A 72,089-nucleotide genomic window follows, 5' to 3' on the forward strand; every position below is an offset into this window, starting at 1 on the left:
ATGCTGTTGAATGATAGGACACAGAGTTTTCTGGTGAGAGGGATTATGTCAGAAATTATGAAAGTGATTAGTGAGGCACCGTAGGGATCATTACTATATCCTATATTCTTTAATGTGTTCTTTTCAGACATAGATTAGGGAAAAGAAAACAGGCTCAACATAGTTATTGAAAATACAAAGTTAAGTGCAGTAGTGCAGAATGGAGGAAGACGCTAAGGAAGAATTTTGATAGGCTGTCTAAGATAGTTGAAAGGTGGCAGATAAGGCCCATGTAGGCAAATGCAAAGTACTGTCCCTTGGTCACAGTATCTCTGATGAAGTATCAAATGGGGGGGCGGGTGAAATTCATTGCAACAGAAAAGGAAAAATATTTTGGAGTTGTGATCACACTTGGATTGGACCACTAGAAGCAGACTGATATAGCAGTGACACCAAGCAACAGGGTTCCACACTCAACTCCTTTTTTGTTCTCTGCATCTGCGCTTCATTTGGAATATATTATTTCAGCAAGTAATTTGCAATACCATTGCTATATCGATGACATGTAAGTATATACCTTCTTCCCTTAAAGTCTATGTTAGATGTTAAGCATTCAGCTAAGGGCTTGGAATACATTCATATTTAAATAACTAAATAACAGGCTTAAACCTATCACTTCCAAAATGGTTGTTATGGCCATACAAACCATTCATAGGAACTATTCTGCATCATTTCTGTCTCACAGCATCGTCTGCAGTGGGGACAAAGTGTAATCCATGTTTAATATGCATGACCTGGAGGTGATTACTGGGGATAAGCTGGCATTAAAGGATGATCTACCATTTGTACTCCAATCCTCTTATTTCCATCTTATGGACATTGCCCTTATGAAGACCCTTATTTTGCTTTTCAGGTTTCCTTTCTGTGGTGTATACTATAGTTTCCTCTCAGCTGAATTACTGTACCATGTTGTACCTGGGGCTTCCAGACTCAGAAACTGACCTACTGCAACTTCTACAGAATGCCACACCCTATCTACTTACATGGGCATCCTTGTACCGCCAAACCATGCTGGCTGTTGGGAACTGCATTTGTTTCCTATAGGCAATGCATTCTCTATAAAGTCTTAAGTTTAGTCTGCCTAGGACTACATGGCTAGGGTACCCCAGCTATAAGATTTGTTCACCTAATGCAGTCTAAACTGGTCCCTGCATTCTGCTAGTTAGTAAGTGGCTCTGATGGTGTAGCTCAAACCTTTCAGCTTCCATGCATTTGAAGATCAAGCATTGCATTCCTTGAAGCTACCACATGTGGTGGTGGAAGTCTTTCCAGCATTCATCAGCTTTAAGCACTCTTTGACGATATCAATATCTATCTATATATATGTATGTATATATATATATATATATATATATATATATATATATATATGTATATATATATATATATATATATATATATATGTGTGTGTGTGTGTGTGTGTGTGTGTGTATATATATGTGTGTGTGTGTGTGTGTGTGTGTGTGTGTGTGTGTGTGTATATATATATATATATATATATATATATATATATATATATATATATATATGATATATATATGTATATATGTGTGTGTGTGTGTGTGTGTGTGTATGTATATATATATATATATATATATATATATATATATATATATATATATGTGTGTGTGTGTGTGTGTGTGTGTGTGTGTGTGTATGTATATATATATATATATATATATATATATATATATACATATAAATAATTGTCTCATTGCTGCACAAATGCTCAAAAGAGTGCATACAAAAAGAGCCATCATTTTAGATCAAATCTAAAAATGAATAACAAAAATAAAAAAACAAACCCCGCTGTAATGAGATTTTACACAGAAAGCAGATAGCATTCTGAAAAAGCAGTCTCTAAGAGCATTCACTCTTTGAGTGTAACTATATATATATATATATATATATATATATATATATATATATATATAGTGTATTTGTGTGTACTTCACACTGAATGGACAAAGTATTGACATCCATATCACTGACATAAAAATAACAAAAGATAAATCTTGGAGCAGGCAGAACAAAAGGCAAGTGTTTTTGCAGGGGATAAGTTACCCCCATGCCCTCCATACACCCCTGCTAATCATATAGGCTAGCTCCAAGATCACACAATTTCCAAGTAAAGGACAAATTTCCTTAACCAGGGATTGACGATCTTGAACACCTGTCAACCATCCGTTTGTATTGACCAAATTGTGTTGACCAAACAGATATCAATGTTGAATCTATTAAATTAAAAATACCACAGCAATATAAATATATGACCAAGAAAATGCAACTGCAGGTTTTATCTGGGACAAAACACCCCAGAGTGGCCAGGAAAAAATGGATGACTGATAAGAAATATGGGGGGGGGGTACAGGGAATACCCAACATAGCATGGTATGCTTACACTTTCAACCTAGCATGTTAAGAACTAGCCATCTCCAACCTTTGACCCCTTTGGGTTGTCCCAGAACTATGACTCATTGTCTGGCAGTCAGAAGTTGGACCCAGGGAGGACAGAAGAAAGGTATGGGAGGGAAACTGGGAGACATGAACTGAAATTAATTATGCTGCTTCAACATAGTAAGACGAGAGGATTGAGATCCATTTACTAGTACTGTTTTGGGCAAATAAAATTATTTTCATTAATGGGGATCCTGTAATATGGTGGAACTGGATCAAGGAGAATGTCTTAGTTTGGTCTGACTTGATTAGCCAGGATGATTGGTCTATACCAACCCTGATGGAATGCCAAAAGAAATTTGGGGATCAGAAGTTATGCTGGTGGCAATATCTACAATTAAAAAACATGCTTCAAGAACTGAATAGTGGAACGGATAGGCTGGGGCAACAAATAGGTGGGAAGTAGGTGTTAAACAATGAAGACCCTCCTTGATCTTTAACTTATATAGACGATTGGATAGTTTTAGTGTTCTGTTCCTTGATCAGGAGTACAGGAAATGGGCTGCTACACTGAAGTGTCAGTTAGGTCTGAAGGACTGGTTAGACATGTTGCTTCACACCCAAGTGAAATGTGATCTACCATCCCTCTCCCTTATTCAATTTAGAAAGTTGAAAGATTGGCATATTACTCACAAACAATGTCTACAAAGGAACTGGGGGACAGCAGGTGTTGGAGATATGGTGAAATGAATGCCAATTACGTATACCTGATATGACAGTATTACTATAATAAAAATATGGAAAAGGGCTTTTGAAGCTTCTGTAGTTGTTTTGTGATCCTCCACCACTCCACTGAAGGATGACCTTTTCTGGATTTTGGAAATTGGAACTACAATAACTAACCCCTCTAGGGGGAAGACTGTTTGCTACAACTAACTTCAGTAGTAACGGCTGTAATATTTCAACACTGGACGACAGTTATGCATGACATCAGTAAGAATCTGCATTGTTATTGCAACAAAATCTGCAATGCACTCAAAGGCCAAAATGATTACGAGCAAATGGTATTAGTTTAAAAATCTGTTTGCATGGGATTACATGGTTTTGTTCTAATATTATTTAGCATACATTTGTTAATACGTTTTGGGGAAGGTTTAATAGTGTTTGTTTATAAGCTGTGTTGTGTTCAATAAAATGTTTAAAAAATAAAAAATGGCAGAAAGGAGAGGGGGGGGTATGTTAACTTACTTCCTCAAAGACAGGATTGTGGACTCAAAAAACTAAGTGCTGAGCCATTCAGTAGGGCATGAGCCAAGTAAGGATAAGAGGAAATGGAAGGTAAGAAGGAGGAGGGAAGAATGCATTTACAGGATAAACTAGACTGTCTTATTGTCGCCTCATGTCAAGCAAATGTAATATAAAGAGTAGCATTCAACCTAAAGTATGCAAGAGTATTGCATATCACCATTCATCTTGTAAACTTATCTATGGGTGTATGCCAGCAGTACCAAGACACTTTATGCTGTGAATGTATAATACCACAACTTGTAATTACGTGGACTATCATACAAGGACATATGTGGCTATTTTTCTGTTATGTTAAAGCTATGATCACAATAACCTTTTGACTGAAAGCAACTGGACAAAAGACAGTCTAACTGAAAGTGGATTTTTTTAACAGGTGGTGTGCCCCTTCCCCCATAATCCATGTAGGAACTTGTGCCTTCTTCTCTTCTGTTTCTTATATAAGTAACTCTTGCATCATTACACTGTGCTGTGAAGATGAATATCCCCTTGTAGTAGCCCCTTCCCAATGAAGCTGATTTTGAATGACTCAGAGAAATATCCAGTTCAAACAATTATATTACAATAAACTGGAATGTTTATGGATAGAGAGTACACCAATCCAGAAAAAGAATATCCACAATCGAGCGTCAGTGAGAATCAAATCCTAGCTTAATCAGATTTCTTACTTAGTATAGTGCAGGTTTTATAACTATATGACTCAGCTTTTTGACAAACAGACATTAATATCAAGATGCTGAACCAAGAATCAAATGATACTTTCAGCACCCTTATTGAATGAACCTCTACTACAGAATATACCATAGCAACCTGTGTCTTCATACACACACACACACACACACACACACACACACACGCACACGCACACGCACACGCACACACGCACACACGCACACACACACATATTTAAAATGATACTTCATGAATGAGCAGTAAACCAAAGATTAAGCTTTACATAGGTTATCATATCGCAAGGATCATTTGCAGGGCTGAGTTCAAAGGTAACATAAATCTCAATTTCAGACACGTCACAAAAGGCATAGCATATAAACTAATTTGCGCAATGAAGCAAAAATAAATAAATAAATAACACCACTTGAATGCCAAAATGACCATTTAACCAACTCATTTTATTAAAACAGTAAAAAGAGAAAGCACTTTCAACTCATGATAATGCACACATATTTCCTCAGGCTAAACAAGGCATAAAACCCATTTATTTAAATAATACATTGCTAACATCATGTGTTATCATTTTTATGATTCAGTTGTATGAGCAACTTAGAACAGACGGAGTTCAATAACTTTGTATTAGCACTCGTACACATCACCCAAATATCACAAATCCAAGTCAGAGCTGTAGCCAAAAACTTGGTAAATATTTGTGGTGAGAGATTATCCTAAGTAAATAATTAATCCAAAAACTTGGAAAATATTTGTGGTGAGAGATTATCCTAAGTATATAATTAATCAAGAAACTGAAGTAACTAAGGTTAGTAAGTACAACAAAGGGTTATGTCAAGAAGCCAGCAGGGGAAGCTGTAATTCAAAGAGTAATGAATGGGCCATCACCATGACACTGAAGTATGCATTAGATTCTGGCACAATAAAGTCAGTTATTGAAAATAATTGGCATATTTTGGCCTCTCTTCTTACCATTAATAATAAACTCCAAGAACTCCCAGTTTTTATTAACAAGAATTAATTTGTAGCGACAGCCTGAAAGTGTTCTTTTGAATAAAGAACTTAAAAAAAAAGGAAACTTTTAGGTGTGAGAACTACAGGCAGTGTAGATATTTCACTTACAGTCCACATTTCAACCACCTATTTTTTCACTTGTTCATCAGAATACATAGTTTATGCAGTGACTTGCTGTAAATGTGAGGCCTTCTTTATGGCTAAGACTACCAGGAGGGTTCATACCTCCTTTACTTTGTTTATATATGTTGTAAGAGTGCAGGATATACCGAAGGTTTGTTTTTTTGAAAGGGCAAAACAGATAACCAATTGGACTTGAAATGATATTGGTGGAAGCTTCACTTTAATGCTTGTGTTTCCAGGTTTAAAAGATGTGAGCAAATATGTTTATTATAGAAGTCTTATATATGCTTAATTTTTTGTTGCTTTATTTTTAGAAGTGCACCAGTACAACATTATTTAACCCATTTTAAGTTATTTATAGAAATAATAGCTGGAGCAAAGTACATCTGATGTTAGCAGCATTTTACTTAAACAAAGTTATTTTTTCTCTTTTTTCACTCTGAGGGCATCCCTTTTTTTTTTTTTTTTTTTTTGGTTAGTCAGTTGTTAGTCAATTTGTAATACAGCCATTCTGATGTCCAAGAGGTGTTATTTTTTTGGTTTGGTTTGTAGGTGTGACATAACGGAGTGAGGCCTTCATTGCATGCCTTTTGCCATTGTTTGCATAAAAAACACTGCAATGTTCTGCTACAAAATATACAACAGTAGCTTGCAAGAGCAGTTCAATTATATTGTATTGAGTTGAGGCTCCAAATTAATTAGAGGCATTATTCTGGAATCCAGTCACAAATCTTCATTGTGCAGTAATAGTCAAATATTATTGTTCCCACCCAGCCCACCTTACATTTAAAAAGTGCATTAATTACTCCAAAAGCTGTCCTTTCTTTCTAGTTAAGAAATGCAATTGCCACTTTCAGCAAGTGTTATTTATAACTATAAAAATAAGTTACTTTCAGACCCTTAGTCATAATTTTAAGAAAGCTGTGTACCAGTCTATACTTAATGCATCATTTTGGACAGTTATAGATGGCATTATTTCTACAAGCCATTTCTCTGAGAGTTGTTTATAGCAATACACTCGACTAAATACAAATAATATGTCTGGTTACATGCTGTTCGTTGTCAAGTCATTAATAAAACAGATGACCTTAGTTATGAAAATCAAGAACATGCCTTGACTGAAATTAGGCTTCTGCAATGCTCTATGATAGAGCTGTATAAGACAGCACTAGTCAAATGGAGAAAAGTAGCAGCCACGTTGAGAAAAACTGACACTGTTTGTTAAATCAGTTCTACGTCTCTGCTGCTCTGTAACCTAGTAAAAATAAACCTATCAAATAGAAAGAATGCAGTGAGAAGAGTTTGACTCATTGACCTATGGAAGATATCCCAGTATGTTGTGTTTGGCACAGTGACATATACCTATCCCTTGTGATTCAGCCATGTCACAACCTGAGTCAGAGTTCTGTGATCCTGCTCATACATGTGCCTTTAATGGGTACTTTTTGTACAGAAAGTACCAGGAAAATAACCAGTTTTGTTTGCTTTATACAGAGTTGTATTTCTGACAAAAGTGGAAGCCAGCATGTATTACACAACTGCTCTCTCACTGATTTAAGAATCCCACTGTGAGCTATTTTAATTAATATAAGTGACAACTGAACTTCTGAAAATGAAGTGTACCTAGCATATGTAGACACTATGATTGTTCAGCATGGGTCACATTAACTGAGCACAGCAATGTTAATATTGCTGGTCTAATTATCCTAGAGAGTGGAACTGCGACTAATCCAGTCTGCTCTGGTACAGTTTTGTAATAATTTCTGAAGTAGACATAAGAACAACACACATCATATAACTATGATACTGCATTTAATAATATGTATTTAAATTAATGATTTTGCAGAAGTGGTAGGAATACATGGCTGCTTAGAGTCAAGATGCCTTTCTGACCTGTTTTCATTTAATCTCTATTCTATTTTTAATGCAACTTTCATAATGACTGGCTGTTAAAACTAACATATGTGATCTGTGCACATCTTCTGGCCACAAAACACCCAAAAAGCATTTTTATGCCAGCATCAGGAAAACACGAAAAATTAGTAGTATTACTTGCATTTCAAACCTTCAGTTACTACACTCTCCAAGACAAATGCATATTTGAAGTATTAATACTTACAGAACAGATGTGCTGGGAGGGCAGCAGGATGCTGATGGAAAGTCCTTCATACCAAGCCCGGTGCAGTTGACAGTTGTTAAACTACAGATGCATTCAGCTGGACATATTGAGCAGGGAATTGGCTGAGGTGCCAAAGAACCATCAAATAAATGTACACTTGAAATCCACAGTTTGGCTTTGTCTTCATCTTCAGATGTCAACAAGCTCCTAAAATGTCTTCTGGTTCTGTGTATTCTGGTGTGTAGGCCCTCATCCTGAGGCAAACCTAGGTCTTTTTCTGATGGTAACCTCTCAGCATTTCGGTCAAATTTCAACCAAGGATCTGCTTCAGATTCTGCTTCTTCTGTGTTTCCCACATATTTTGCTGTTGACAGACTATATGGCTCTGAAACAGAGCTGAGATCTGTTTTAATTTCAGTGACCCGATACTCCCCTGTCACGGATAGAAGGTATGCAGTACAAGAAAACATGAATACACAAATGGACAAAAATACTGATGTCTCACTCATGGATTTCTGGTGACCCATTCTCCACACGAAAAAGAAGCCAGTTCACCATCCCAAGTGAAGCTTACTGATGTAATATAGTCTTTAGTAAGGTATTTTCTAGTTTTCTTCAAATGATTGTATAAAAAATATTTAATATGACTAAAAAGAAAAATTCTGATCTACCTTAATCATGCCACTTTTAAAGTCATCTAACTCATTTTGCTAGTTTAACCACATTCTGCGTTCTTGTCTACCAATTTCCTTTTGAAATTAGCCTGGCCTGCTCATTCTTAAGATAAAAGTGCACATTTTTAGAACAGACCCATAGAGATCTTCTTTTCCTTACAGCCATGGGCCTCTGTCTGTAACCTGTCTGTGCCCTCAATTCTTCTTACCCTGCTTTGTCATTCTTGTGACTACTCTTTCTCTTTTTTTTGTTATGGGCCTGTCTTTATTCCCTTTGTTCACACTGTGTTGCCTGTCTTTCTTTCACAGTAGCCAGGGATCCATTCAGATTAAAAGCACTTGGCCAGCCCTGTTATTCAGTTTAAACATTCCACAAATAGTTTGCAAGAAAATATCTTTGCCTGTGTGTAACTGGTACATCTGGTACATATGCAACACACTAATCTATAGTCGATGTACGGATTCTGAGATTTTACTCTATCACCTGTAATGTAAACATCTTTAGCTTTATGCAGCTTATTGTCATGCAGAATGAGTTAGCAGTTATATGCAAACTGCAAAGTCAACCAGAAATAAGAATGTATTTTCTATTCGGGTAGTTCTTGGGTCCTTCAAAAAGTGCCCCTGCTCTTATTGCTTGTTTATTTATTTATTTATTTTAATATCTTGTAATATTCAGAGCAATGTCTGTTTCAAGCAGCATACTAGATCTTAGTCTGCAAAGTACATTTTAGTGGACAGATGGAGGTTTGTATCCACAAGGCAGTAACAGAAGCAGCAGGAATGTCAATCTAGAATGAATGGAATCCCACAGACAAAGTATTGGATAAGTCTGCCCTAAATGCCATCCATGAGTGTTTACTGCTCTGTAAATAACTTTTCCAAAATAATATTTGCCAACCATTCGCTGTTTCTTGCTCTGTCAGGGATTAGCTTTATTTCTTCTGATATTGTCCTGCTTGACTTCAGTATGTAATCCTAGCAGTTTGTTGCTTTTTGCCAGACTTGGATGAGAAGTATCACATACATCAAATAAAAAAAAGACTTTATCCCATTGCAGGCTAGATTCCCAAAAATGTTTGGTCATGTGTTTCATACAGCTTTTGAATATGTATGCTGTACATCAGTGGGAGTGTCAGGCACAGCCTAATAGTTTAAATAACTTAAAGCCAACAAAAACAGTGATGTTTAATGAAATGTTTTATCACCAGAGGACTAATTCCAGTCCTCAACTCCCCCACTGCATCCACACTGTTAAATTCCACTGAGAGAGCACAGTATGCACTACCAAGATATATTTACAATGCCCTTCAAAGCAGAGGGTAAAGGGTCAACAGAATATCCAGGATACAGAAACATTAAAGGTTGCCATCTGAAGAGACCCTCTATTGTCTTATCACATTAATGTCCTGTCACACCGGTCTGACCTTCCTGTGTTTGCGCACTAGTTCTTTTAATGCACTAGGAAACATATGAGCTAACAAGACATTAAATAAAAATTAAAATTAAAATAACTAAAACTATAACAGAACAGAACAATTTACAAAATATTGTAACTCTTACTAGTCAGGTATGCAAAACTCAGAGTGACTTTACTCCCATGTGTCTTCACAAATGCACCATTTAAGTATTTTAAGGATTTCTGGTATTGTTATACTTTATTTGATTACTGCACTTAACCTAAAATTCCATTCACTCCAACTACTACCCAACCAATTTCATGCTGTCCCTCAATGAACACTTCCTGGCTTCAGTGATAAAGTAGAGCTACTCTTACCACTGACCAACCATATTGTACTTAGCAAAAATAAATAAATTACATACATACATACACATCAATGACAGTGCTTCTGCCTACAACCTACAAAAGAGATATCAAGTGGCACAATCAGACCATACCAGTAACTGGAAGTCTCTGACTTTCTTCAGAGTGATAGCAGTACTACCAGACCCAGGAAGAAAGCTCTATGAAGTTGAATGATTCAACAAGCCTTCCCTGGGAATTGTGTGCATGGGTGTGAATATGAAAAATAATACTTTTAAGAGAAAGGCAGTTACTGTGGACAGGGGAGCATTGGGAGACATTGGTTCACAGACAGAGTGGTGTAGCTCTGTAAGTGAACAGTGTGCAGTCTAATTTGGGTGTGGAGGTTAAAGACCCAGGACAGTAGCATGCTTCCTCTATGCTCTTAGTGTCAAAGTTGTGTTTTGTGGATAATTCATTGAAACAGACTGGGTAACAGCATCTTGGTCACATTTGGTGGCACTGGTTGCCAGGAGGTCTTCACATTTGGATGTAACTACCATTCTTCAGATTTGCACTCTTTTCTTCTTTATAAGGAGTTATTAAGAGCTTGTAGACTATGTAGTGACAGAAGTTATGTTTTGGATGAAGTACAGAAGAATATTGATATGTTTATAAACAGATATTATAGGTATGAGGATGTGCATAGGATGTACAGAAGGGCATCATGTATGGTCTTGCATGACTGAAATGCAAACATTAGGCTGTAAGGATAAACCACTAAAGAGTTGTTCTATGGCTGTCTGCCAGAAAAGACACACACATTATGTAACCCAGTATAACATGGTAGCAGATTGAGGAGCTATTGACCCATTCTGATTACTGACCCAATAGTGGGTGAAATATTGAGACCAGTTTGCATAATGGTTAAGGTCTTTGCCTCCCATGCACAAGGTACAAAGTTTGATCCTGACCTCTGGCCAATGCATGTTTGGAGTCTGCATGTTCTCCCTGTGTCTCTGTGTGGTTCCTCCCACCTCTGAAGAACATGCTGAATGTTTACATCTGAAACTCATTAATGAATGGAGCTGTGAGCAGCAGCACAGACTCTACATGGTGCCTTATAGACGGAAGAGATTTACAAACCAACCACTTTGGGCATCTACTGTGGTGTGCAGTATCCTCAAGCTAGGATAACATGAATCACAGAGTGTGTACTGTGGCAGTGCTAGCCATATGGTGTAGAATATGGCTCTAGGTGATTCAGTCATGTTCATTAATGCCTCCAAAATGGACATGGGTAGTTACTGGTGATATGTGAGTTAAGAACCTGGCCTAAGCCAGGAACCCCTGGTGGGAGGGGTGCATGTGTCCCTATTGTCAATAAAGCCTAGCCCTGGATCAGTAAGCTACTGGCAGCCTGTGTCTAGTTGCCCAGCCTGGGTTATCTATGATAGCTCTTTTGAGCAAAAGTTGGACATACCTACATGAACTGAGAATTGCTACACTTAATGTAGATTCACTGACAGGATGCAGTTTAGAAATGGATGACAGGCTGGACATCCTGTGTATCCAAGAGACAAGATAGAAGGGCAGTGCATTGAAGCCACTTGGCTTGGGATCCAGTGTTTACTACTGGGGAGGAGGACAGGCTAGAAATGGTGTGGAAATTGTGGTGAGAGAAAGGCTTCAGAAGGCAGTGAGGGATATCATCAGAAATAGTGACATACTCATGGCAGTGTAATGATAGGACAGTATTCATAATTTCAGCATAATCCCAGCCTAGTGAGGAAAAGAGTGCATTCAGGTGGCAGTTGCAGGACCTACTAGATATCAGGGTTCATGAAATGGGTGACTTGAATGCACTATCAAGCAGACAGAACAGGGGCAACTGGAATAAAGAAGGAGAGACCATTCTAGACATCTGTATGGCAAAGGGCTTGAAAGTGGCCAACACATGATTAAGAAAGAGAAACAGTCACAAAATAAAATTGCCAAAGATTCCAAAGACAACCACAAGGCATTCTATAGTTATGTCAAGAATCTAAATGGCAATGCTCAGATCTGCTCTGAGCTACAACAGAATGGCATTAAATATACTGATCCCAAGGATATTGCCAATATCCTGGCAGATCGATTTAGTGCCAACTTCACCCCATCTCACTCCCTAAAGGGCCCATCTCAATACCAAAAGATTGCCAAATTCTGGTAATCATGGCCAGACAGGTAGAAACCGCACTCTCCAAAGCTAAGAATACAGCATCCATGGGACCAGATGACGTCCCAGGCTGTGTACTACATGAACTACAAAATTAATTGGCACTTCATATAAGTGTCATGTTTAATCATAGTCTCACCTCAGGCTTTGTGCCCACTGAGTGGCGCACAGCTACAGTTATCCCACTCCACAAGGGGGGATCTGCCTTGGATCCCGGGAACTACCGTCCCATCAGTCTGACAAACCTGATCTGCAAGGACATGGAACGCATTATCATGGAACTTATAAACAAAGACATTGGCAACCTTCAAATACTGGACCCCACCCAGTTTGGGATTGTGAAGGGCCGATCTTGTCTCCTGAATCTGATTGACTTCTTAGAATTAGTCTCCAGAGCTGTGGACGAGGGTAAGGCGGTCCACACAGCCTATCTGGACCTCGCCAAGGCCTTCGACACCATCCCCCACTCTGGAATCATACATAAACTTACTAAGCTGGGCATAAATCCCTGTACTGCCCCAGAAACAGCCTATGATGAGAGAAGAAGAAGAGCCCACCCTAGAAGAATTTAGAATAGCACTAAAGAAAATAAAGTCAGGAAAGCAGCAGGCTCAGATGAGGTCATAGCAGATATGATAAAGATGCTGGGTGAGATGGGGAGAAATGTCTCCTGAGGGTACTAATAGCAGTGTGGAGAGAAAGGCATATCCCAGATGACTGGAGAATAAGCACACTCATGCCAGTGTATAAAAACAAAGGGGACATCCATAACTGTGAGCAGTACAGAGGAATCAAACTCCAATCACTTTGTATGCAAGTTCTGGAGAGGGTGGCTGATAAATGGATATGCAGAGTAGTTGAAAGTAAGATGGAGGTTGAGCAGTTTGGACTCAGATCAGGATGCAGCACAACTGACCTGATGTTTGCAGTGAAACAGATAGTTGAAAAGAAGTTAGAGATGAGGAAAGAGTTCAGCTGGGCATTCCTAGACTTAAAGAAAGCATATGACAAGGTCTCAGAAAGCTGATTTGGGCAGTAACGTTGTGGTTCAAAGTCCCAGAAGCATTGGTAGAATTAGTGCAGGCTATGTACAATGACCCAATGACTCAAGTACGAGCTGTGTTCAGTCTCACAGAGGCGTTTCCAGTGGGTGTGCACCAGAGTTCACATCTGTGTCCACTGCTGTTCATACTGGTGATGGACTACATTAGCAAACAGGTTGCATGGGATAGATCAACAAAGTTGCTTTATGCAGATGAAGTGGCATTACAGGCAGACTCTGAGCAAGAACTTCAGCAAAGGATAGGGGAATGGAATGGAATGCAAAACTGAAGGCACATGGAATGAAACTAACCACAGATAACAGAGTGTTAATGGCAATAAATTGGGGAAATCAGGAGAAGCTCATACTGTGTTGGCTCCAAATACACCATCCATATGCAACTGCTGACTTGTCAGATTTCTTACTTAAATATTCCCAGTGCACATGCTTCTCTTATTTCACATTTCCAAATGCTCCCTTCATACTCTAACTAGTACACCAGACCTGAAATTTCATTTGTCAGTTCTACTCACTATCCCACCCCAGCTGTTAAACCTAAACCATTCCAGTCCATGCACTGTCCTGCTGCAATGATCTTCCACCAAGTCACAACTTTACTTTCAAAGTGATTAGTCTAATAACCACACAGTTCTACTAAAACACCCTTCTTTCCTGCCTGCAAGGCTACATAGCTGCCTTGTTGTATTTTGTCAACTTCCTCAGGATGGCCATACTAAGATGTTTCATTATTAGGGCTTCCTACTGCAGGTAACAACAGAATAAAATGGCAGAATCTGTGCTCCAGCTATAGAACAAGTGTGCTCCATGTATACCATTTTACTGGGGGTTGTTTTCCTCATTCCCATTTCCTAGATTGTACTATTCCTAACTAAATTTCTGTATTTATAAATTAATTGTAAGATTGTCATTTGTGTGGCTTCTCTGTTAATGCTTGCAGAGTGTTTCTCTTCTCTTCACCGCTATAAGACCAAAGCATTGGTGTATTTCAGAAAAGGGGAGTGTGGAGAACAAAGCTTGTCAAATGGGGGGGGTTGTAGTTTTCTGATATTAAGTATAAAGCAAAATATAAGCAATAAATTTGGAGGTGGTTTTGCCTACAGTGTTCTCCGCTTTCATTATTTGTGGAGTTTAGTCAGTTTGATTTCGTTATTTCCTGGTTTCTGATATTAAGTATATATCTATTTAGGGACTGGAGCTGCCACTTCTACATTCCATTATGACCCAGATACTTCAAATTTCTTAATTTTCTTACCCAGCTCCTCCTATTAACATGTGCACTACCTTGTAGTGCTGTCTTACTTGTAAGACCATGCACAGCCATCAGTTATTCTTTTGTCTACTGCTGCCTGCCTGGTTACTATTGCTAAACTTTGAAACTGTTCCTTGAACAAAAACTCATGTAGCATTGCCATAAAACTGCATTGTTGTACAACCCTTTATGCCATACTTCTGTTCCTCACATCTTTTGTGATCTACTTCACTTTTACTGCAGAAATAAATATGCCTTCTGCAACAAGAATAAAATATGGCATACAGAGAAAATACCAGATGAACAGAATTATTAGGACTGTATGTAAGTTAGAATCAGGAGGATATAAAATCTCAGCATTGTTTATATTGACTTTTTATTCTGTGATTCTGGAATAAACCCACACAATTAACTTGCTAAGCAAAGTAATTGATTTAATTAATATCAAATTCTTAGAAAATGAACACAATAATGAATGTTTTTATGAGGATTCCAGACAAAGATAAAGTAAAATATGTCACTAAAACAGCCGCGTATTATTTTAAACTCTGCTCTGAAATGTTGTTTCTCCTTTATTCAGCACACAAAATTCAGAGACATCCCAGCCAAGAGCAGTAAGGCTGCAGCAAAAAAGGGTGATTTGGAGTGACCACAGAAACTAGCAATTCAGAGACACTTCACTTCAATAAGGAAAGACTACATTATCAGCAAATTTGCATGTCTCTGAATCTCTTGGTGATCACTGCAAGAGCAAAGAAGCATTTTCCTATAATAATCAACAAAGGCAGGCCCATGCAGCACTTTGGCACAGGAACCTCTCTCATTCACTCCCTCACAAACATGCACCCATTCTAACACACATGTATATATAAGGAATTTATGTATGCAAGATGACAAGCCGCAGCAGTACAGCGGTAGCATTGTTGCCTCACAGCATGAGGTTCTCCTGTTCAATTCTCGGCTGGAGCACCTTCTGTGTGGAGTCTGCATGTCCTCCGCGTGGTCGAGTGGCCTCCGAAAGATATGTGTAGAATGGGAGTGTCTTCGCTAAAGGTTGGGCGTCGGGCTGGGAACTCGACACCATAAAACATCTACTGCCAATCATTAGCGGATCGGAGTTCCGCTGTGGTGACCCCTAACTGGGAAAAGCCAAAAAGAAAAACAAACAAACATGTATGCAAGATGACACCATAGCTGTATTCTCCACCTTGGCATGTATAAACAAGAACAAATGGAGCTTCCAGCTGTAACATCATGTATATCACAAATGGATATGATTTCAAAGAAATATAAGTGATACCCATAGGAAAGGGGTTTATCACATGTAAATGTGTAACAGACAAGCAAGTGTTGTCTACTCATGTAAATACTACATTGTAATATAATAACACACAACATACATAACTGACAAATGGCCAAATAGATCGAATGACATTACATGATTTCAAGGTTTACATTGTTAATTTCCAAACATTTCAGACATTGTTATGCTAGGCATGCTAAAATGTTATTACAGAGAATAGTAACATAGCATCAACACACAAGAAAGTATTGCTCACAGTTTCTAATGGTCGGGCTGGATGCCACAAAGTAAGAAATGTTTATAGAAGCCGTCATCTGCCATTAAGCTGTATAGTGTGACAAAACAATAGTAGTAATACAGAAATGACTGGATTAAGACATGCAATACAAAGAATAATTATTTTGGAAAGAGGTAATGCTATGAGCAATGAATGACATAATTAACATTTGCATCATGTCATTTCTGAACACACGCCAGGACAGATAAAAGACATGCATAACAATCATGGATGCCACAGAACTATGCATATAGATAATGTCATGAAGAACACCCTTGAAGGGCTTACAGCACTTTCCTATCTTAATGGGTATGGGTGCCCTTCTTTGTAGGACAAGGTGTGAAAAATTTCACCCTATGACTTACAAAGTAACTGTTGTCTGTGTGCGAGCCACTGTTGTCTGACAGACAGATGTGACCAGATTCAAACCTTTTCTTGTTTACTAGGCTCTCTACAAACCTCTGGACTGACTGCATGTGCTACATCAGATAGCAAGGGATACTTTCACAAATAACTGAATTGAATGTTTGTATTAAGGAATGTATTACAAGTCTAACATGAACAATTAGATTTAGTCAGACTGCTAGAAAAGAGCTACACACGTTACTGTTCACACAACAGTGAGCAGTACAATATCAATGCTTCTTTAATAATGAAGCTGTTTTCATCATGTGATATACAGACTGTCCCAAAAATGAAACACAGTCTATCTGTGTAAGTATGCTATACAAGACAATACTCAATGCATGCACCATAGGAGTACTCACAGCACAGCATGCCACAAATAACAATTTTGCTGCCATGCAATCACAACTTGCAATGATATATCATTGTCCAATATAAAAATGGATACAAATAATTAGTTACAATTGTGTTTGGGTAGCATCAGTACATTCATATATTGTCATATTTCAGGAACTGAATCAAGCTATGTGACTCTACCATTTACTGACATGTGGATGAACCACAAGCACCACAGTGGAAGTCTTAACACAACTGTGACAATCCATGTATTCTCTCTTTTTATATCATATGTTTGTGTCATAAACAATCTCTGAGACAAAAGGAATGGCCTCTCCCATTGTAAATGGACACATTATAACTGTGGTAGATGCCATTCATGCACTGAATGTGGATGTTGAACACCTGAGCATTTGACAACAGAAAATACATGAATATCATATAGTATGAATGCACTATGGCAGAAGTGTCACTACAATTGTGAGATATGTTGGTATGTCAAGCCATAATATCATGTTATTGCTGCAAGAGATATGTGTGCCTCTAATTGCTGTATTAAGACAACAACATACAGAATGTTGACTCATTCCTTTGTGCCAGAGGAACAATGCTTCCTACATCTGTTATGTAAAAACTAAGAGAAAATTCTAGCTAAGCTAGAATTTCCACTGAGTGACCCCCTCAAACCTTTGGTTTTATTGGCCTGAATTTGTCCATTGAACAACTTAAAAAGAAAAAACTCATGGACATTCAGAATCGCCGTATAGCTGAAACACCTGATGTTCATAAGGGTCATTTTCATATATCCCATGTGCCTCTAATACAATAGGTTTGAGGGGTCACTCAGTGGAAATTCTAGATTAGCTAGAATTTTCTCTTAGTTTTTACTGATTGTTTTTTTCTGTTTGACCTTTTCACTCATTGTTTTACATCTGTTATGTAAGGAAAATGTAATCACATGTCATTATTACTCTGAATGAAAACATTGCTATGTGTCAAATTATCTATATGTGTACACAGCAGATATGTAGTGAAATGTAGAGTCACAATAAGACTGGTACAACATAGTCTCAGCATTAATGGCTGGATTGGAACTAACTACCTAAGACCACAAGGGATCTATATCACTATGTCAAACTCATAATTGTCGAACACCTCTTTGTCAAACTTTATTTGTTGAAAATTCATTAGTTAAATGATCGTTTCAGCAAAACTATTTCCTAGGGTAAGTAACCAGTGGGCCAACTACTGACCGCAACAAAAATAGCATATTTAAAACCCACCCTGGTGGGAGACTGCACCCCTCACTCCCAACTAAATATATCAACTCCGAGATCGCACTACAGTGGGGAAAAAGGCAAATTCCTGATAATGGCCTACTGGTTACTTACCGTGAGGAAAAGTTCACTGAAACAATAATTCAGCAAATGAAAATTTCAACAAATAGGGTTCGACACAGTGGTGGTCAATGAATAGTGAGTTTGACAAAGTGAAGTAGACCCAACCACAAGTTATGGATTAGTCCCTAAATTCCAAGCACCAAGCAACATATTGAGGTACAAGTGGGACACTGCACATGTAAATGGATGACATCACCACTGTTTATTATCTGGGCACTTCTGCTAAAAAGTGGTTGAAGCATACAATAACAATGTACAGCTACACATCATATATGTATTTGAAGAATAGTATACACATCATGAGAGTGAAAGGCACACTCACGGCTGGCATTAAAGATCTGCCATATGTAGTTTCATAATGTGCAAAGCACACTACAAAAGTCATGCAACACAGAATTTGCACTCTATCTGTGAGATACTCCAGTTGTTATAACATTATCTTATCATTGTGTAGCCCAAAGTTTTTTTTTTTTTCTGGGGATGCTAGGATTTGCTTCTGTAACATTTTACCACTGTAAATCCATCTCAGAAGTGGAGGGTACATAAAGGTGTTGTGAGGTGGCAAAGGTATATGTCAGTAACCACAGTCACACTATTTAAGCAGGGATGAACTCAAACCATCTACCTAGTTAGTTATACCCTGTATATAGCACATTATCAGCAACCAGTACCACAGTAGAATACTGGGTACAAGTGAGGCATACTGCATCTATAAACAGATGACATCAGCAGTGTATTGCCAAGGAGATGTGTCTGATAAAATGACTCTCACAGCCATCTGGAGTTGTAATAGTTGCCACTGCAAATGTGTGTAAACCAATCCTGGATTCATCTATAGTCAGACACAAACTTGTAGAAGTTAAGCACTGCTGTACTTGAACCTCCTACCTATCTATGTACACATTCTGGAGATTAATATAAGAAACACAAGTGCCACAGGAATAGTCTGACTCTTAAGGGGAGAGAGTGCACTTTTGTCAGTGTGTTTCAGTAAAAAGTGGGATAAGGGAGCTGTGTGAAGAATTACATGTATTCTTCTCAGACAAAGTGGACAGAGCACAAAAATTCACATACATACACACACACACACACACACACACACACACACACACACACACACACACACACACACACACACACACACACACACACACACACACACACACGTTTCCCATGTTGTGCATCAAACCTCTAGTTAGAAAATCCAGAGAGTGCTGATAAGTTTGAATGTCAAGGGACAGAGACAGAGCACTTTTGTCAGGATAACCTCATCAGTTTGTTGTAGAGCAGGTACCTCACTAAAACGTGGGATAAGGTATGTGTATGCACATTTAAATGCATTCTTCTCAGGGGAGGTGGATCTAGCACCAGGTGTTACACACACTCACACAAGTTTTCCATGCTGACCATCAAACATCCTAAAGAGTTAAACAATCCAGAGAACTCTATGCTAGTCACAAATGCCACAAGAGATGTTTGACTCTTAAGGGGAGAGAGTGCACTTTTGTCAAGATGACCTCATTAGTGTGTTGCAGAGAGGATATTACAGTAAAAAATGGGATAAGGGAGTTGTGTGAAGAGTTAAATGTTTTTTTTCAAGGAAAGTGAATACAGCACCAAGTATTACCCACACACATTCACTCAAGTTTCCCATGATGGGCATGCAACCTCTTTCTCATCTAGTTATACAATCTATAGCTCAGTGTATTAAACACAAGCACACCAGGAGAAGATTGACTTTCTCAAGGTGAAACAGCACATTTGCGCTTCTTGAAAATCCACTCTTTGGAAAAAATGGTACTGTGCACCACAGGTTGTGCAACAAATACATATGTGCACACAGGGCAATGTAACATCCCTATGATTGTCCAATGTAATTATATACTTCTCTACTAAAATGTAGATACTGTCCTTCTTGTACATTGAGTTATTATGAGGCACAATGACATGTTTCACATTATGGAATGCCATACACATGTGCTCTTGTATATGACTGGATTATCAATCAAACTTTCCTACAACTTTATGTCAGGATGATCACACACTTTTCTCATACTTACACTACATGCATTGACAGAACAAACATGCAAGACATACGTAGGACAGTGCACTTCAGAATAACAGAGATGGATTATGTGTGAATCGATTAACCAAATGTGCAACACAGTTGCAAGTGTAAACACTGTAGAGCAGTCACACATTAAAAGATTAAATTAATTGAGTCAACATCATTCTGAAATTAAAATAACCTTTTAAAATTAATACAGACATACAAATGTTGTGCAACTTAAAACAACAATGATGTGATTTTATTTTTTAAGTTAATCTTTGAGCGCAGCACTGCTAAGCTGAATTACGCTGCTGACGGCAAAGTCTCAGGAAATGTATAATCATGTCTTGAAGTGTTCAACTTCGAATAGGAATTAGCAGTACTCTGTGTTATGCTGTGCCAGCTACCACACAACGACACAGGCCTCACACTAGGGAGAAGCACATTAATGTAGCAGCAGGTAACGATGTATTAAGGAAAGGTGCAGCTAACATTTACAGCAACACAAGTCAGACAAAACATGATGAAACATTTTTTCATCCATCTGGATTCGAACATTTAGAACACTGCAAAAAAAAATGAGTATAACCTAAGCACACACTGTAGAAGTCATACTTCTGGTAGTTAAGAATTGACAGCAGATTTCAGCAAAGGTGAATGTATGTATTCATCTTCATTACTCTATTGACCACTGTAATCTGTACATGCAACTCTTCAGCTTGTTGAAAAGTACATTTAACTTAATATACATAACTAAGTACAGTGGAGCAAAGTGCAACAGAGTAATGCGGCCAAAGGCTTTACAATCACAAAGTATTGCCCTAAGCTATGTGCTTGCATTCAGTTTTAGTTGCCTTTGTTGCACGGTGCCACACATTTCACAACTGCAGAGGTGGACGAATAATGAAAGACAGGGGTTAAGATACATTGACGGGGGAGATGGAAGCAGGGACAAAGTAGTTAATGAAAGAAGGATAATGATGGGATCATAACGATAGTTATCCAACAGGTAGACATCAAAAACTGTGTGAAAAACAGTCAGTAACACTGAGATAATGACTGGATAAGAACCCTTGAAAGTAGTCCAAAAAATTTATGTCTACATGTGAGCATTAAATCATCACACCAGAAAGGGATTACTACTTTATGATATTTAAATAACACAACTGAAGCACACATGACAACTTACTGAAGCAGAGGGGTGAACAGAGAGACAGACAGACAGATGCAGAGAGGAATAGCAACAATAGGTTTTGGGGGTCATGTAGGAACATCTGTATCATTAATCTATCATGCTTTGTTCAATAAAATGCTTGTTATGAGGAGAAATAAGGGGTAGAAGAAGGATACAAACACGAAGGAGGAAACTGATGTGGAATAAGGTGAAGTCCCAAGACTGGAAAAACTCTCCTATCTGCCTCAACAAAAAGTTGAGATCCCTCATCAAATCCTCTAAAGCTAGGTATGAAAACAGAATTGCAGCAGATAGTAAAGACAACCACAAGGCCTTCTATAGTTATGTAAAGAATCTCCATGTCAATACCCAGATTTGCTCTGAGCTACTGCACAATGGTACCTACTACACCGAGCCAACAGATATTGCAGATATACTGGCGGACAGATTCAGTGCCAACTTTACCCCCCCCAAAGGACCAGTCACAATACCTGTAGATTGCTAGGTACCCAGTATTACTGCTGCACAGGTTAAAACAGCACTGTCCAAGACCAAGAATACAGCTTCTATGGGACCTGACAATATCCCTGGTTGTGTTCTACATGAACTACAGAGTGAACTGGCACCTCACCTGTGTGCTCTGTTCATCCACAGCCTCACCTCAGGCTTTGTCCCTGCCAAATGATGCACTGCTACAGTTATCCCTCTCCACAAAGGAGGAGCAGCTACAGACCCTGGGAACTATCGCCCCATTAGCCTGATGACTCTGATATGCAAAGCTGTGGAATGTATCATCATTGACCTAATAAACAAGGATATAGGGAACCTCCAAACTCTGGATCCAACACAGTTTGGTGTTGTGAAGGGTAGATCATGCCTATTCAACTTGGTTGACTTCTTTGTGTCAGTCACCAGAGCTATGGATGAAGGCAAGGTGGTTCATACAGACTACCTTGATCTAGCCAAGGCTTTTGATACCATTCCCCACTCATAAATCATAGAAAAACTCACTAAGCTTGGCATCAACCCCTATGTCACTAGGTAGGTTGCAAACTGGCTCACAGATGGAACCCACAGTGTGAAAGTAGCTGACTCCAAGTCAGACTGCCAATTAGTTATGAGTGGAGTCCCACAGGGTTTGGTCCTGGGTCCTCTCCTGTTTGGTATCTACGTCTCTTAAGTCCAGGCCAACACAAAGGGACTCTGGCTGACAAAGATTGCAGATGATTGCAAGTTGGGAGCTATTATTAACTCCCCAAGTGATGTTGACATCCTACAGAATGGCCTCACTGTGACCAACAACTGGTATCAGAACCATGGCCTTAATCTCAATGTCAAAAAATGTGTCATCATCCCCTTTGGGAAAACCTGGTTCCCATGAATTATCATATTGATGGTAGTCCACTGAACACAGAAGACGTTATAAGAGATCTGGGAACACAGGTTGACAGCAACCTCTCTTTTGATCACCACATTGCCACTGTGGTCAGAAAGTCCTTCTATGTGGCACATCTCATTACTAAGGGTTTTGCATCCAGGAAGAAAGAGGTCATTGTCTCCCTCTACTCTTCCCTCATTAGGCTAATCATCGAGTACAATACCCCATTTGGCATGTACCTCACTAGACACCTGCAACAACTGGAGAGGCTGCAAAAGTACCTCACAAAGAGGATCCTAGGCCTTAAACACTTGTCCTATATGGACAGACTCAAAAAAATCCAACTATTCCCTGTCTCATATCGCCTACTTAGTGGCGATCTCTACTTGACTTACAAACCATGTCTGACCCAGCTCTATTAGAAATGCTACATCTAATCCCTCCACACCACATGCTCCACAGACCTCAACCTCATTACCACAATTAACAGAACATGCTGGAGAGACAGGTTCATAACCTAAGAACTGTTACATAAAGTGTTTCACTGCATTGCCTTTAATCCACCTTTACTCTGTATTCTCACAACATGGTGGATTAAGAAAATAACCAAACCACTGCAGATTAAATTGAAGTCTTCAGCTTTTGCAATAAGAAGTTAAACAGCATTCATTACCACTCAGAACTACTGTGCTATGCCATCATCTGTGCAAATGCTGAGCACATAAAGCGAAGGCTTATCAGTGGGCCATTTGTGGCTATGTGTGTTGTATATGAATCAATTTTTTTGACCAGACTAAAAGTGTGACATAGGATAATTCTGAAAATGGAGTTGGCAAAAAGGGAGTAGGGCAAAGGAGAAAGAATAAAGGAATTTGCAGGAGGGTCATGGGAGTACACCATAGTTATCCACTTCTTCACAACATAAATGTAAAATTGTACACACAATTTTATTACTTTAAAGAGTCATCACATCAGTGATGGGTGACAACAGAATAATGTATGGCCAGTTTGACCAAATTAAGTGTGTCATGATTACACATAGGTAAAGTGGTGAACTATGTTTGGGGAGAATTTTTTCTTGTGAGACAGATGCCTATTTTTATTACTTTTTTGGGAGAGAGAGGAATGTTGGGAAAGGTGCTTAGAAATGAGAGGGTGAGGTGGGTAGTGTAGGTTAAAAAGCCTGTGTTGACACATAAGACATACAAGACAGACAGGAATGGTGATGGAGACAAAAGCCTGGGGGATACTATTATTAGGGATAGGTAGGGGTTATCAGAGGCACACCCATGTCCATCCTGGGAACAGTAAGAATCTAGTCTTAACCCTCAGAACTGTCAACACTGTCTCCCACAGCAGCTCTCTGGGTCAGTAACAGTTATGGCATCATCTTTGCAATCCGATTCAGGACCATTTCAACTCTGACAATAAATGTACCATGGCCACTCTCTTTTATATCCTCCACAGCCTTGTCAGGTCCTGTGGGTAACAAAATCACCACCTCTACTAGTACTTTTCCCAGTGGGTATCACTGCACCAGCAGCTGGTGGAGATCTACCTGACAGATTTGCAGCAGATAGGGAAGGGGGTGGAAGAGTCAACACTGGCAGGTTGTCATCCCAAAGTGCCAGGTGTCTGTGCTGCCATCTGTGGAGGTATGGCAGGCCAAGCCAGAGTGGCCAACCAATCTCTGTTGAGTAGCTATTTTTCAGTATCAAGACATACAAACAGCAGAATGTTAAAAATAAATATGTAACCCCCCCCCAAAAAAAAAATGAGAGAAAGAGAGAGATGGGTTTGGGGGAAGGCAAAAACAGATAATTAGATATGTCATGTTACTTTACTATATTTTTCAATAAACTTTGACAATGCATAAATAATTATGATAATTTACTAGTGTACATTGTTGTCAAATCTGTATATGATGGAAATGTAGTAATGTGTCATAAAATAAACAAATATAACTGCAATGATATAACAAAGAGCAGCTTTTTTTTCCATATGATGGATAAGATTTATGCATTCAAATGTAGTAATTGCAATTACCATAACTGAATTGTTCCTAACATATTATTGCTGCCAATATTTTATAAGTGCATATCCAGTAATAAATGTGGTTGCAGCCTCTGGGTACTGAATCCACACACATTTAATCTAGTGCTCTCTTTGCATAATGCAATCAGCAAGAGTTATCGGAAAAGGCATGCATGCTTGAGATGAAGGTTGAGGTATACTACAATACTAATACAAGCTGCTGGTGATTGAGGGAATGAAAAAAAATTCTGGCTTGAATTTGGACCCAAGTCATGCTTACCATGTGTAAAAAAAGAAAATACATACATATATATATATATATATATATATATATATATATATATATATATATATATATATAAAACCATAATGAGTACCTGCATTTTCTGGATAGATCATTAATGCCATATCATAGACAGGTTTTGAGTCACTATACTTACATAACTGATGGGGTAGCTTCCCATCAGCTTAAGAAGTCCTGCTTGTGCTTCTTAAGGTCATTATAGTGATGGTAACATTGTTCCCAGTGCATGAAATGTAAATTGCACTAGAGACAGCTTTGGCTAAGCTATTCCAAACATCAGCTTTAAACTGAGACTTGGTTTAATTCCCCTGCAGCCGTCTATGGCTGTAGCATTTCATGAAAAGTGCCACAAATATCCTGGAGTCCTCAATACTCCACCTTTGTGCTCTAAATTTAGTACGATTCCCTCCCTCACCAGACATATCTGGAAAAGTCACGCTAACAAAATCTGTCTTAACTGGCACTCAATTCAGATCTTACAGGTAACTGGTTGTGCATAAAGTCCCCTACCAACTACATTTATGCCGAAAGCAGATGGCACTGCTTGCATCACATAGCAGTAAAGGTGTGAAAATGGCATTGAGCTTTGCCTTGTGTGATGCTCAGCCTATTAACACAGGCTCCAATGGTCAACAATGGAATGCTTAATGGCATGGCTTTTAATCTTTGCAGTGTGGAAGGAGAAAGAGGAGGAAATGTGACATATTGTGATGTTGGGGCTTACATGATGTTAAAATATTCTTGTACCAGCTGGAAGTCAAGTGCATTGTTTAAAGCATGCAAAAATGGAAACTTAACTTATTAATTGACATTGCCACATGAGAACTACCTTTCAAGCATGGAAATTAGGCATATACTAATTTCAGAATGAATGGATATCCACTTCAGGGAGGGCTGAATGTGTATGATTTTAATTACACTTGGGAATGCATTCCTATGTAAAACACAGTATTTCTGTTTTTAAACATATTTCAGGTGGATGCAGTTGAATAAGTTAAGTAATACAGGTTGGGTGATGTTGTATATATACATACTTCACCTGACATAACTATCCTAAATATATAGTGAGGATATGTGATGCATCATGATAATTATAACAAAAGTATTGCACCCATCATATATATGCAAGTTCATTTTATATTAAATATCATCATTATCAAGTATAGAAAAATGGGCACACATTAATTGATTTTATATGTGAAACATTAATGATATATTCCAAATAGAATAGTTTACTTATGTAAGCATTGCTGATAAACTGCTTGCAAGAAACATGTCTAATATTATCATTTTTCTTTATTGTTACAGTCCTAATCAAATTGTTGTGAGAAATTGAATTTTTACATCCTTTTTTAGATGGACTCAAACCTTTAATCAGCTGTGTTCTTTACCCAAATGCACTGCATTTACACCTTGTACCACAGAGATAGGTGTAACAGCTGGAATTTCTCCCCTCAGTACTTTCCAGAGTGCAGAGGAAAGAGTATCTTTTCCAGCTGTGATTGCACTACATAAGGCATCCTAAACTAAATTTTTCATTTTTTTCTTAGGAAGTGAACCATGTTTGTGTACTGCTAAACACAGAGCAAACGCAGATTAAAAATACATAAAAGATATAAGGCATATATAGAGTATGTGCAACATGATCTTGATGTGGGATTTGAACAATGCCTCCTGTAACTTATTTCACTCAATTAATTTCAATTATACCTTGGGCCACATAAATGGGCATCTGTCAGGTACAATCTCTGCAGTGAGTACTATCCATGGTGCAGAGGGCTGTGCACTGACGTCAGGCATATTTACTCTACATAAAGCATCTAAACCCAAAATTTAATTTTTTTCCTTAGTTTTGTGTGCTACTGAGCAGACAACAAATGGAAAAGGCATTAGAAGAAAATATATGATAGAGAACAAAGCTGAGAGCAATTAAAATGCAATCAATCTGTATATGTAACAATGACCAGAAAAACAATTGCATTCAAGTGACACATTCATCCTTATATTTGATTGAAACAGCAGAGATGCACTTTGTGGAACACATTATCGGACTTCTAGTTAATGACAAATAATTTCAGAGAGGGCACACAACAGCTCACATTATTAGTAATACTGGCACTATTTGACTTTTAAACAACACAATGGTATCACAAAATGTGATTAAATATGTGTTCATAATATCCCCTGTAAAAGTATCATTTAAGCGGATTCAAACGATGCATCATCTGTCCTTTGTCTTTAAGCTCACTGCACTTGCATCTTGTGCCACAGAGAAAGCTACCTGACAGGTATGTTTTCTTCACTACATACTATCCAGAATTCTGGTTTCCACTACATAAGATAAACTAAACTATATATTTCACTTTTTTCTTAAGCCATGGAAGTTCATTTTACACTGCTAAATGACTTGCAAATGTAGAATGCAATATTTTATCCTTCTGTCACTTTTAGTCAATACAGACTTTACTTGAGTTTCCCACATCAACATATTCATAGACCAAAATGAGTGTCAAGATTTAGTATGACCTCCCTTAGTAAAATGATCTAAGAACAAGTTTTAAACCATATATCATCTGAACTGTTTCTTTAAGCTCAATACATTTACACATTACGCCACAGCAGTAGGAGTCTAGCAAATTGAATTTCATCACTCTGTACTGTCCAGACTGCTGAGGAAAGTGCAACAATGACAGTTTTAATTGCGCTATTGATGGCATCCAAAATAAAAATACAATTCATCACCTTTTACCTTGGGCAGTGAATTACTGTTCATTGCTACTGACCACTGCCAGTCAAAGAAGTGCAAAGCCAAATGGTGTGTAAACAATAAAGGAAAAAATAAAAATAAATTGGAAACAACTACTTTAAATATACATATCATTTCAGATGTTTTATCAGCTTTATTATCTTGCAACAGGAACCTATATGGATTTGAACCCAAAAAGAAGAGTACTAAGAACAATCATTAAAGAGTATTTCCCGTATTTGCCACAGACAAAGATATATATTTGAAAACTTTAAAATTGTTAAGATGCACTGATAACATGACATTGTATCAAGTCACACTGAAAGTACAACATAAACAAGTTAAGAAAGTTGTCTTTTCTTATTTAATAGTAAATGTCTGGATGATTGTTATATTGCCAACATTTAGGATGTCCATGTACGTACATAATATTAAACAAAGACTGCAAACACTGCAGGTGTATTTTTCTCTTTATTGTGCCTCATTCCCTTATCTATGCTCTCTTAGTAGCAATTCTATCTCTGTTTTATTGCATATATTATCTGTATCAATGCTTAAAGTACTCCCTTGAATATAAACCACACTTCTTTCTAAGGGCCAATAACTGTGGTCATTAAAGCCAGCATTTGAATGTTAAGAATGTTGCTCTCCTAAATCAGACAGTGCACTTTCAGATTTTTTGGGAAGTCTCAGCAAGTGTACATCAAAGAGGGGAGATTGTGGAACCCTAATTGCTCCTGTAGTCAGAGTAATCATAGAGACCTGATGGCCATTAGCAGGTAACATTTGCAAATGCGTCTCCTTGCAATGCTAAGGCATGTGCATGTAATGGTGTAATTGTGTACCTCCTTATATCATGTTTACATTCCCTACACTTCTTACTGATTATAGTATTCAAGATTGCTAATGATTTAATGCCTGATTTGCATACGTAAAGTGCTCACATGGCTAACTCTGCACGGTATAAAGATAACTGTGTAGCTAATGCCATTTTATCATACTGGGGAGAGTGTTTGGCTCCACAGAGCTTGATACTGCCAAATAAACACAACATTTGGAGAATTATCTATTTCTTTCACTACCATATTGTCAAGTTATTTCACTATTTCTTACATAATGCTTTTAGTGTAACATTAAAAGGCAAATTACACTGGCAACTCAAAAGCATTTTTTTATCTAAATTTTATGTTTTTGTTTTGAAATAGCCATGCCTGCATTACAAAAAGTATGCTGTAGAGTGCTATCTAACCTATGTTTTTAGGTTGTATTTAATTGTTTGCCCAGTTATAGCAGATGAGTGTATTATAACTTTATAGGAAGGTCTGGTAATTTCACCTGTGTTATGTTTGTGCATTTCTACCAGACTGCTGTCCACAGAGGGGAGATGGGACTTATAACAGTTGTCTTACATTACTAATGCTACATTGTGAATTGTAATAATGCTGTGATGTATTGCACAGTTAACCTGTGTTGTCTGCGTTGCAGAACTGTTATAGATTGTTGTTCATATTTGATTTAGAAATTTGGGGGGGGGTCCTAACTTGTGTGCAGTCATAGGAAGCATTAACTTTGAAATTGTTGTGTGCATGATGAATATATATATATATATATATATATATATATATATATATATATATATATATATATATATATTCACGCATTACTGAGTTTACAGTCATCATGTCTGTGTATTATATACTTAATTATGTGTATGCTTTCTGTTTCATCTCACACATGACTATGGTACCCAAGAAGAAATATGTGCCCTTCAAGCCACCTACACTAATGCAGAAAATCAGGTCATTTTATAGGCCTTACAGCATCATGGATGTTTTTTTCTTAGGGAGAGATAGTGGTGACCAATCTCTCTGAGGCAGGGCATGGCAGCAGGTGGTCAATGACAGCAATGCTGTCAGCAGGCAGGGGAGAACTCACTCCAGATATGACACCAGGCAAATTATATGATAACCAATGTCCACTGTCAGGTGGTTGCAATTGCCCAGGAACAGGTTGCTATAGGAAGCTGTCCTGCTACTGAGCCACCACTAACTGAAACAGAGGAGTTCCTATCCACTCTTGGAGATCCAGATAGCTCTGCAGAATGTTCCCACAAAATTCTTGATGTTGGTGCAGATGTATACAACAAAACCAGAGTGTCACAAGTAGACCTTCCAGGTATGCAAAATGTAATTGTCACTGTTACATCTTTATATTCATATAGCTTAGATGCTTGATAAAGAGCCAGTGATAAGTATGAGTCAGATGACACAGTCATAGAGAAGTAGAGGAGGGTGTCTGGGGAGGGGAATCCAACTGTTCACTACATTTTTTGTACAAGAAAATTTTTAATCTGCACATGTGAAGGGGGTTGTTCTCTTTTATTTATTTAATTGTCTTTGCAATAGTTATCAGCCATCTTTTCTTTCCCTAAATCACACACAGGGACATCTGGATTGCAGGCTGCCAGTCCACCTGCACATGGTAAGCATGCATTTGGTTATTATTATTACTGCATATAAGGTAGATTTATGTCTATATAAAATTAAATTTTGTGTTGCATTAGCAACTGGTAGAGTTTAACATACCTTCCAAATAAGAAAAATATGTCATCAATTTAATTCTCTATTTCTCTGTTTGTTGTGATTTTTGGTTTATATGACCATTGGTGACCTGAGAGTGGCACTATGGAACTTCTATCATCTGATGTTAGAGTATCAGTAACCTCTGATGATAATGGTGAAGATGAACAAGCACAATTTGGGGGTGCAGAGGGTCAGTCTGACAAAATGTTTGTAGTTACCACATCCCCTGACAATATTTCAGATATGGTCAGTATATCTACACCTACCCATGGTACAGAGACCTCTGATATAGGATAGGTTGAGGGTGACACTGTTGATAAGGGTAGTGTGGTTAATCCAGTTGCAGAGCTGGTAGCTTTTGTCTGTAGCCATTGTGAAGGTGTGGTGACACACAGGAGGGTTGGTAGGGGGTGCTCAGAAGAGGCCTGCTGTCTACCTTACTATTCATGGTGGTGTGTTATCATATGCCATCAGACTTATGTGTAGGTCAGTAGTGGAGGCAAAGGCATGCTCCACCAGGATATCGAAAGAGATAGTATGACTCCTAAACGTTATGCATTCTGCTATGCTTAACTCTCTGAACCACATGAGTGACTCCCTAGACAGGATGAATGACACACTTGCTTAGGCAGTGTCTGTGATGGAACATCTGTTAGGAGAGGGTGGGCATCCCCATTTACAGAGAGCCATTGCATCTTATGGTGTTAGCATACATGGCCATACAAGATCATGCTCTCATAAGGAAACTGTGTCCACTGCTCCATCAGTGACTGCGCTGTCCATATTCAGACATGGTAAGCCATGGGGCTGTGGTCCTGGATATAGTCATAAGGACAGCTCACCCAGCAAACATCACTCACATTCAGGTAGCATACCAACTTATAGCCAGGGTTATGGAAGTAGCAGTGCAACTCTAGGTAGAGGTGGTTCATGCTCAGGGGTGACAGCGCTGAACTGACTACTCTATCACACGTGGCTCACACTTGTCCAAAATTTGCCAGGATGTAGTGTTAGCAGAGGACTCGATTGTGTTCATGCAGACACACACCCACATACACACACCCACACACACACACACACACACACACACACACACACACACACACACACACACACACACACACACACACACACGCTCACACACACACATTGAAAACAATTACTTGCCCATACCACCTCAGAAACAAGAAAACTATCTAAACAGTCCTGTTGAGTACTATACATTTGTTGTTACTGGCCCTGAACACTATATACACTGATAAATGTGTTTGTTATTCACACACACTCACTTCTTTGGTGTCAGCCTTGCCCTCTTACCACCCCCACTTTGTACAAATGATGATGACTTTGCACGTGACTTTGTGGCTTAGGGTTGCATATATGTGTGAAGCACACAGATGGAAGCATTAAGTACTTCAGTCTTGCTTCTTGGTATAGTTGTGCAAATTAGGGTATAATTGACCTGTTCCATGTTTAACAGACAGTGGTGAATTGAACTGCTTGATTCACACTGTTGTTTCTAATACATGACTGTATATAGCAAAAATCTGACAGAGGAGATATTATTGACAGGACCCTATCAATTCAGTGAAAAATCAGTTCAGCAAACTGCATTTTCGGTGCACTTACACCGAACATGCCATTAGTTAAATTGTACATACTGAGATCGCAGTATAGTGAGGATCAAGAAATTTGTCCGTTCCCCACTGTAGTGCAATCTCAGAGTTGGTGTGTATATATATATATATATATATATATATATATATATATATATATATATATATATATATATATATATGGTCTATATTAGATAACTGAATGCTTAAAAAAGTTAACGGTGATTAATCGACCTTATGTAAGCGAAAGCTTACAATGTCGATGTGTTAGAACAGAGATTTTTCCCAAGGGAAAAAAAATCGCTGTTCCAACAACAAAAAAAAATAAATAAATAAAAAACAATTTCAAACATTACATTAAATGGGGGGGGGGGGCTTCACCCCCCACACCCCCCTACTTAAATATACCAACTCTGAGACCAGATCTTTCCCAGGGAAAGAATTCGCTTAACAGCCGCTTTGATATTTTGCATTTTCTGCCTTTTATGTTTGACCAAGATGCATTCGAAAAAATGCGTCTTTGGTCTTGTAATATAGACCCTATATATATATATATTTGATGAATGGCATTTCTGATGAAATGCTGTTCATTGTAGTGACAGTTTGATGTAGTGATATAGACCCATTACTGATATAACTGTATAACTCAGACAAATGTTTTGCTTAGGGGCATATATATATTTCCTTATGAGTGTAATCAGCTATATAACTTTTTTTCCTGTACAGGTTCCACACTTATCTTCTCATTACTGCAGGTACAAATTGTGCCCTTGGAGGAACACAGCCATTACATGGTTACTTAAAGGCTGTGGAATTTGACAGGCATCAATTTTTCTATTTGTATATGTGTGGGATCTTAGGTAGTGATTGCGTGTGCTGTCCTTTGTCATAGGCCTCATTATATCCCTACTCAGTGAGGTTATGTGGGTTTCTCATGGGTATCATGAGCCAGAACTCCAGTGCATAACCTGCATCTCCCACTAGATGCCCTTAAGAAATGTCACCCCCTAGCAAACCAGGAGTACAGCTCACTAATTATTAGCATGAAACTGCACTCATTGCAAGCATTCCTTGCCCTAGAGGATGCTGACATTTGTGCAGTCACTGAAACCTGGTTCAAAGCTGCAGAGACCACACCATCCTTACCAGGTTACTCATTCCACCATACTTTCAGACCACAAATGGAGGTCTACAAAGCCAAAGGAGGTGAAGTTTATATATTTATCAGAGACATGCACACTGCAGGCTTGTCAAACGGTATGATGCACAGTAGACACTCCAAGTGCAGTTAAGTGTTGACAAAACACCTATTCAAATCATAGCTAGCTACAGACCTCCAACCATGACTCAGGACACCCACTCCACCTATCTGGACTTACTTGAATCCATCAAGATTCAACCCTCTACCCTGATCCTGGGTGACTTTAACTACCCAACCATAGTGTGGAAGACCTATTCTAGACCAAACATGAATGACCAGAAATTCCCCAAATTCATCAGTGCCAATGGATTGGATCAAGCGGTTGACACCTCAATGAGAGGTGAAAATATCTTGGACCTGATCCTAACCAAAATGAGTAGCCACTGTAGCACCCCTACAGTGTCATCCTCCTTGATAAGATTCAACCATAAAGTGATCACTTTTGAAGTCGCTATCTCCCATGATGCCCCCCCTTTGTCAGTGTCAAACAAAAAAACTTTTCCAAAGCTGACTACAATTTCCTCAGAGAAGGTATAATCAGCTTCACAGCCACCGTCTCTTCAGTTGGAACTACCACTAATGTCCAAGCCTACACCAAAAAACTATATGAGCACCTACATAACTGTATGGACTCAGCAATACCTGACCGGACCAAATTGTCTTCCTCAAGGAAGAGTAAACCTGTCTGGTGGACAGCATCAATAAACAAACTCTATAATAAAAGGAAAAAAATGCCTGTCCAGGACCAAGAAGCAAGAAGGAGCAGGTGCCATGTTGGAAGCAATGTCTCCTTTGTCTGAACAAGCAAATAAGGTTACTGGTGAAATCCTCTAAGGCTGACTTAGAGTCCAAATTGGCCACATTCACTAAAGACAATCACAAGGCCTTCTTTACATACATTCACAATCTCAATGGTAACACCCAAATCTGCTCTGAACTGGTGGTCAATAACACCACATACACAAACACCATAGATATAGCCAACCTGCTGATGGTTAGGCTCAATGAAAATGTCACTCCCCCACCCACCCCCCGTCAGTAAACCATGACATCCCCAGCACCTGCTCCCCTCCCCTCATCACCAGGGAGCAGGTCTTCAATGCCCTCTCAAAGGAAAAAAATACAGTCTCTATGGGACCCGATAATATCCTTGGCTGTATCCTACATGAACTCAGGCATGAGCTCTCAACACCATTAGGCAGCCTATTCAACCAAAGCCTGAGCACCGGCTTCATCCCAGCTGAATGAAGGACAGCCACTGTCATCCCTCTACAAAAAGGTGGATCATCCACAAACCCCAGGCAATTATAGTCCCATCAGCCTAACTAGCCTGATCTGCAAAGCCATGGAATGCATTATCATGGACCTTATAAACAAAGACATTGGCAAACTCCAAATGCTTGACCCCATACAGTTTGGTTTTGTCAAAGGGAGATCATGCCTATTAACCTTGGTTGACTTCTTCAAAACAGTCACTAAAGCCATGGACTAGGGGAAGACAGTGCACACCACTATGCGCTACCATGTGGAAAATGTAATGGTTGCCCTTATGTAAATTTTTTTTTTCCCTATATAAATAATATTAACTTTATACCAAATGGCCAGTATAGTTGTAGAACTGATAAAGTAATATATGCTATTAGATGTGGGTGTAATAAGTTTTATATTGGTCAAACAAAGAGAATGTTTAAGGTAAGATTATTGGAGCATTTGAGAGATATTAGGGTAAAAAAATTAGAAAGTCCTTTCGCTCAACATTTTTATGAATATCATGAGGGAAAATGTGATACATTAACAGCAACTGTTTTAACTGTTTTAGAACAGGTTTTTGTGAATGAATTAAATGATAATTTGATTAAGAATGCTCTTTTAAAGAAATAAACTATCTTTATTCTAAAGTATGAAACTTTAATTCCTAAGGGCTTGAATACAGAGTGCTGTTGGAAAAGTATTATTTAATTTTGCTGGAAATGCACTTTAATTCTGTTTTAAATGCACTTTAATTCTGTTTGTAATGTATTTTATTAATTTTAATGAATTAATTGTTTAATTGTTTGATTGAAGTTAATAGTTGATGCTATATAAACTTTTGCAATTGTGTTATGTGTTACTCCTTGAAGGCTTACTGTGGCCGAGGCGCTAGAGAATAAATATTGAACTACATTATTGGACTGGCTTTGTTGTTTTGCACAGTGCACACCACTTACCTTGACCTAGCCAAAGCCTTCAACACTATTCCTCACTCAGGCATAATAGATAAACTCTCCCAGCTAGACATCAACCCATATGTTACCAGATGGGTAGCTAACTGGTTCACTGATAGAACCCACTCAGTCAAAATAGGGGAAGCCACCTTCAGTAGTAGAACCATAATGACCGGTGTACCCCAAGGATCAGTCTTGGGGTATCTACTGTTTGCGATATACTTTTCTGAGGTGCAAGCCTAAGCCAGTGCAAGCTGGGCATTGTCTTAAATTCCCCTAGTGATGTGAACATCCTCCAACAGAGCCTTACCCAAACTAATGACTGGTGAAAGAAACATGGCCTCAGACTTAATGCTAAGAAATGCATCATTATCCCCTTTGGGGAAAATGGCATCTCCACTAATTATCAAATTAATAACATTGTACTAAGCATACAATCAGTCGTGAGGGACTTAGGCACCCAGGTTGATAGCAACCTGACTTTTGGCCACCAAGTTGTCTCTGTTGACGGAAGGCTTTCTACATGGCCCACCTCATAATGGTATTTCATCCAGGAACAAGGAGGTCATAGCATCCCTGTGCTTCTCCCATATCAGACCCATTATTAAGTACAGAGCCCCCTTCAGCATGTACCTTGCCAAGCACATGCAGCAGCTGGAGAAGCCACAGAGGTTCCTGACCAGGAAAATCCAGGGTCTCAAACACCTATCCTATACAAATAGACTAAAAGCCCTGCCCCTCTACTCAGTCTCATACAGACTGCTCAGAGGTGACCTGTGTCTGGCATACAAGGCCATCTCACACCCAGCCTTGATGGAGTTGCTGCATATCCATACATCAAACTCCACTCATGCAACCCATATGCAAGGCCTCAACCTGGTCTGTGACATTAATAGAACTTGTTGGTGGGATAGATTTGTGTCCCAAAGACTCCCCTATCTGTGGAATAGGCTCCCTCTCCATGTCAAGTAGAGTACCTCTTTAACCCTCTGTAAGAGGAACCTAAAGGACTAGATTGGAAACAGAAAATACACCCCTGTGATCCCACCTGTGTCCCTGCTGGACAATTGAAACAGGTGCTGACTTTGTGGGAACATGGTCAAAATTCTCAGCTAGGCTTATAAGGGCCTCTGGGTCAATAGCCTAGTATCATCCTATGAACTTATGAACCTATAATATGCCATATGTGTGAGTCATGAAAACTGCCTCTGTTACCTCCCAGAAATTGTAGATGATCCCTTGGGAATTACAAACAACATGGCAGTTTATAGAGTGGAAACCTTTTCTGTTGATGTACCTTTTTCCATATTCTTGAGATGGGACTTTTAATTATATGTATGTGTGTAATCTATGGCCCCCAACACTTCAGGGAGGTGTGCTACGGCATAGAATTCCTGCATGGTTCTTGCTGTTTCCTACACATGATCACTTGCATGAAGTATCACTGCATTTAAATACTGATGTGATATTCCAGAGTCTGAAGCCTAATATATCCCTTGGGAATGTCTGGAAAGTACAAGTAGCTAGTATACATAATGCTACACATACCTTTGTTTCCAGTGGCATGGGTTCTCCACAGTTTCCGTGGGGCCTGAGGTGGGGGCAACAGAGGTTGCATACTTCCTCCATGTCTACCCTGTATTTCTCATCATTTTCTGTGCCCCGCAGTCCATGATAAGTCAAACAGGGTCTAAACACCCTTCTTTTTCTTGCCCGATGTCTGACAGCAGCAGCATCCTGATTTAAAGCCTGTTGCCCATACTGCATAATAATAGCAGCAGCCACCCCTAACATGCTTTTTTCTAAGTGTAATCTTGCTGTATTTCAAAGAGCTTTGCTATACAGGGCTAAAGCCTACACTGACTGTGCATAATTGCTTTATAGCTTCCTGAAAAGCTCCACCATGCTGGATTGGTTTATTAGCATGTACTTAGGCTCTTTATGTCGTCATTAGCAACTTCTGCCATTTATCTGTGTTTGGCTGCTCTAATTGCTATGAAGAACCATTTAGTGAATACCAAATAGCTCACCAACATGATAGCTACACTTCGTGTAGCTGTTAATTAATCCATCCCTATGACATCAAAGTGGTACAATAATTTGACAATTCAATTATCTTAAGTACATTTGACAAACAAATTTCAGAAGAAAAGTCATACAAAATATTGCTTGTGTTTTTTGACACATTAATTCAAAAATGATGTTGACCAGCACAATACTGAACAGACAGAAATCTTGCAGTATGGTATAATAGTGAAGCACTATCATCATTTTGAAACACTAAATTTATATTATCCATGTATAATACCAGTTCTGTTTGGAGTGCCAGGTGCCTGAATGTGTCCATAACACTCATAAATAAGGTTCTAATGGATCTCAGGGTATGCCTTTTCTTGAAATACTGGATCAAAAAAGACCCCATTTATATCTTTTTCACATTTTACAACCTATCCAAGTGTAGGTTCACCAACCCCTGGCATGTCTAATGAAAACAGAACTTCAATAAAGGTGAGCATATCAAATGCCTTGAGAAAATCAGTGCATAGAACCATATGAACTTTGTAGTCCTCTTAGCCTCAGCTGTGGAGATCAAATGACTTTTCCAAAAACACACCAGAACTTTGTTTTCAGTTCTTTTGCCATCCAAATGATGCCATAGCTTAATGCCATCAATTCCTGGAAAATCTTAGACAACCAATCTAATACAACTACATTGTAATGGCATCCTTTTTCACTCTTCTTGTATACTGGTCCTAATGTTGTCAGTTTCCAATTAGAGGGAAAGGACCCAGACAGGATGGATAAATTAAAAGTATGAGTAAGTGGCCATGCAGACACAATCATGCACACCTTAAGAAAAAAGTGATCTCTTACATTCAGGATGCAAAAAGACCTACCACTACTCTGAATAACAACTTCATTAAAGAGGTTTGAATCCCCACCACTGAACACTCCTCCAGTGTTGTGCAATGCTGTAAAGTGTCTGTTAAGCATATTTATTGGCATATAACTATTTACTTAACTACCATCATCACCCAGAATACATTTGATTATGATTTCCATTTTGTTCCTTTAACACCTTACTACTATCATTGTCCAAGTATGGCTTCCCTTGCACATTTTCTACCCTTCTCTCCAGCATGTTCTATTTCTACTTCCAGAACATTCAATAACTGTTTTGTTATTGTTTAAATAAATTCCAGTTTTCACAACTACAGTCATTCATGCTATTTTTACACAAATGTTTCCTTAGTTTAATCTTCTGAAACAACTCCTTAGCTAGCTGTGACAGTATCTGATAACACTAGTCTAAATGGAGCCACTATATCCATGGCACCCATGTATTTTCACTTTAACATCAACAGAACCAAGCTTGTAAAGGCTCTAGGGCCATTAGCCTAGTACACACCTATAAACCTATGAAACATATAAGACCTTAGTCCAGTTTCTCTGGAGTATAACATTTATCCTAATTAAAAAGATTTCTGAAATAGTGAAAATGTGCAACAATGTTTGTCCTGGATTATTCTGGACAAGAAACAACTGATAACACTGGTGAATGGCCACAATAAAATCATGTAAATATTTTTAAACAAATTATTTACTACATCTCCAACAATCAGGGAAACATAACCAGTTACTGCATAAGGGGTTTTGTAGCACTTTTATCTTTGTGTCTACAGGGTTGTGGTTACGAGCCCTAATAAACCTCTACTTTTATTTTGAGCCTTGTCGTTTTGGAACTGGTGCTTTTTGTTTGGTTATTTGTGCAGCCAGCACCTTCCTTTAATACGTTCACTTTTATCTTAATCCCATCTTAACTAAAGACTCAGTGAAGACCCCCGCTGGAAACCAATTCAAACTGAAATCATCCACAACTACATAGTATTTATCTTCTTTGCACATTTATAAACTTCTTTAGTGCATCTCATGCCTAATGAGAAATCACCAGGAGAAAAATATGATACTGAGAGTACTAAAGTAGAATTAGTGAGACATAATATTACTGATACTGTATTTATTAGTTCAATAGCGTAGTCAATGTACAACTGTTCATAACAGTATTCTTTCTTCTCATTTAGCACAGTGGGTTAACCCAGTGGTTTCATGTGTCAAGGATGCATGGTTTGAATCCCTTCCCCTTTGATTCCCGGCTGTGCTTTCCCACACTCCCTCACCTTTTTTGATCTACTTATTAAACCTGGACATTTTAAGCTGCCCACCCCTACTGTAAATTGAGCTTAGTAAGCTCCTCCCTTTTATACTGCTGTTGATATCTTGAATTATTTATTTGCCTTTCCTTCCTTATATTGAAAAAGTGCATTTTGCCTCCCATTGTCTGTTCTACTTGATGTGAATTCATTATAGGTTCATAGGTTAGTACTAAGCTAACTGCCCTTGCAAGCCATTTTAAGGCTAGCCAGTTATCCCTTGTGAGACTCAAACCCTGCACCTTGTGTTTGTAAGGCAAATACTTTCCCCCCCCTTCCTTATATTGAAAAAGTGCATTTTGCCTCCCATTGTCTGTTCTACTTGATGTGAATTCATTATAGGTTCATAGGTTAGTACTAAGCTAACTGCCCTTGCAAGCCATTTTAAGGCTAGCCAGTTATCCCTTGTGAGACTCAAACCCTGCACCTTGTGTTTGTAAGGCAAATACTTTCCCCCCTTCCTTATATTGAAAAAGTGCATTTTGCCTCCCATTGTCTGTTCTACTTGATGTGAATTCATTATAGGTTCATAGGTTAGTACTAAGCTAACTGCCCTTGCAAGCCATTTTAAGGCTAGCCAGTTATCCCTTGTGAGACTCAAACCCTGCACCTTGTGTTTGTAAGGCAAATACTTTAACCATTAGGCCACCCCCACCCCCCCTTCCTTATATTGAAAAAGTGCATTTTGCCTCCCATTGTCTGTTCTACTTGATGTGAATTCATTATAGGTTCATAGGTTAGTACTAAGCTAACTGCCCTTGCAAGCCATTTTAAGGCTAGCCAGTTATCCCTTGTGAGACTCAAACCCTGCACCTTGTGTTTGTAAGGCAAATACTTTAACCATTAGGCCACCCCCACCCCCTTCCTTATATTGAAAAAGTGCATTTTGTCCCCCATTGTCTGTTCTACTTGATGTGAATTCATTATAGGTTCATAGGTTAGTACTAAGCTAACTGCCCTTGCAAGCCATTTTAAGGCTAGCCAGTTATCCCTTGTGAGACTCAAACCCTGCACCTTGTGTTTGTAAGGCAAATACTTTAACCATTAGGCCACCCCCCACCCCCCCTTCCTTATATTGAAAAAGTGCATTTTGTCCCCCATTGTCTGTTCTACTTGATGTGAATTCATTATAGGTTCATAGGTTAGTACTAAGCTAACTGCCCTTGCAAGCCATTTTAAGGCTAGCCAGTTATCCCTTGTGAGACTCAAACCCTGCACCTTGTGTTTGTAAGGCAAATACTTTAACCATTAGGCCACCCCCCACCCCCCCACCCCCACCCTAGCTAGCTAGCTAGCTGTTGAATAAAGTAGTTGGATAAAGTAGTGTATTTGTACATTTTAGCAAACACTTGTTTTTACATCAAGAGGTTAGTGGATTTTCAGTCTAGTGCACTGGGAGGTAACCTGCTCTGTTTAGGTTGGGGAAACACTTCAGATTTCTGAATGTAGTTTTATTGGCTGGAGGGCGTATTAATTAGCTTATCTTGTCTTTTCATGCCTTTATAAATTCTGCACAATTGAATGTCTCTTGGCTCATTTATTCAAAGCAAAGTACTTTTATTAAATAATCACACTTTTATAAGTTGTTTAAAGTACACTGCTGTGTCCATATCTTTAAGTTTGTTTGTGGTAGCATTTTACTCAGGAAACTCCTTTACTGTGCATTTACATTAATTTGTTTGCGGTAGCATTTTACTCAGGAAACTCCTTTACTGTGCGTTTACATTAGGAGGACTGGGATTATTCATCTAGTGGCAGTGGGTATTTACCTGGTCTATCTGGACTGGGAAACACACAAAACAGCTCTAAGCATCATTTTCCACTTCTCTGCACTTTACTTGCACTGTTCTGATACTTAGATATCATAGACTAGATTTAGACCTGCTGAATCTAACCTGTTATTGATACACTTGAGCACTAAACCAGTCATCTTACATTAAAAAGGGCTCCCCTGCCACCCTGTGGCAGAAAAGTGTGAATCCAGCCTTGTCTAAGCTGGGGATTGCTGGAGGAAAGTTCATTGTGTGCTTTCCTATTGGTATATTAGCTTAAAAGTGTTTTAATTTCTCCTGCATTTAAGCCTCGTATTTACGCATTGCAGCACACCATGCAACAGGCATTAGAGATGCTCTATATAGACACAAACACCTTGAAACTCAATGTTTCCCTAGACATCTGTCAGTGGAACCCTCTCACGCTTCTCTACTGCACTACGGGCAACTCAGATGTGCACTGAGCAGCTTTGCCACACTTATCATCCATAGCCTATAGTGCAAAAGCTGGCCAAACTAGCCCACTCCCTTCCCTAATAGCATATACTGTAAAAACCTGATATAATGGATGGGCAGCTTCCCATCATTTCACCAGCCAGCCTGATTGACATGGATATCCTGAGGAGATGCAGTAATTACCTCATCTATACTGTCAACCACTTACTCATAAAACAAACAAATATGCTATGTAAGAGATGTTAATTACATTATGAAATTGGAATAAATTCTCTCACTTAGCAATAAACTGGACATCAAACAGGATGTTAGCACACACATTCTACCTCTCACACAAAATAAGGTCATGACACATAAAATCACATACGTGGAGGTACTCACTAGAAGCATACCAAAAGATCAGAGAACTCCGAAATGTAAACCACTTCAATGCTTTGCAAATAGAAACCACTACACATTATAACATGTACACCAGTGTCTCAGCAAATAAGCCCCTAAGGCAAAATACATTAAAACCTAATGTCTTCGTCATAAGTGGCTCCATAGTGAGACACACTGATGTCCCCATCACCAGGCTGGACAAAAAGAAGGTCACAGTTATCACCTTATCAGGTGTCAGGATCCATAAAAATCACACATGCACTGAAGTCACTCAACAATAGTCCACATTGGGGTGAATGGGTCAATATTACATCATCGACAGCTTTGGATGTCGAATGCCTAAACGTCGACATCTAAATGACAACTTAAAATCGCAAACGGCTGTTTCCACACAGGGAAACAATACCATTGGCCCCCCACCTCTCTAACTAAATATACCAACTCCGAGATTGCTCTACATTGTAAACAGTGCAAAATCCACGTAACAGCCAAATGACTTCTTTCCCTGTGTGGAAAAGGCCGTTCACGATTTTAAGTTGTAGATGTTTAGGTATTGACGTTAAGGCATTTGACAATCTAAGCGGGCGACTATTTAATACAGACCCAGGGTGAATGACTTGAGACATACCTCTCTGGACTATATGAAGAGAGACATGACTGAACTTTCAGATTATGTCTCCCATGTAGATATAACCCGAGCCCTAAGCAGCATTCTACCTTCACACAGGATGATACCACAGTATAAACAAAGAAAATTATCAACTTCGGCAATTGGCTTAGCTTGTGATGCCAGACTAGGGGGATCCAGCATCTGTCAACCTAGGAAGACATGGTTGACAGGCCATGCTGCTTTGCCAAAGAATGTCTGCACCTGTCTCCTCTAAGCTTTTGAATACTGGCAAAGGCACTTACCTCCCTCATAGTGCCTTTTTTAGGCAATGTCAAAACAACAAAATTTCTGATGTAACAAAATCCACTTGAGACTAACTCAAGGTTCTGCTACTTAATGCTAGGAGTCTAAACATGAAACTGCACTCCCTGGAAGCACTCTTCCACCTTGGAAGATGCAGATGTTTGTGCAGTCACTTAGTCATAGTTCAAGGCTCAGCTGTGCAAGGCTACAATGCCTTCCCATGTTCAGATCTCAAAATGAGCATGAAAGAACCAAAGGTGGGGGTGTATACATCTTTATTAAAGCCTAGTACACCTTGAGACTGGTCAGACAGTATGACTCTCTTGAATTATTCCATACCCAATTAACTATAGGCAAAATACCCTATTACATCATTGCTAGCTATAGGTCCCCCACTATGAACCAAGAAAAGCACACCAGCTATCTGGACTTAATGTATTCACTTGCCATACATCCTAATACCTTAGTCATGGGATATTTTAACTATCCTTCCATCGACTGGTTGACACATATGAGCATGAACATGCTCCCCCAGAGATTCCTGGACTTTGTCCATACAAATTTTCTGGAACAGATAGTCTGCACCCCCACAAGAGGTTCAAATGTCCTAGACATTGTACTCAACATCATGGGGGGAGGTTACTGCACTCCCCCCTGTGTGATGACCTTCATGGTAAGGACAGACCATAAATCAGTCTTGTTCGAAGTAACTAATGGACCTGTCACCACCACAGGAACAAAAACACTAAAAAACCTTTTCCAAAGCAAACCCAGCCTACTAAGTGATGGTATAAAATGTTTTATATCTCACGCAATCATAAACAACAATGACTCCTATGCAGAGGCATACACAAATGCCCTGTATAAACACTTGGCTGTACTTGACTGGATTAAAACCAGGTCTTCCCGAAAAAACAAGCCACCCTCGTGGACCTCAAGTATAAACAGGTTATATAACAAAAGGAAAAACTGATGTCTAAGAACAAGAGGGAACTGACTCAGCAGAGGAAGAATTCCCTTCACAGCTTGAACATGCAAATCAGAAATCTTGCAAAGTCCTCTAAACATAATTATGAAGCTAAAATAGCATCCCCAACTAAGGACAATCATAAGGTATTCTTTAACTATGTCCAAAATCTAAAAGGAAATGCCCAGCTATATGCCAAACTGATAGAAGATGGTGCCACTCACACTATACTGGAGGAAATTTTCAACCTGTTAGCTAACAGATTTGGTGCAAACTTCACCCCCCCCCCCCAATTCCCACCAGCTATATCCTAAAGGATACCTGACACCACCCTTCTGCCTAGTATCTCTAGAGATCAGGTCATAGCTGCACTCTCCAAGGCCAAAATCACGGCCTCAGTGGGACCAGATAACATCCCAGTTTACTTATTAAGCAATTTAAAACAGGACTTAGCAGTCCCACTTGGTGTTCTCTTTAACCATAGCCTGTTCCAACAGAGTGGAACAGTAACAGTAAACCCCATGCACAAAGGAGGGTCACCAACTGACTCTGGGAACTATAGACCCATAAGTCTAACCAGTCTCATCTGCAAGGCCATTGAAAGTATCATCATGGACTTTATCAACAAAGGCATAGATGACCTTCAAACTCTAGACCCAACCCAGTTTGGCTTTGTTAAAGGTAGATCATGCTTATTAAATCTAGCAGACTTCTTCAAGAAAGTCAACAAAGCCCTGGATGAATTTAAGACAATGCATACTGCCTATCATGACCTAGTCAAGTCTTTTGACACAATTCCCCACTCAGGCATCATTGAGAAATTCTCCCAGCTGAGGATTAACCCTTACATCACTAGATGAGTAGCCAATTGACTCAATGACAGAACACATAGTGTCAAAGTTGGTGACTCCACCTCTACCAGTAGACCCATCAACAGTGGCTAATGTAGACAGCCTTTGGCTTACCAAGTTCACTCAAGATTGTAAACTGGAGTGCAATCATTGAGTCCCCCAGTGATGTTAACATATTACAGGAAGGGCTAGCACAGACAAATGACTGGTGCCAAAGTCACAGTCTAAAGCTAAATGCAGAAAAGTGCATTATTATCCCCTTTGGCAAAGGGAATCCTGCTAATTACAATATTGACAGAACCCCCCTAAGTTCAAGCCCAGAGGTGCAAGATCTGGGAACACAGGTAGATAGCAATCTGAACTTTGACAAACCAGTTTCCACAGTGGTAAGGAAAGACTACTGAGATGCACATCTCATAAGTAAGAGCATCACATCCAGGTCTAATGATGTTATAACTCCACTGTACTCGACCTTCATCACACTATTAATAGAGTACAAGGCTCCCTTCTGCATGTACCTAACCAGACACCTGCAGCAGCTGGAGAGACCACATAGGTTTCTCACCAAGAAAATACAGGGCCTCCAAACCATAACTTATGTGGATAGACTGTACTCTGTATTGCATAGGCTGCTGACAGAAAACTTGTGCCTGGCCTACAGGGCAGTCTCTGACCCTGCTCTGATGGAAATGCTGCACATCCGCAAGTCAAATGGCACAAGAGTTAGTCACTCCAGGGATCTTAACCTAGCATGTGACATTAACAGAACATGCTGAAGAGACAGATACATCTCCTAGAGACTACCACTACTCTGGAATACACTTTCAGTTCACATGTAGCAGAGCTCTTCACTGACCCTATTCAAGTGCAACCTAGACAAATGGATTGCAGACCACAAATTCAGCCTGGGGGTAGCACCCACGTCTCTCATGGACAGGGGTAATTGGTGTTGATCATAGACTTGTTCTGTGAATTACATCCATCTCACCAAGGACAATTGGGGCAACTTGGGATTAACATGGCTAGGCTTGTAAGGTTTCTAGGGCTAAGAGCCTAGTAACCTTCTGTGAACCTATGAACCTATGAACCAGACAGTGCTTTTGGACACTGGAGAATTTGAGCTAGGCTCCTTAATGATGGACTACATGCCTAGTAACAATGAACTATGAGCCTATCAATATTGTTACTCCACCATCAGATCAAACTTTTCTCTCATCATTAGCAATATCAGCAGCAGCCAGCAAGAGTCTATGTTAATTCCATGGTTTTCTATCATAATCAATGGAGCAAGTTTCCATTACAACACTAAATTATCCGAACAAGGTTACAAAGTTCATCACAGATGTGATTTCCAAGAGACCATAAAATACTATGATAATACAAAATATTAAGGTTTTTCACTCCTCCAGCATTTTCTGTTGTGCAGGTTAATAAGAACTATAATATCACAACATTCAAACTAAGAAAAACAATAAGTAGTCATTGCAGCAACTGGCAGAAGCATCCAACAACAGTTTAGATCCCATCTGATATACACTACACTCACTGAGTGGCAGTGGTTACTTTTAGCAAGCAGCAGTTACTCAAACATAAATGGCATAAATTGCAATAATGCTACTTGTGCATAGCCCACCTTTATGATAAGTATTCATTGCCAGGAAATGATCAGTTCTCACATCTGCATCATCTTAACTCTTACAAGCAAACATACTCATCCAAGTTCACACTCCAGTGGGTTATGTACTTTAGAAGCCATTTTCTCTGAACCAGATTTTATTTGTAGTGCAGTCCTGTTTTCTAACCGAGCACGTGAAATCCTCATCATTACTACTTCATTCCTTGAGGGAAATTAAATGCACATTTTTAGTTTTCTCGGACTCTAACAAGGCAATAGTTATACATTTTAATAGTTCTAGGAATTTCACAAAACAAAACATCTCCCCTGTCTCTGCCCAATGACATTTGCACTGAGAAGGAGCTAGACTTACTGATCTCTGAGTGCAGATTATTTGTGGACTATTAAAATGTATGTTTTCTGTTGATGGCTTCAGTATGGCTGCTTAGCTTGCTTTTTGTGTTGTGGATTCCTGAAGCCACACAATATCTGATATGGTCCATTATTTCCCTATAATTCCCACTCTAACAGGCACCATTGCTTGCATAACATATCACTTCAACTGACATTGTAATTATCTAGCTAAAGATCAGATGTCGATCTGCATATATCTGTATACTGTCCCAACACATAATTTGCCAGGTGTATGAATCCCAGCAAAACTCTTTAATTGTACTCTTTATGCTTCATACAGTATTCATGAACATAACTGCAAGTGATAAGTATGAGGGAAGGGGAAAAATATAATGTTATCTTCATAACTCAAGGCCAAAGGAAAGGTTAGTTTGCTGTTATTTTTTGTATTTCTGTATTGCCTTTCTATATTTCTATATTTTGAATACTGTAGTTTGTTTTCTTTACCTTGTGTTTTGCTTGCATTCTGTTTTAACAGCATATTAAAACTTCAAAAGAGACCACAGCTCTCTCTGTTCTGAGTCAGGCAGAATTTCCCTCCCTCCCTCCTACCCATTTAAGTTGTCTTGTTAAATACCACTGTCTTTCTAGTTGCCCGCCTCTTATGTTAATCTGACCATATATCTCATTTCTCTCTACTTTCACTGGCTTATGTGAGTAATCACAAAACCATCACTTTTGAAATCCCACCCCTTCAATTATTTAAATTTATTGGCTATCCTACAGTATTTCATAGTACCAAAATACAAAAGTAACCACCTCTTTCAGTCCATCTTGCTGTTTTAAAAATAGTAACTCTCCACTAAACCTTAACTTTTTAAACAGGTAAAACTCAAGTTACCTACTTTCATATCTAACTTCTCTAGTGCACACTGCAGAGTGCATTCTTTTCAATCTTACCTTTAAGCATCCCTGTTACTAGCACTTTCTCTAATACCTAAAAAGATCAATACCTAAAAAGATCATCTCTACTTGACTCCAAGTAGACTTTTCTCTATCTGTTAAACCTAGCACTTGCTCCTACAGTACTTATTACCTTGATACGGCACTATTATAGATAGCACCCCAAAAAGGCAAACCCCCATTTCTCGGTCACCCACATCCCCCGGAATCTCTTTTAAAGTTTTTTTGTCTAGTCCTTCTAGCATGTCGAGGGATCAGTTGCTAGTGTCCTCTCCTGCTCAGCTGGTGAACCTGGGAATATTGAGGCAATGTTACAATTGCCTCATGTACACAGACAACCCTCTCCTCCTCCCACAAAACACAAATACATGCGAGAGATGCAACTATACGGCCAAACTGGAGGCTGAGCTCTCTCAACATAGGACTGGCAAGACCAGTCAGGAGGAGAAGGTTACCACACACACTATAGACCCAGTCTCACATAGTACCATCACAACCTCAAATCATACACATAAACACACAAAGACATACTTTCATGGCTCTGATCAAAAATCTACCAAAACAGCAGAGGCCACCAAAGCAGACACCCAAACAACCACCACCTCAGAACACAACACCTGCAACACATAGACCTCACAGTCAGAGTGTCAAACAGTCACAGCCCTTAAGGCCAAACACAATGCCAGACAAACTAGTCATTGGTGACTCCATAGTCAGACACACTGACGTCCCGCTCACCAGACTGAGTAAGGAGAAGGTCACAGTAAGCTGCCTGTCGGCGCTAGAATCCGCCACATAACGCAAGCACTCAGGTCTCTCAACAGCAGGTACAAATACGACTCAGTCATTGTCCACGCTGGTGTAAACGACCTGAGACGTACCTCCTTGGACTACATGAAAAGAGACATTGAGGAGCTCTCTGATTATGTAGCCCAGGCAGGTATGACCCTGACCTTGAGCAGTATCCTACCTTCACCAAGAATGATGCCACAATACAGAGATAAGATGATCAGCTTTAACAATTGGCTTAAACTCTGGTGTCATTCAAAGGGGATCCAATGTCTGTCTGCCTGGGATGACATGCTGGACAAGCCACGCTGCTTCGCAAGGGAAGGCTTGCACCTGTCACCCCTGGGATTCCGGATATTGGCAAAGGCTCTTGCCACCCCATAGTGCCTTTTTAGGCAAGGCTCAAATTCTAAACCTACCACCCTAGAACACAAAAAAGGAAAAAAACTAAGGGTAATGCTGCTCAATGCCAGAAGTCTAAATCTCAAAATGCACGCACTCGAGGCCCTTCTCAGTATGGAGAACATTGATGTCTGTGCAGTGACAGAAACCTGGTTCAAGGCTCCTGGAAGCACCCCAGCACTATCAGGTTTTACCTCTTATCATGCGTTCCGGCCCCAAAATCCGGACAATACCAAGAAAGGAGGGGGGGGTATCCATATTCATCAAAGACACCCACACCTCAAGACTGGTGGCAACGCACGATGCATCGGAGACCATCCAGGTGCAATTAACCATAGGCAAGACTGCTCTGCAAATTGTAGCATGTTACAGGCCACCCTCACAAACTCAGGAACCTCACATGGCCTTCCTGAAAACACTAGAGGGGATAAATGTATCACCAAACACCATCATACTAGGTGACTTCAATTACCCTAATATAGACTGGGAACACTACTCAAGCCCAAACACCCTAGCCCAAAAGTTCCTGGAATTCATAAACTCAAATGCCATGGAACAACTAGTCACCATCCCCACAAGAGGAGAAAACATACTTGATCTCATCATCACGAACATGGGAGCACAATGTTCAACACCGGAAGTATACCCCTCACTGGTGAGATCAGATCACAAACTAATCTCGCTGGAGGTCCTCATCCCACCCCCACCTGAAATAAAAAGACCACAGTAAAGAACTTCTTGAAAGCCGACTTCACACTTCTAAAGACTAGTGTGGTCTCCTTTAAGGCCCCCGAGCGGAAAACAGTACTCAAGCCGCTGAATCACTTACAAATGCCTTCTACCAGCACCTGCAGGACTGCATGGATAAGGCAATCCCAAGCAAAACAAAGACTCTTTGTACCAAAGGCAAGCGTCCAGTCTGGTGGACCCCAGCCATAAACAAACTCTACAACAAAAGGAGGAAGCTACTACAAGATAGAGCAAAATCCTTAAAAGGTAAGACACCCTTGATCACTGTGAGTAAAAAACTAAGAGCTCTCATAAAATCATCCAAAGCAAATTTTGAGAGAAAAATAGCTAAAGACTCAAAAGACAATCATAAGGCCTTCTTTAGCTATGTTAGAAACCTGGGAGGAAACTCCCAGATATGCTCAGAACTAGTTCAAAATGATGTGAAGATTACTGATCCTACAGACATTGCCAACATACTGGCTGACAGGTTCAGTGCAAACTTCTCCTCCCTCCCCAAAAGGAGAGATATCTATACCAAGCGATTGCAGCCCCCAAACATCTCCAACGCCCAAGTGAGAACTGCTCTCTCCAAAGCAAAAACACAGCATCCATGGGACCTGATGGTGTCCCGGCTGTGTGCTCCACGAACTCAACGAGGAATTAAACCCACAGCTAGGACAGCTGTTTAATCATAGTCTTACCTCTGGATATGTACCCAGGAAGTGGCGCACTGCAACTGTGGTCCCACTTCACAAAGGCGGTGCCTCCACCGACCCTGGAAATTACCGCCCATTAGCTTGACAAGCCTTATCTGCAAAGCCATGGAGAGGATCATAATGGACCTCATAAATAAAGACATAGGGAATTTGCAGACTTTGGATCCATCCCAGTTTGGCTTTGTCAAAGGCAGATCATGCCTTCTAAACTTGGTTGACTTTTTCGAAACAGTCACCAAAGCCATTGATGAGGAAAGGCAGTCCATACAGCCTACCTCGATCTGGCGAAGGCCTTCGACACAATACCCCACTCGGGTATCATTGAAAAACTCATCAGCTTAAATGTTAACCCATACATCACAAGATGGGTTGCAAACTGGCTGAGTGACAGAACCCACAGGGTCAGAGTTGCTGGCGCCATGTCAGACTCAAAGCCTGTCACAAGTGGTGTACCACAGGGCTCAGTCCTGGGCCCACTCTTGTTTGGCATCTACTTTTCCAAGTACAAGCAAACACAGGAGGGTTATGGCTGACAAAGTTTGTAGATGACTGCAAACTGGGCCATAGTAGAAAACACATCTGACACAGATATCCTTCAGAAGGGTCTCACAGAAACGGATAACTGGTGCCAGAGCCATGGCCTAAAGTTAAATGCCAAAAAATGCATAGTCATACCCTTCGGGAAAAACAAGGTTACCCCTAGCTACCAAATAGGTGGCAATCCACTGAGCACAGAAGAAGTTATCAGGGACCTGGGGACCCAGGTTGATAGTAGTCTGTCATTCGACACCCATGTAGCTAAAGTAGTTAGGAAGACCTTCTACATTGGCCACCTTATCATGAAGGGATTCTCATCTAGATCAAGGGAGGTCATAGTCTCCCTATACTCATCACTCATCAGACCAATGATTGAGTACAATGCCCCATTCGGAATGTATCTGACCCGACACTTGCAGCAGCTGGAGAGGCCACAAAAGTTCCTCACCAAAAGGATAAAGGGTCTCAAACATCTGTCCTATGCTGCCCGACTGAAAGAACTCCAGCTCTATTCAGTCGCCACCGCTTGCTCAGAGGTGACCTTTGCCTAACATACAAGGCCATGTCAAACCCACATTTGATGAATATGCTTCACCTCAAAAAATCTAGATCCGTCAGAGCCACAAGGGCGGGAGACTTAAACCTCGACATGGCTATTAATAGGACGTGCTGGAGGGATAGATTCATCACCCAAAGACTCCCTATGCTGTGGAATAAAATCCCGGTATATGTGAGGCAGAGCACCTCGCTGGCCTTGTTCAAGAGAAATCTTGACCAATGGATGGGAGATCGCAGATATACCCCAGGGATTACCTCAGTGTCACTGCTCAATAGAGGCACAGCAAAATAATGGGTATAGTTCCCCATACTAAAGGGGTGGCGTAAGCCACAAAACTATGGGCTAGGCTTGTAAATGCCCTCGGGCAGATAACCTAGTATGAACCTATGAACCTATGAACCTATAAAATGTATTAAGGTTAACGTATATTATCTAATGTTATATGTACACACTAAGGCACAAGATGTTGTGCATGCTTGGGTGTGTGTGGAAAGGTAAAAGGCAGAATGCCAAATATCCTGAACCTAGGCATGTGGTTATCGCACAACCAGCAAGCTTTCTCTCATGTCTTAATGTATTTATAAAATAGATTTATTTTTATAACTAGACAGGTATTAACATTCTGTTATACTCTGGTAGTGCAGATTAGTAAAGTACACTTTTTAAATATCTAGTGTTCAGATATTTGAAAAGTATTTGTTTTAATAATAAATAGTAAAATAACTAAAATAATAATAATAATAATAATAATAATAATAGCAATACAAAGCATGTTATATGTCTCTGTGTAAGTGGAATTTGTACAAGGTAATCTCCAGCTGGAGAAGTGGTTTTGAAGTATGAAGTCAAATTGCGAGTGAGTAAAATCTATCTGCTACATACACATTTGTTTGGCAGTTATAGCAACTTATATCAAATGAATTCATAAAGCAAAATAAATAGTATCATAAACATCTTCAGCTGAATGCTTGGATACTGATGATTCTGTCTGGAATGCAAGCTATTATGTTCTTTGTATGGCTAATGTGTTTAGCCTGCTATTCTCTTGTTTTAAATGATTGATTTAAGTCCACCATAATTTGCAGTGTGTTTCCTGACCCCAGTCCTGACATATTCATGTGAATTGGTTGGACTCTGGCTTTTTTCTGTCTTGTTTTGTGCTTTTACAGTTTAATACTTATATAGAGAAGTAATTTTATAATAAGCAGCTAACATTAATGGTTTTGATTGCTGGTAACATGCCCCTTATAATTTTGGAAGTGAAATTCTATATATCATTGGACATTTTTAACTGAGAAAGAAAGTTATAACATAAGACATGTTTATCATCATAAGTGACTAGTATGGTGGTTCCAAAAAAGGTATGGAAGTATACTGATGTTTAAAAGAAATATGTGTAGGGTAAATCCACAGCTTTGTTGAACTTAACAGTTTACTTTTTGTTATCCTATAATTGCTTTTTAGTGTGCAAGGTACTTTGCACTCATTTATTTTGTTGTCTTACATTCTTTGCCAAATCAATGCATTTTTATGTGAGCTGTTATTGTTCATATTTACTGTTGTAGCTTCTTATCAAATTCCCCCGGATTCAGCAAGCCCTGCACAATGTGCAGAAACAGTGCAGGAGTTCCTGGAGGCAATATGGTTGCAGAGCGATCCAGGAATAAGCTGCAGGGATGTGCACAAGCGCTCCTGCACTATTCCTGCATGGATACAGCTCCTGTATGCAAATTAACCCATTTTCAGGTGAAAACCATGCAAATGAGGTGAATCTGTGATCCAGGAAGCTGTCAGCCGGCCGTGCAGGACTAGTGTAGTGTTCAAAAATGTACTCGGTTAGTAACCGAGTACATTTCTGCAAACTACAAAATGGAGCTAAAAGGTAAATAATAGCTCTCAGCAGAGTAAACACCTCTCGGCTTAGAAATAGAGATAAAAAGCAAATACTAGATAAGTAGGCAGAGATGTGACCACGGAACCATTCAAACGCCAGGTTATTCTTGCCTTCAGTCAATAATACCAGTTAAGTAATCCAGATAGAAGAAAATAATACTGAGCATGGTAACAGCATTTAAAATAAAACGGAATATTTTTATTGGAGCATGCTACAGGTATGCACTTTCACAAAGGCTTCGTCAAACCGTTAAAATTCAAAAACATTCAATTAAAGGTTTTTATATACAAATCAGTCACATGTAGCGTCATCTAATTTAGTTCAATTTAACATTTAAAGTTGCATACTAATTCTCAGTCTGAAATAAGACCTTCCATATTTAACAGTGTATCTAATACTAACATAACATATTCAAAGCTGGTTACAATTTAGAAACTTATGACCTATTATCTATACATATACAAATGCATCAATCGCACAGTCATAAAAAATCACGCACAAAAGAAAAAAATAAAAAAAATAGTGCAAATACGGAGCTCATAATTACGCTCTGTGTCTTTGTAAAATAAACTATGCATCCACCTTGTACTTTAATAATATCTGTCCTTATATTAATAACCGCATAATTCATACGGTTAAACATAACAACTTTAGTGTATAAATGCCATAAGTCTGTTGTAGTAATTCAATATACATCTTAGCTTAGACCTAAAAAATATATTTTAATGTGTAGCAAACAACACACTAGCAGAACTAAAGTGCTAATGCCTATCATATAGGAAATATTTTTATGCAACCAGCGTACTGTACATTAATCAAAAGCGCCATTGATCACAAATATTCAACCTTAGAAATGTATTTCCGTACCAAGGGTGCGGAAATAGTATAGCAGATTGGGTCTTCCAATAAACAACAATCATATTAAATGATGAAAATAAAAATAAATAATGTTTATGTCTCCTACGAACCTAATTAAAAGCAATTACAACACGATGAAGTCGTCAAGCGAACATCAAAGTCTTGCCATAATATAAACACATATATAATTACAAAACACAATTAGTCACTATTAAAGCAACAAAAAAAATACTTAGTACAATAATAAAAACAATGACAATAAAGTTAAGATGACCCGTACCCATTATGATCACATTGCATTAATGCACTTACTCATACTAACAACTAGAACTTCAATATAACATACATTTGACATTCTGTGCAATAAGCCAGGAATGAATAAGTTAGAAATCAACCGAGATCCAGGAGAACAAATAGGGGGTTAACCAAGAACTAATAACACAGCTAGTCCGAAAATCAACAATAATGTCCCAGATGCCCTATTATTAGGACATATACTGGAGTTCGCAAACACTAATGGTACTTCTAAAAAATAATGCGAGCAAAGACTAAAATAAGATATTAATAACTTATGGTCATAATCTTCAGAATACATATAGAATTACTTAGCCATAAGGCATCTAGCTTTTAATATAGGTTTAATGGAAGCTCGTTCATTTAACCTTTTACCTTTATCTGCCCTCAATCTCATGATCCAATTGATCTGTTTGGTTTCTGTGTGATTCTGTATGTTACCTTCTCTAATAGATGGTTGGATGTAGTCTATGGCCATAAAAGTAAAAATATGATCCTGACCCATGGATGCAACACGCTTGGCCAAAGCATTTGTTAAATGTTGAATCCTAATAGCATATAAATGTTCACGTATTCTAGTACGAAAAGACCTGTCAGTTTTGCCAATATAAAAACACTGGCACTGCTGGCAAATAGCCAAATGAACTATATGGCAGGTGCTACAATCTGCTGAGACATGGAACCTAAAACTTTGACCCATGTCTGGATGTATAAAATTGTCACCTGTCTCAATAGAATTACAATAGTTGCATCTACCACATGGGTGGGTGCCATTAAATAGGCTTAAAATAGCTTTAGCTCTGTTATTACACAGTAGTCTTCTGAGATTAGGTTTGTTTTTATAGAGGAAACAAGGTTTCTCACCTACAATATTTAATATATCTTTATCTATAGTAAGGATACGCCAATGGTTACTAATTAAATCCTTTATCTCTTGCACATCACTCGTGAAGAACATAGGTATCTTTGCAGCATATGGTATGCTATCTACATTTTGCTCTTTAAAGTTAGATTGTGCAGAGAAATAATGTGCTGCTCTTTCTTCCCTTAGTGAATTGATATTCACTAGCCCTTTAGTAATTTAATTCTCTTTATAACCACGTTTTAAAAGCCTTTCTTTAAATGAATTGATCTCATGCTGGTATCCTTCTTGAATGGCATTTAAGCGTGAAATATGCATACTTTGACCTTCAATAATATTTCTAAAAATATAATTCAAATGCATACTATACCGATGAAGAAGTCAGTTTCTATACACTGTTTTCTGAATACTCCAGTATTGACGTGTGTGTCTAAAACACACTCCACAAAGGCATCTAAAAATTCAATTCTGGTACTGGAAAAATGAGATGTAAATTTTAAGAAAGTGGTCATACTATTTATATATGCTAAATATTCATCCAATCCGTCAGTATTTCCCTCCCAAATCAGAAAAACATCGTCCACAAAACATCGATAAAAGTGGACTCTTTCCAAATGCCATGGGTAGATGAATAATTGTTCTTCCTCCCATGTGGCTAAGAACATACTGGCGTAGCTATTGGCACAACATGTGCCCATAGCTACGCCATCACGCTGAATGTATATATTTTGTTTATATATAAATACATTATTCTCCAAGATAATTTCTAAAAACAGACAAATAAGGTCTATTTGTTTGTCTGTGTATTCACTATGTCTGGTTAAATAGTTTTTAATTGTCAATACTCCCAGGTCATTAGGTATAATGGTGAATAAGGACTGTATATTTAATGTTACAAAAGTCATATTATGATTCAAATGAACTTCATTACAAAATTTATATAAATCTAATAAGAATTGTTTAGTGTCCTTCAAAATAAATAGATTTTTATCTATCACTGGTCTCAGATGTTTCTCAACATATATGGAGAAGGGTTCGGTGCACCATCCTCTGCCTGAGACTATAGGTCTCATAGGCAGATTTACACCATCTTTATGGATTTTAGGGATACCCTTATGTGTGGTATGGTAGGAAAATCAACTTCTAAAAATTTTGCTAGTTCAATATTGATGTAAGAACTATTAACTAGCTCACTTATAGTATTATGTATTTCATGCTTGATCTCATCCACTCTTTGCTTAGATATAATGCCATAGTAATTGCTGTCATTGAGCATACTTATCATGGCGTTATTATATTGTTCCTTATCCATTGCCACTAGTGGTCCTCCCTTTCCAGCTGGTCTAAAAACCAGAGTATCATCCTGTTGTAATCTAACTAATGCTCTCCTCTCATTCCAGTTCAAATTATTCTTATATCTTTTCTTTTTGGAATGCTTAAGATGACTGTCACCATATACCTTGTATAGATCATCTTCCACTAAATTATAAAAAGCTTCGACTAGGGGGTGATTCTGTGGAATATACTCACTGGGTCTCTTAAATTTTTTTTTTAATTGGCTGTTATTGCTGTCCCTAAATTGATAATGAAGCATAACGTTTCTAGCAAAACTTTTTACATCTGTTAATACATCAGTAAGTTGGCTAAATGCAGTTGGAATAAAACTGAGTCCCTTATTAAGTACATTGACCTCATCAAGGTCCAAATTTTTATGGGAAATGTTCCAAATCAGATGATCCTTGTCTGATTCCACATTCTCTTTGATGTTTTGTTGGGTGCTCTTTCTTCTGACAACTTCCTCTTTTGCCGCCCACAGCTTATGGAACGATTTCTTCTGGCCCCCCTCTCCACAGCTATGGGATGGGGGAATTGGGGTAAACCCGCCATACGTTGTGGCCCTTGATGATCATTGGAATTATGTCCAACAAATTTATTGTTCTTGGGCTGAACTGTTGGCTGTAATTGTAATGAAGTACCTAAAGGAGGGTTCGTAGAGTCTTTGCAGATGGTTGTGTGTATAGATGGTAAATGAGTATCATTAGATGTACTCTGAAAATGTATATCAGCTTGTATAGCTGAAAGTGCTCCATTAATATCCACGGTTACTACAGTGCTATTGCTGGTGTGGTCATTACCACCATGAGTATCAATATTTAAAGAAGTAGTATGTAGAGTATCATCCGTTTCCCTACCAGTCACAGGTCTAGATATTTGCCCTGGTCTAGGCAAAGTAAATACTTGACCGGTTCGAAAATCTTGAATGTCTCTGTCTATTTTCTTTCTTTTTTGTTGCAACAGTCGTCTTTCATAGATTTCTACACCATCTAAAACATTTGTTATTGCTTTGTTGACTAAAGTATTAGGATAATGAAAGTACATGTATTTTTGTTGGTCAAGTATAGACTCGATCAACTGTTCTTCAGCTGGTTGAAAAAAGCAATAACAAATGTTTTAGATGGTGTAGAAATCTATGAAAGACGACTGTTGCAACAAAAAAGAAACAAAATAGACAGAGACATTCAAGATTTTCGAACCGGTCAAGTATTTACTTGGCCTTGACCAGACCAAATATCTAGACCTGTGATTGGTAGGGAAACGGATGATACTTTACATACTACTTCTTTAAATATTGATACTAATGGTGGTAATGACCACACCAGCAATAGCACTGTAGTAACCGCAGATATTAATGGAGCACTTCCACCTATACAAGCTGATATACTCATTTACCATCTATACACACAACCATCTGCAAAGACTCTACGAACCCTCCTTTAGGTAATTCATTACAATTACAGCCAACAGTTCGGCCCAAAAACAATAACTTTGTTGGACATAATTCCAATGAACATCAAGGGCCACAACATATGGCGGGTTTACCCCAATTCCCCCTTCCCATAGGTGTGGAGAGGGGGACCAGAAGAAATCAATCCATAAGCCGAGGGTGGCAAAAGAGGAAGTTGTCAGAAGAAAGAGCACCCAACCAAACATTGAAGAGAATGTGGAATCAGACGAGGATCATCTGATTTGGAACATTTCCCATAAAAATTTGGACCGTGATGAGGTCAATGCACTTAATAAGGGACTCAGTTTTATTCCAACTGCATATAGCCAACTTACTGACGTATTAACAGATGTAAAAATTTTTGCTAGAAACATTATGCTTCATTATCAATTTAGGGACAGCAATATTCATCTATACAATATGGTGACAGTCATGTTAAGCAACCAAAAAAAAAAAAAAAGATATAAGAATTTGAACTGGAATGAGAGGAGAGCATTAGTTAGGGAGGACCACTAGTGGCAATGGATAAGGAACAATATAATAACGCCATGATAAGTATGTTCAATGACAGCAATTACTATGGCATTATATCTAAGCAAAAAGTGGATGAGATCAAGCATGAAATACATAATACCATAAGTGAGCTAGTTAATAGTTCTTACATCAATATTGAACTAGCAAAATTTTTAGAAGTTGATTTTCCTAACATACCACACATAAGGGTATCCCTAAAATCCATAAAGATGGTGTAAATCCGCCTATGAGACCTATAGTCTCAGGCAGAGGATGGTGCACCGAACCCTTCTCCATATATGTTGAGAAACATCTGAGACCAGTGATAGATAAAAATCAATTTATTTTGAAGGACACTAAACAATCCTTATTAGATTTATATAAATTTTGTAATGAAGTTCATTTGAATCATAATATGACTTTTGTAATATTAAATATACAGTCCTTATTCACCATTATACCTAATGACCTGGGAGTATTGACAATTAAAAACTATTTAACCAAGACATAGTGAATACACAGACAAACAAATTGACCTTATTTGTCTGTTTTTGGAAATTATCTTGGAGAATAATGTATTTATATATGAACAAAATATATACATTCAGCGTGATGGCGTAGCTATGGGCACATCTTGTGCCAATAGCTACGCCAATATGTTCTTAGCCACATGGGAGGAAGAACAGTTATTCATTTACCCATGGCATTAGGAAAGAGTCCACTTTTATCAACGTTTTGTGGACTTTGTTTTTCTGATTTGGGAGGGAAATACTGATGAATTGGATGAATATTTAGCATATATAAATAGTATGACCACTTTCTTAAAATTTACATCTCATTTTTCCAGTACCAGAATTGAATTTTTAGATGTCTTTGTGGAACGTGTTTTAGACACACATGTCAATACCGGAGTATTCAGAAAACAGTGTTATAGAAACTGACTTCTTCATCGGTATAGCATGCATCCGAATTATATTTTTAGAAATATTATAAAAGGTCAAAGTATGTGTATTTCACGCTTAAATGCCACTGAAGAAGGATACCAGCATGAGATTAATACATTTAAAGGAAGGCTTTTAAAATGTGGTTATAAAGAGAATGAAATTACTAAAGGGCTAGTTAACATCAATTCACTAAGGGAAGAAAGAGCAGTACCTTATTTCTCTGCACAATTTAACTTTAAAGAGCAAAATGTAGATAGCATACCATATGCTGCAAAGATACCTATGTTCTTCACAAGTGATGTGCAAGAGATAAAGGATTTAATTAGTAACCATTGGCGTATCCTTACTATAGATAAAGATATATTACATATTGTAGGTGTGAAACCTTGTTTCCTCTATAAAAACAAACTTAATCTCAGAAGACTACTGTGTATTAACAGAGCTAAAGCTATTGTAAACCTATTTAATGGCACCCACCCATGTGGTAGATGCAACTATTGTAATTCTATTGAGACAGGTGACAATTTTATACATCCAGACATGGGTCAAAGTTTTAGGTTCCATGTCTCAGCGGATTGTAGCACCTGCCATATAGTTTATTTGGCTATTTGCCAGCAGTGCCAGTGTTTTTATATTGGCAAAACCGACAGGTCTTTTCGTACTAGAATACGTGAACATTTATATGTTATTAGGATTCAACATTTAACAAATGCTTTGGCCAAGCGTGTTGCATCCATGGGTCAGGATCATATTTTTACTTTTATGGCCATAAACTACATCCAACCATCTATTAGAGATGGTAACATACAGAATCACACAGAAACCAAACAGATCAATTGGATCATGAGATTGAGGGCTGATAAAGGTAAAGGGTTAAATGAACAAGCTTCCATTAAACCTATAGTAAAAGCTAGACGCCTTATGGCTAAGTAATTCTATATGTATTCCGAAGATTATGACCATAAGTTATTAATATCTTATTTTAGTCTTTGCTCGCAGTATTTTATAGAAGTACCATTAGTGTTTGCGAGCTCCAGTATATGTCCTAATAATAGGGCATCTGGGAAATTATTGTTGATTTTCAGACTAGCTGTGTTATTAGTTCTTGGTTACCCCCCTATTTTTTCTCCTGGATCTCGGTTGATTTCTAACTTATTCATTCCTGGTTTATTGCACAGAATGTCAAATGTATGTTATATTGAAGTTCTAGATGTTAGTATGAGTAAGTGCATTAATGCAATGTGGTCATAATGGGTACGGGTCATCCTTAACTTTATTGTCATTGTTTTTATTATTGTACTAAGTATTTTTTCTGTTGCTTTAATAGTGACTAATTGTGTTTTTTAATTATATATGTGTTTATATTATGGCAAGACTTTGATGTTCGCTCGACGACTTCATCATGTTGTAGTTGCTTTTAATTAGGTTCGTAGGTGACATAAACATTATTTATTTTTATTTTCATCATTTAATATGATTGTTGTTTATTGGAAGACCCAATCTGCTATGCTATTTCCGCACCCTTGGTACGGAAATACATTTCTAAGGTTGAATATTTGTGATCAATGGCACTTTTGATTAATGTACAGTACGCTGGTTGCATAAAAATATTTCCTATATGATAGGCATTAGCACTTTAGTTCTGCTAGTGCATTGCTTGCTACACATTAAAATATATTTTTTAGGTCTAAGCTAAGATGTATATTGAATTACTATAACAGACTTATGGCATTTATATGCTCAAGTTGTTATGTTTAACCGTATGAATTATGCGGTTATTAATATAAGGACAGATATTATTAAAGTACAAGGTGGATGCATAATTTATTTTACAAAGACACAGAGCGTAATTATGAGCTCCGTGTTTGCACTATTTTTTTCTTTTTTTCTTTTGTGCATGATTTTTTATGACTGTGCGGCTGATGCATTTGTATATGTATAGATAATAGGTCATACGTTTCAAAATTGTAACCAGCTTTGAATATGTTATGTTAGGATTAGATACACTGTTAAATATGGAAGGTCTTATTTCTGACCGAGAATTAGTATGCAACTTTAAATGCTAAATTGAACTAAATTAGATGATGCAAGATGTGACTGATTTGTATATAAAAACCTTTAATTGAATGTTTTTGAATTTTAATGGTCTGACAAAGCCTTTGTGAAAGCGCTTACCTGTACCATGCTCCAATAAAAATATTCCGTTTTATTTTAAATGCTGTTACCATGCTCAGTATTATTTTCTTCTATCTGGATTATTTAACTGGTATTATTGACTGAAGACAAGAATAACCTGGTATTTGAATGGTTCCGTGGTCACATCTCTGCTTACTTATCTAGTATTTGCTTTTTATTACAAAATGGAGCCATGACAGCTCCAAATAAAGTGTGAATATTATGTGGAAACCATGCCAATGGTCAAATATATGGCTATTGGCATGGAAAACAGTTGCAAAAAAAATAAATAAATAACTTTTATTTTTTTTTAACCGATTTTGGCTGTTTAAGTGTAGGGCAGCGGCGCACAAACGGGATTGGGCAAAAAATATAAAAACCTGAAATAAGCATTCTAACCAAAATCACTATTTTGCCATTATACTCAATGGTAGGCAGAAGACAACATAGCCAGTGAATAGTGGTTGCTAAGGGGGGAAGGCTCAGTGTGGGACCTGTAACTATGTATTACCAGGCAATCTTATGCAAATGGGGGGAATGATACTGAATCCCAGATTTCCCCTCAATGCTAGCCAGCACCCAACATTGTAAGTGCAGGAATAGCATGGTTCAAGCCTAAGAGTTAGCTGATATCATAGGGGTGTGTGTCAGGCATACTGTAAGCATATTGGAGCCCTGTGGCTCGAGTTTGCCCTTAGCCTAGCAGAGCTAAGCAAGGGGGTGTGTCTGAGGCTGCCTAGCACTCTTTACATTGCCTAAGTGGGTGTGTATGCCGCGCACCGGGGTTTAAAGGGGAAAAAAGTAAACCAGGAAATAGCAGCTCTGTGCACATTTGAGCACTGTGTTTGCATGGCCCATCCCTGGGCTTAAAATTGAAGGCAATGGGAAGGGAAAACAGCAGTAGGAAGGTAATCAAGGAGAACTGGCATAGCTGGCAGGTGAAATGTACCAGAATCAGCCAATTACACAGGCAGTAGCCCAGCCCAACCCAGCACACTACTATAAACTATGCAAACACCTTACATAATATACTCTACACCACTGGTGTATACAAGCGGTGAAATTTTAACAAACAAAAATAATAAAATGATAGGTGCTGCAGCAGCTATCATACAGCAACATGTGGAAGAGGCTGAGGGTGGTGAGGATGAGAATGCTGTCGACCAATCCACAGTGAGGAGATGGAGAAGAGTGTACAGACCCAGGGTAACCTACCAGGGGCTACATGAGCTGGAGATAATGGAGAGCTATAGGGTGGACAGGGACCTCCTACAGCAAATTGTTGAGCTGCGCCGGCCACGCCTGATACACAGAACTAATACAGGGGAACCCATCCCAGTGGATACCAAGTTATGTGTAGGCCTAAGAATACTAGCCACAGGTACCTTCCAAAGGCCAACTGGGGATATCATGGGGATCTCACAGGCATCAACATCCAGGGTATTCCACCAGTTCCTGGATGCCATGTCAGCACATGCCAGTAAGCATGTAGATTTTCCCATCACCCGTGAGGCATTGGCCAGCAATATGCATCTCTTCCACCAAATAGCAGAATACCCTGAGGTAGTGAGTGCTATAGACTGCATGCACATATGCATCAAAGCACCACCCGGTGAGCAGGGTAGGGTCTACATCAACCGGAAGGGCTTCCCCTCCATCAACTGCCAGGTCATGTGCAATGTCCAGGGCATTATAATGAATGTGTGTGCTGAATGCCCTGGAGGCTATCATGACTCCCACATCTGGCATCTGATGCAGCTGTACCAGAGATTTGCCAATGGGGACATCACTTACAGTCACCTAGTGGGGGATGCTGGTTATGAACTGGAGCAGTGGCTGGTGACACCCATCAGAAATGCACACAAACCCGAACAAGAACTCCATAATGATCACATGCACAGACCAGAATTATAATAGAGCATGTGTTTGGGATGCTCAAGTCATGGTTCCGATGCCTGGACACATCCAGTGGAGCCTTGCAGTACTCACCAGCTACATGTACTCAAATTGTCATCGTATGTGCCATGCTACACAATATGATCCTGCGGAAACAGCTGCAGCAGGAACAGCATGGGGCAGGGCCACACAGCCCCCCACCATTGCCAAGGGCTGCACAGGCACAGAGTGACTCAGAGGAGGAACAACCTGAGCCTGCCCCAGTAGGCAGAAGAAGGTGTGACCAGTATGCCCTGGCCTTGGCAAAGAGGCAACACATAGCACATACACTAACACAGTAGGGACCCAGGGAGTGACACCTCTCTCTGACTCGGACATACAGTAAAAGGAATGCCAAACATGACACTGCCTGTACTCAACCATGTATAGGGAGTGTACTATGTGCATCTGACATAGGCAGCCCTCCAGCACCATCCTCAATACTGGCACAGCCACAAGGTAAGTCACTCTTCCTACCAATTGCCAAATGGAGTAGTATGTGTTGTTACCTGTACCTATGGTATGGATGTGAGCATGTGAGGGAATTGGGTGGCTGAATGGGATGCCAACAGATAGTAGATACCTATAGTGGCAGCATGAGATCTGTAACAAATAACTGGTATCACCATAGTAACCAGTAATACACTTAGTGACAAAACCCACTGCAGGAAATGTGCTGGGCCACATGTGTGTCCATATGACACACACATGCCAGTCAGGGAGGCTCACATACCCAATAACAGTCTCAGTCAGCAGGACAGGTGTAGACAAACACAAACAAAGGCTGTGCTAAGGCCTCTGATTGATGGCTATGGGTACCCCCCCCCCCAGGCCTACACAGACAGACTACAACAGCTCAGGCAGTGGGATGTTAGTTCTGAAGGGTAAGAAGTCAGAAACTGAAATGTAGGTCAATCAAACCTAAGACCTGTAGTACACTGATATGCCTCTAGTCAGCATGATAGGCTAGAATACAGAATGAAATGGGGTACCTGACATACCAGTACAGTCATAGCAAATGTGTTACAAGTGTCAGGTGTGTCCCCCCAGTCCTATGTAGCAATGTAGTATCAGTCTGGTGTGCACCCCCATCCAATGTAGACACGTAGTAACAGTCAGGTGTGCCCCCCAAGCCTATGTAGAAATGTAGTAATATGTATGTGTAGGTATAATAGAGCTGGCCAAAGTAGCAGGATAGATTATAGCATGTGTACAATATGCAGGTCTGCGTGTGTTAAGTTTGTGCGTGTTGTATATTGTGTGAGAGTGGTCAGTATGTATGCATGGTGAGGTTTGTCCTGGTGGCCATTGCTTAATACTGCTGATGACAGGGCCAAGTCCTCACAACTGCAGTGCCAAACACAATGCTTCCCATTATAACACATTCTAGCACTAAGCTATTGTAAATGTTTGGAAGTAGTATGTGTCACCATCTGAAAGATGGACATGACATAACTGTCAGGCCAGATATACAAGCAGTACACAGGGGGAAGTACCCCAGACAGACAGTATATAATATGTAACTGTCAAATGGACACACCCTTGGAATTGTAAATACAGGTTTGCAGTACATTATCTGGGCTTGTAGTAGGGAATATCAATGTTGTCTGGCCAAACATTGGCAGACCACAAAAGTCATAGGAATGATGTATAAAAAACAGCTGATGTCCCTGCACAAGCCAGCATAAGTGGAATGCCTCATGCATATCTGTGAGTCAGATGCAAGTAAGGCCCGTAGAACACATGAACTCAGCTCACCCAACCACCACCCACAGGTACCTCTCCGGTCTTATCCCTGCTGTTGGGAATGAGTACAATATGACCCCCACCTGTGTATGGCAATAGCGAAAGAATGCAGCATGCAGAGCAGGTGTCCCATGCAGGTGTGTCCCTAGCTGTAAGCAGCACCCTGCTAGAATCCACACCACTGTATCAATACAGACAGAAAGTATTGGCATGAACACCTAGCACACCTACCCTGTCACCTCAGGGGGAATATACTGTATTGCAGTCTGGGACTGTAGGACTGACAGAATGCAACGGCCTGCTACAGCTGGCCTGCATCGCTACAAAATGGCCTACAGTCCTCTGCCAAAGGCCTGTGTTTCACCCCTACTGCTAATGTATGTTATGTCATGGACTGCCAAATAACAACATAACACAGTCCACAGAACCCATATGCAAGGCCATGTGGACAAACCACAGTAACATGTCCACCATGTCCTACTGCATAACTTGTGGACCAACACTAATATACTGCTGTGATGAGGTGATAACTATAGGGAAAATATCAGAGAATGTTCGCATAATGTATGGAAGAGGATAGAATAATAGAGGGGGGGTGGAGCATGGACAGCATGCAGTGTATGAAGTCCAAAATACAGCCGTGTGCACATACTATCCTGATTGCAAACACAAGAATGGGCGGCTACAAACCTGCTCATAAACCACAATGTGTAGGGGTAATGTCTTGAATAATGACCCCTGCCTCTGGGTAACCTGTGTGAATCTGTACAGCTGTGAGGTATTGGCACAGCAAGATAAGGCCATACTGCCACATTGATGTATGTACAATTAAGGGATCCTCTGCCATCATTGTACCAAGGTGCTGAACCAGTTACACAGACCCAGCAGCAAGTGTCTGCAGCTCCCCCTCCAGAATGGCATGAGTGTGCAAGAATATGTAGGTGTTTGACCACAATACTGGACACAGCTGCATTCACCCTGTTTTCCCCAGGACATCACTGCATGCAAATATGTCTACCTGACAGTACTTGATGACATAAAACATCACAGCGTATAACAGTACACGTCTGAATATCTCTGCTAACACCAGGACCATGTAGTTGAAGCAGCACAGGCACAATTACCTACAGTAACACACTATCCTTTGACCATTTTGACCCCATACTGTCAACTGATCTACAGATATCCTGCAGAAACAGTTTGCTAGCTGTAGGTGTAGAACACAAAAGTCTGCACTGAAGTACAATCTACCTGGAATGGATTCACACATTCAATACAGAAGGTCATACTGGGCATGCTCCCACACTTAGAGAAATGAAGGCAATGTCAGACAACTCTTCTTCTTTCGGCTATTCCCAGTTAGGGGTCACCACAACAGATCACCTGTCCACTCATGATTGGCAGTGGAATTTTTACGGTGTCAAGTTGCCAGCCCAGTACCCAACCTTCCACAGAAGGCGCATACGCAAGCACTCATGCCTAGGGCCAATTTAGAGTATCCAATCCACCTACAGCATGTCTTTGGGATGTGGGAGGAAACCGGAGCACCCGGAGGAAACCCATGTGATCACAGGGAGGACATGCAGACTCCGCACAGAAGGCACCCCAGCCGAGGATTGAACCGGAGAACCTCTTGCTGTGAGGCAGCAATGCTAACCACTGCACCACAGCGGCTGCCCTTAAGGCAATGTCAGACAACAAAATACTGAAAGGTCATACTGGGCAAACTCACACACTTAAAGAAATGAAGCCCATGTCTGGCAGCAACAGTGGACCATACATATCTGACAGTTGCAGATATTAATGCATACACTCCTCAGTATGTACCAGTCATGGTTTGCACACACATTGGATAGGAATACACACATATGTCCAAGGACAACACACTATAATATGCCAAAAGTACACATACATAGATGTGTGGAAGAGAGTGACAGCAACAAAGAGCCTTCCATCATGAAGCATGTCCCACCCAACACACAGCCAATTGGCTACAACCACATGATGTGTAAATGTCACTCACTGTAGACATTTGCCTCTGGAATCCCTCAGCATTATAGACTCCGTGGTGCTAGTGCTAACTGTGCAACATGACTGTACAAGTCAGTAGTCATCTAGCAGTTTTATACATGTACCTGTGGAATATAAACCTGTGTGTGCCTGAGTGTGGTGTGTCTGCCTCTAGATGAATGGGTTATGGCCCATGCACACACACTGCCCTCCCCATTGCCTTACTATGGCAAGCCTGCTGATGTTTTCACCTTGAAGTACACCTTTGGGGACGTAGTAGCCCATTAATCCCTGTAGCACATCCTATAACTGCATAATTCTGTAATACAATGTATTAGTTAGGTAGGAGTTCTAATCCCAGATGTGGGGTGTGTGTGTGTGTGTGTGTGTGTGTGTGTGTGTGTGTGTGTGTGTGTGTGTGTGTGTGTGTGTGTGTGTGTGTGTGTGTGTGTGTGTTTGCCTGTGTAGGGATCAATGCTTTTTAGGACAGTCACACTCACTGCAATTTCAAATGCCCTACTTTGGCATGCCTGCTGATGTCATTCACTTTGAAATACACCTTTCGGGAAGGAGTAGCCCAGTAATCTCTTTGGCACGTCCTATAACTGAGTAATGCTGCAGTGTGATAAACTAGTTAAGTAGTACATGGCAAGTGTGGATGTTTGTGAGTTTGTGTGTGTGTGTTAATTTGCCTGTGTAGGAAGCAATGCTTTGTAGGCCATTCACAGTCACTACAACCCCCAGTACCCTTCTTTGGCAAGCCTGCTGATGTCATTTACTTTGAAATACACCTTTGGGGAAGGGATAGCCCAGTAATCTCCGTGGCACATCCTCTAACTGCGTAATGCTGTAGTATGATAAACTAGTTAGGGTGGAGTTCTATTCCCAAACATGGCAAGTGTGGATGTTTGTATGTTAGTTTGTCTGTGTAGGGAGCAATGTGGTTGAGGCCATTCACAGTCACTACAACCTCCAATGCCCTTCTTTGGCAAGTCTGTTGATGTCATTCACTTTGAAATATACCTTTGGGGAAGGAGTAGCCCAGTAATCTCCATGGTGTGTTATATAACTGTGTAATGCTGTAGTGTGGTAATTTAGGTAGGTAGGGGTTCTATTCCCAGAAATGGCAAGTGTGGATGTGTGTGTGTGTGTGTTAGTTTGTATGTGTAGGGAGCAATGCTTTTGAGGCCATTCACAGTCACTACAACCTCCAGTGCACTTCTTTGGCAAGCCTGCTGATGTCAGACAACTTCACATACCCTTTGCCCATATATCAGCCGGATAACCCCTGTGGTGCATATGATACCTGCGTATTACTGTATTGTGGCAAACTAGCTAGTTAGGAAGTCTATTCCTGACCCTGCCAACTGTGTTAATGCGTGTGAGTCCCTGAGAGAGTGTGGCTGTGTCGACATTGACACCTGTTTATGTGGACAGGCACATGTACTACACCTACCTATATCACTGTTGCAGATGTCACTCACCATCAGATATACATTTGGACAGCTCCCCAACATGTAAGCTAGGTGGCGCATGCATAACTGCATAGACATGTGATAGCAATGCATAGTCAGTCAGGGGGTTGAAACCCTGTACTGGTAAGTTTGTGACACAAACATGCTTAGGTTTTACTCTCCGACCCCCTCCCTGACTTACTTTGTCTCTGTCTGTCTCTCTCAATCCCTCGCTGGTAGATGTGGAGAAGTAAACCTGCTTTGCTTAGGCAGTAGCTTGTGTTTTGTAAGTGATGCTCATGATCAGCTGAAGGCCTCTGTGCGAATTGCAGTTCCTCTCTAGCTGATTGCATGTGGAACAGTTGTGGTAACATTCCCACAGCCAATTGCATGGAAACACACTCCAGTATCTAGGAACATCATGTGGATGTTGGGCCTTTTCATGCACTGTGAGCAGGACCTCACGTTGGTGTTTGGCAAACAGCATCACAGATGGTATTGGGATTTACCTCTAACAGCATACACTGTGGAGACAGGCCAACAAACAGGAGGGGGATGTACCAGACATGACTACAGAATGTAAATGTTGCTCTTCTGCATTTGGAGTAATGTTGGTTTAACAGGGTGTGTGTGGATATGGCTGGTCTACATGATTTAATACCTGTCATGACAGTGTTATGTGTTTGAGGAAACTCTCACCTGTAGGGTTATCTGCAGACTGTGCAGTGTTTGGAGTCTTATGTTTCTTGTGTTACTCACAGATCACCTATCTTACAACTGCAGAAGCATAGTCTGAGGATTGCAGTCAGTACATGGTGACAGCCATGAGAGTTACTGACTTCATATCCCTCATAGGACATATGTCACAACAAACCCTGTTATGACAGTAAATGTATGAGGGTATCACAGCAACATGCCAATATTGGCCCAGTGTTTGTGGCTCCAGCCACAAGTCTGTCAACCTTTGTACATATGTCATGCAGTAAGAGGTGCATATGTTCTGTACACCATTATTTATTGACATCATACCTGATAACAAGCCAGTCAGATATCAGACGACTAGACATGTTATGTATAGTGCAGGTTATTTCTGAGAACTTAACCTGAGCATTCTATGGTTGTGTGTACAGTACTGGGGTCTGTGTATTTATGGTGAATGTCGACAGTATGTGTATTGCAAATACATACCTTGGCATGTGCACAGATTGTGGGAGATGCCATTGTTCTTGGTCTTGTTCTATCTGATGTTACATGCTGCTCCAGTGTATGGTACCCTATGGGCTTACATATCTGTAGGGCCAAACACACACGTGTCCCATACCACAGACAGGCATTGGACCACACTGTGTCATGATCCAGTTCATGCAGAGTTAGTGCGTGAGTGGCACATATGGGGATGGTGTTTATCAGATAGTCCATATAGTGCCATATTAAGCTTGTTTACCATATGTGGCTGTGTTCACACTGGTTGTGGGTATGCACTTTCTCACAGGTGTCTGTTACTCTGTGCTTTGACATGCCTGTAGAGCCAGCTATATTTGCAGGAACATGTGCATCCTCCCATACAAAATGTAGTCCAGCGTTGTGGCAGTCTTCCTGTACTTTGCACAATGCTTTGTTACATACCTAGCAGCTTAGTGTAATTACCCAGTGTGCTGTTATGTCCAAATATTTGCAAGACATACTGCTGACAGGCCACCATAACTGTTGTGCATTTCTGACAAAGCAGTGGGATTCTGTACAGATGTATGTCACTAATTACTGGGTAGTATGTGGCCATGTGACCTCTACACCACCAGGTATAATATGTCAGGACAGACAGGCATGTGTGACTGCATAAACTGTGTGGGCATATGTAGTCCAGTATTTATGTGATATACCCATGTACATGTCTGTTAACATCCACATTTTCAAGCTTGGTCCACATGTCTCACATGAAGGGGATTTGTGTACACCTCTGAACTGACCACAAAGTGCCAGACTGTCCACATATATTGGTCATATCTCTGCTGTATCCAAAAAACATATAGAGAGGATACACCACGACAATCGAAGCCAACCAAGTCAACAGAAAATGTATTCCAACTGCAAATGTATTCCAAAGATGAAGTTTATTGAGACAAAAAGAAAAACAGTGAGCGCTTTCACGTCACCAGGATGCTTCATCAGACTTAATTATATTTCTACATCAGACATCTTATATAGTATTAAAAAAAACTCCTATTGGGTGGCTACTATAGAAATTCAAATAGTAAAAAGCTTAGCCATTGGTGCACATATAAGGAAGGGAGGGAAAATTTAACACTTCATAATCAGTAACTGTTTAAAATACATAATAATATCAAATTTTATATATACATAAAAATATCTATAAAAAATATACATGAAAAATATCTATAAAAAATCTAATCATATATACAATTCCATCAACGTTTAAAAGGTTTATCTATTAAAAATGGTCTTAAGGAAACTTTATCATTGAGGCCATGACCCCTGTCTGCTGCTAACTTGATTATCCACTTTACTTCTTTTTTTTCTGTATTATTTCGCATGCATCCTAACCTTTCTGTCCTATAAATATGTTAATATGTTCTAGTACTATGAAATGAAAAACATGTGTACTATCTCTCTGAAGAACATGGTTAGCTAAGGCATTCAGTTCATTCTCCTTATTAATAGCATAGAAATGTTCTCTAATACGTTCTCTCAATGTTCTAGTGGTCATACCTACATAAAAACTTAGGCATTTCTTACATTGACCT

The sequence above is a fragment of the Protopterus annectens genome, chromosome 10.part0 (assembly GCF_019279795.1).
Source record: "Protopterus annectens isolate FY-2018-M chromosome 10.part0, PAN1.0, whole genome shotgun sequence".
Classification (NCBI taxonomy): Eukaryota; Metazoa; Chordata; order Ceratodontiformes; family Protopteridae; genus Protopterus; species Protopterus annectens.